The 68,961-nt window shown below is 52.8% G+C and overlaps 1 protein-coding gene across 1 annotated transcript; it reads left to right on the top strand.

The window, feature by feature from the left end:
* Nucleotides 1-17,089: 17,089 nt before the first annotated feature.
* CD79A (CD79a molecule) lies at nucleotides 17,090-68,408 on the top strand. Its single transcript, XM_075606507.1, has 5 exons — nucleotides 17,090-17,225; nucleotides 24,972-25,337; nucleotides 27,052-27,170; nucleotides 61,354-61,416; nucleotides 65,940-68,408. The coding sequence occupies exons 1-5, from the start codon at nucleotides 17,159-17,161 to the stop codon at nucleotides 66,051-66,053; spliced, it is 729 nt and encodes a 242-aa protein (XP_075462622.1). The 5' UTR covers nucleotides 17,090-17,158; the 3' UTR covers nucleotides 66,054-68,408.
* The last annotated feature ends 553 nt before the right edge of the window (nucleotides 68,409-68,961 follow it).

The following is a 68,961-nucleotide window of genomic DNA, read 5'->3' as shown; positions in this document are numbered from 1 at the left end:
GTTCTGGTGTCAGGGATGGAGTGAGAGTATATAATGTGTAAGTCCCTATTCTGGTGTCAGGGAGGGAGTGAGAGTATATAATGTGTAAGTCCCTGTTCTGGTGTCAGGGAGGGAGTGAGAGTATATAATGTGTAAGTCCCTGTTCTGGTGTCAGGGATGGAGTGACAGTATATAATGTGTAAGTCCCTGTTCTGGTGTCGGGGATGTAGTGAGAGTATATAATGTGTAAGTCCCTGTTCTGGTGTCAGGGATGGAGTGAGAGTATATAATGTGTAAGTCCCTGTTCTGGTGTCAGGGATGGAGTGAGAGTATATAATGTGTAAGTCCCTGTTCTGGTGTCGGGGATGGAGTGAGAGTATATAATGTGTAAGTCCCTATTCTGGTGTCGGGGATGGAGTGAGAGTATATAATGTGTAAGTCCCTGTTCTGGTGTCAGGGATGGAGTGAGAGTATATAATGTGTAAGTCCCTGTTCTGGTGTCGGGATGGAGTGAGAGTATATAATGTGTAAGTCCCTGTTCTGGTGTCGGGGATGGAGTGAGAGTATATAATGTGTAAGTCCCTGTTCTGGTGTCGGGGATGGAGTGAGAGTATATAATGTGTAAGTCCCTATTATGGTGTCAGGGATGGAGTGAGAGTATATAATGTGTAAGTCCCTGTTCTGGTGTCAGGGAGGGAGTGAGAGTATATAATGTGTAAGTCCCTGTTCTGGTGTCAGGGATGGAGTGAGAGTATATAATGTGTAAGTCCCTGTTCTGGTGTCGGGGATGGAGTGAGAGTATATAATGTGTAAGTCCCTATTCTGGTGTCAGGGAGGGAGTGAGAGTATATAATGTGTAAGTCCCTGTTCTGGTGTCAGGGATGGAGTGAGAGTATATAATGTGTAAGTCCCTATTCTGGTGTCAGGGAGGGAGTGAGAGTATATAATGTGTAAGTCCCTGTTCTGGTGTCGGGTATGGAGTGAGAGTATATAATGTGTAAGTCCCTGTTCTGGTGTCAGGGATGGAGTGAGAGTATATAATGTGTAAGTCCCTGTTCTGGTGTCAGGGATGGAGTGAGAGTATATAATGTGTAAGTCCCTATTCTGGTGTCAGGGATGGAGTGAGAGTATATAATGTGTAAGTCCCTGTTCTGGTGTCAGGTATGGAGTGAGAGTATATAATGTGTAAGTCCCTGTTCTGGTGTCAGGGAGGGAGTGAGAGTATATAATGTGTAAGTCCCTGTTCTGGTGTCAGGGAGGGAGTGAGAGTATATAATGTGTAAGTCCCTATTCTGGTGTCAGGGATGGAGTGAGAGTATATAATGTGTAAGTCCCTGTTCTGGTGTCAGGGAGGGAGTGAGAGTATATAATGTGTAAGTCCCTATTCTGGTGTCGGGGATGGAGTGAGAGTATATAATGTGTAAGTCCCTATTCTGGTGTCAGGGATGGAGTGAGAGTATATAATGTGTAAGTCCCTATTCTGGTGTCAGGGAGGGAGTGAGAGTATATAATGTGTAAGTCCCTATTCTGGTGTAAGGGAGGGAGTGAGAGTATATAATGTGTAAGTCCCTGTTCTGGTGTCAGGGATGGAGTGAGAGTATATAATGTGTAAGTCCCTGTTCTGGTGTCGGGGATGGAGGGAGAGTATATAATGTGTAAGTCCCTGTTCTAGTGTCAGGGATGGAGTGAGAGTATATAATGTGTAAGTCCCTGTTCTGGTGTCAGGGATGGAGTGAGAGTATATAATGTGTAAGTCCCTGTTCTGGTGTCAGGGATGGAGTGAGAGTATATAATGTGTAAGTCCCTGTTCTGGTGTCAGGGATGGAGTGAGAGTATATAATGTATAAGTCCCTGTTCTGGTGTCAGGGATGGAGTGAGAGTATATAATGTGTAAGTCCCTGTTCTGGTGTCAGGGATGGAGTGAGAGTATATAATGTGTAAGTCCCTGTTCTGGTGTCGGGGAGGGAGTGAGAGTATATAATGTGTAAGTCCCTGTTCTGGTGTCGGGGAGGGAGTGAGAGTATATAATGTGTAAGTCCCTGTTCTGGTGTCGGGGAGGGAGTGAGAGTATATAATGTGTAAGTCCCTGTTCTGGTGTCAGGGATGGAGTGAGAGTATATAATGTGTAAGTCCCTGTTCTGGTGTCGGGGAGGGAGTGAGAGTATATAATGTGTAAGTCCCTGTTCTGGTGTCGGGGAGGGAGTGAGAGTATATAATGTGTAAGTCCCTGTTCTGGTGTCGGGGAGGGAGTGAGAGTATATAATGTGTAAGTCCCTGTTCTGGTGTCAGGGATGGAGTGAGAGTATATAATGTGTAAGTCCCTGTTCTGGTGTCAGGGATGGAGTGAGAGTATATAATGTGTAAGTCCCTGTTCTGGTGTCAGGGAGGGAGTGAGAGTATATAATGTGTAAGTCCCTGTTCTGGTGTCGGGGATGGAGTGAGAGTATATAATGTGTAAGTCCCTGTTCTGGTGTCGGGGAGGGAGTGAGAGTATATAATGTGTAAGTCCCTGTTCTGGTGTCGGGGAGGGAGTGAGAGTATATAATGTGTAAGTCCCTGTTCTGGTGTCAGGGATGGAGTGAGAGTATATAATGTGTAAGTCCCTGTTCTGGTGTCAGGGATGGAGTGAGAGTATATAATGTGTAAGTCCCTGTTCTGGTGTCAGGGATGGAGTGAGAGTATATAATGTGTAAGTCCCTGTTCTGGTGTCAGGGAGGGAGTGAGAGTATATAATGTGTAAGTCCCTGTTCTGGTGTCAGGGATGGAGTGAGAGTATATAATGTGTAAGTCCCTGTTCTGGTGTCAGGGATGGAGTGAGAGTATATAATGTGTAAGTCCCTGTTCTGGTGTCGGGGATGGAGTGAGAGTATATAATGTGTAAGTCCCTGTTCTGGTGTCGGGGATGGAGTGAGAGTATATAATGTGTAAGTCCCTGTTCTGGTGTCGGGGATGGAGTGAGAGTATATAATGTGTAAGTCCCTGTTCTGGTGTCGGGGAGGGAGTGAGAGTATATAATGTGTAAGTCCCTGTTCTGGTGTCGGGGATGGAGTGAGAGTATATAATGTGTAAGTCCCTGTTCTGGTGTCAGGGATAGAGTGAGAGTATATAATGTGTAAGTCCCTGTTCTGGTGTCGGGGATGGAGTGAGAGTATATAATGTGTAAGTCCCTGTTCTGGTGTCGGGGATGGAGTGAGAGTATATAATGTGTAAGTCCCTGTTCTGGTGTCAGGGATGGAGTGAGAGTATATAATGTGTAAGTCCCTGTTCTGGTGTCAGGGAGGGAGTGAGAGTATATAATGTGTAAGTCCCTGTTCTGGTGTCGGGGATGGAGTGAGAGTATATAATGTGTAAGTCCCTGTTCTGGTGTCGGGGATGGAGTGAGAGTATATAATGTGTAAGTCCCTGTTCTGGTGTCGGGGATGGAGTGAGAGTATATAATGTGTAAGTCCCTATTCTGGTGTCGGGGATGGAGTGAGAGTATATAATGTGTAAGTCCCTGTTCTGGTGTCAGGGATGGAGTGAGAGTATATAATGTGTAAGTCCCTGTTCTGGTGTCAGGGATGGAGTGAGAGTATATAATGTGTAAGTCCCTATTCTGGTGTCGGGGATGGAGTGAGAGTATATAATGTGTAAGTCCCTGTTCTGGTGTCGGGGATGGAGTGAGAGTATATAATGTGTAAGTCCCTGTTCTGGTGTCGGGGATGGAGTGAGAGTATATAATGTGTAAGTCCCTGTTCTGGTGTCGGGGATGGAGTGAGAGTATATAATGTGTAAGTCCCTGTTCTGGTGTCAGGGATGGAGTGAGAGTATATAATGTGTAAGTCCCTGTTCTGGTGTCGGGGATGGAGTGAGAGTATATAATGTGGAAGTCCCTGTTCTGGTGTCAGGGAGGGAGTGAGAGTATATAATGTGTAAGTCCCTGTTCTGGTGTCGGGGATGGAGTGAGAGTATATAATGTGTAAGTCCCTGTTCTGGTGTCGGGGATGGAGTGAGAGTATATAATGTGTAAGTCCCTGTTCTGGTGTCAGGGATGTAGTGAGAGTATATAATGTGTAAGTCCCTGTTCTGGTGTCGGGGATGGAGTGAGAGTATATAATGTGTAAGTCCCTGTTCTGGTGTCGGGGATGGAGTGAGAGTATATAATGTGTAAGTCCCTGTTCTGGTGTCAGGGATGGAGTGAGAGTATATAATGTGTAAGTCCCTGTTCTGGTGTCGGGGATGGAGTGAGAGTATATAATGTGTAAGTCCCTGTTCTGGTGTCAGGGATGGAGTGAGAGTATATAATGTGTAAGTCCCTGTTCTGGTGTCGGGGATGGAGTGAGAGTATATAATGTGTAAGTCCCTGTTCTGGTGTCAGGGAGGGAGTGAGTGTATATAATGTGTAAGTCCCTGTTCTGGTGTCGGGGATGGAGTGAGAGTATATAATGTGTAAGTCCCTGTTCTGGTGTCAGGGATGGAGTGAGAGTATATAATGTGTAAGTCCCTGTTCTGGTGTCGGGGATGGAGTGAGAGTATATAATGTGTAAGTCCCTATTCTGGTGTTGGGGATGGAGTGAGAGTATATAATGTGTAAGTCCCTGTTCTGGTGTCGGGGATGGAGTGAGAGTATATAATGTGTAAGTCCCTGTTCTGGTGTCGGGGATGGAGTGAGAGTATATAATGTGTAAGTCCCTATTCTGGTGTCAGGGATGGAGTGAGAGTATATAATGTGTAAGTCCCTGTTCTGGTGTCGGGGATGGAGTGAGAGTATATAATGTGTAAGTCCCTGTTCTGGTGTCGGGGATGGAGTGAGAGTATATAATGTGTAAGTCCCTGTTCTGGTGTCAGGGATGTAGTGAGAGTATATAATGTGTAAGTCCCTGTTCTGGTGTCAGGGATGTAGTGAGAGTATATAATGTGTAAGTCCCTGTTCTGGTGTCAGGGATGGAGTGAGAGTATATAATGTGTAAGTCCCTATTCTGGTGTCAGGGAGGGAGTGAGAGTATATAATGTGTAAGTCCCTGTTCTGGTGTCAGGGAGGGAGTGAGAGTATATAATGTGTAAGTCCCTGTTCTGGTGTCAGGGATGGAGTGACAGTATATAATGTGTAAGTCCCTGTTCTGGTGTCGGGGATGTAGTGAGAGTATATAATGTGTAAGTCCCTGTTCTGGTGTCAGGGATGGAGTGAGAGTATATAATGTGTAAGTCCCTGTTCTGGTGTCAGGGATGGAGTGAGAGTATATAATGTGTAAGTCCCTGTTCTGGTGTCGGGGATGGAGTGAGAGTATATAATGTGTAAGTCCCTATTCTGGTGTCGGGGATGGAGTGAGAGTATATAATGTGTAAGTCCCTGTTCTGGTGTCAGGGATGGAGTGAGAGTATATAATGTGTAAGTCCCTGTTGTGGTGTCGGGATGGAGTGAGAGTATATAATGTGTAAGTCCCTGTTCTGGTGTCGGGGATGGAGTGAGAGTATATAATGTGTAAGTCCCTGTTCTGGTGTCGGGGATGGAGTGAGAGTATATAATGTGTAAGTCCCTATTATGGTGTCAGGGATGGAGTGAGAGTATATAATGTGTAAGTCCCTGTTCTGGTGTCAGGGAGGGAGTGAGAGTATATAATGTGTAAGTCCCTGTTCTGGTGTCAGGGATGGAGTGAGAGTATATAATGTGTAAGTCCCTGTTCTGGTGTCGGGGATGGAGTGAGAGTATATAATGTGTAAGTCCCTATTCTGGTGTCAGGGAGGGAGTGAGAGTATATAATGTGTAAGTCCCTGTTCTGGTGTCAGGGATGGAGTGAGAGTATATAATGTGTAAGTCCCTATTCTGGTGTCAGGGAGGGAGTGAGAGTATATAATGTGTAAGTCCCTGTTCTGGTGTCGGGTATGGAGTGAGAGTATATAATGTGTAAGTCCCTGTTCTGGTGTCAGGGATGGAGTGAGAGTATATAATGTGTAAGTCCCTGTTCTGGTGTCAGGGATGGAGTGAGAGTATATAATGTGTAAGTCCCTATTCTGGTGTCAGGGATGGAGTGAGAGTATATAATGTGTAAGTCCCTGTTCTGGTGTCAGGTATGGAGTGAGAGTATATAATGTGTAAGTCCCTGTTCTGGTGTCAGGGAGGGAGTGAGAGTATATAATGTGTAAGTCCCTGTTCTGGTGTCAGGGAGGGAGTGAGAGTATATAATGTGTAAGTCCCTATTCTGGTGTCAGGGATGGAGTGAGAGTATATAATGTGTAAGTCCCTGTTCTGGTGTCAGGGAGGGAGTGAGAGTATATAATGTGTAAGTCCCTATTCTGGTGTCGGGGATGGAGTGAGAGTATATAATGTGTAAGTCCCTATTCTGGTGTCAGGGATGGAGTGAGAGTATATAATGTGTAAGTCCCTATTCTGGTGTCAGGGAGGGAGTGAGAGTATATAATGTGTAAGTCCCTATTCTGGTGTAAGGGAGGGAGTGAGAGTATATAATGTGTAAGTCCCTGTTCTGGTGTCAGGGATGGAGTGAGAGTATATAATGTGTAAGTCCCTGTTCTGGTGTCGGGGATGGAGGGAGAGTATATAATGTGTAAGTCCCTGTTCTAGTGTCAGGGATGGAGTGAGAGTATATAATGTGTAAGTCCCTGTTCTGGTGTCAGGGATGGAGTGAGAGTATATAATGTGTAAGTCCCTGTTCTGGTGTCAGGGATGGAGTGAGAGTATATAATGTGTAAGTCCCTGTTCTGGTGTCAGGGATGGAGTGAGAGTATATAATGTATAAGTCACTGTTCTGGTGTCAGGGATGGAGTGAGAGTATATAATGTGTAAGTCCCTGTTCTGGTGTCAGGGATGGAGTGAGAGTATATAATGTGTAAGTCCCTGTTCTGGTGTCGGGGAGGGAGTGAGAGTATATAATGTGTAAGTCCCTGTTCTGGTGTCGGGGAGGGAGTGAGAGTATATAATGTGTAAGTCCCTGTTCTGGTGTCGGGGAGGGAGTGAGAGTATATAATGTGTAAGTCCCTGTTCTGGTGTCAGGGATGGAGTGAGAGTATATAATGTGTAAGTCCCTGTTCTGGTGTCAGGGATGGAGTGAGAGTATATAATGTGTAAGTCCCTGTTCTGGTGTCAGGGAGGGAGTGAGAGTATATAATGTGTAAGTCCCTGTTCTGGTGTCGGGGATGGAGTGAGAGTATATAATGTGTAAGTCCCTGTTCTGGTGTCGGGGAGGGAGTGAGAGTATATAATGTGTAAGTCCCTGTTCTGGTGTCGGGGAGGGAGTGAGAGTATATAATGTGTAAGTCCCTGTTCTGGTGTCAGGGATGGAGTGAGAGTATATAATGTGTAAGTCCCTGTTCTGGTGTCAGGGATGGAGTGAGAGTATATAATGTGTAAGTCCCTGTTCTGGTGTCAGGGATGGAGTGAGAGTATATAATGTGTAAGTCCCTGTTCTGGTGTCAGGGAGGGAGTGAGAGTATATAATGTGTAAGTCCCTGTTCTGGTGTCAGGGATGGAGTGAGAGTATATAATGTGTAAGTCCCTGTTCTGGTGTCAGGGATGGAGTGAGAGTATATAATGTGTAAGTCCCTGTTCTGGTGTCGGGGATGGAGTGAGAGTATATAATGTGTAAGTCCCTGTTCTGGTGTCGGGGATGGAGTGAGAGTATATAATGTGTAAGTCCCTGTTCTGGTGTCGGGGATGGAGTGAGAGTATATAATGTGTAAGTCCCTGTTCTGGTGTCGGGGAGGGAGTGAGAGTATATAATGTGTAAGTCCCTGTTCTGGTGTCGGGGATGGAGTGAGAGTATATAATGTGTAAGTCCCTGTTCTGGTGTCGGGGATGGAGTGAGAGTATATAATGTGTAAGTCCCTGTTCTGGTGTCGGGGATGGAGTGAGAGTATATAATGTGTAAGTCCCTGTTCTGGTGTCGGGGATGGAGTGAGAGTATATAATGTGTAAGTCCCTGTTCTGGTGTCAGGGATGGAGTGAGAGTATATAATGTGTAAGTCCCTGTTCTGGTGTCGGGGATGGAGTGAGAGTATATAATGTGTAAGTCCCTGTTCTGGTGTCAGGGATGGAGTGAGAGTATATAATGTGTAAGTCCCTGTTCTGGTGTCGGGGAGGGAGTGAGAGTATATAATGTGTAAGTCCCTGTTCTGGTGTCGGGGATGGAGTGAGAGTATATAATGTGTAAGTCCCTGTTCTGGTGTCGGGGATGGAGTGAGAGTATATAATGTGTAAGTCCCTGTTCTGGTGTCGGGGATGGAGTGAGAGTATATAATGTGTAAGTCCCTATTCTGGTGTCAGGGAGGGAGTGAGAGTATATAATGTGTAAGTCCCTGTTCTGGTGTCAGGGATGGAGTGAGAGTATATAATGTGTAAATCCCTATTCTGGTGTCAGGGAGGGAGTGAGAGTATATAATGTGTAAGTCCCTGTTCTGGTGTCGGGTATGGAGTGAGAGTATATAATGTGTAAGTCCCTGTTCTGGTGTCAGGGATGGAGTGAGAGTATATAATGTGTAAGTCCCTGTTCTGGTGTCAGGGATGGAGTGAGAGTATATAATGTGTAAGTCCCTATTCTGGTGTCAGGGATGGAGTGAGAGTATATAATGTGTAAGTCCCTGTTCTGGTGTCAGGGATGGAGTGAGAGTATATAATGTGTAAGTCCCTGTTCTGGTGTCAGGGATGGAGTGAGAGTATATAATGTGTAAGTCCCTATTCTGGTGTCAGGGATGGAGTGAGAGTATATAATGTGTAAGTCCCTGTTCTGGTGTCAGGTATGGAGTGAGAGTATATAATGTGTAAGTCCCTGTTCTGGTGTCAGGGAGGGAGTGAGAGTATATAATGTGTAAGTCCCTGTTCTGGTGTCAGGGAGGGAGTGAGAGTATATAATGTGTAAGTCCCTATTCTGGTGTCAGGGATGGAGTGAGAGTATATAATGTGTAAGTCCCTGTTCTGGTGTCAGGGAGGGAGTGAGAGTATATAATGTGTAAGTCCCTATTCTGGTGTCGGGGATGGAGTGAGAGTATATAATGTGTAAGTCCCTATTCTGGTGTCAGGGATGGAGTGAGAGTATATAATGTGTAAGTCCCTATTCTGGTGTAAGGGAGGGAGTGAGAGTATATAATGTGTAAGTCCCTGTTCTGGTGTCAGGGATGGAGTGAGAGTATATAATGTGTAAGTCCCTGTTCTGGTGTCGGGGATGGAGGGAGAGTATATAATGTGTAAGTACCTGTTCTAGTGTCAGGGATGGAGTGAGAGTATATAATGTGTAAGTCCCTGTTCTGGTGTCAGGGATGGAGTGAGAGTATATAATGTGTAAGTCCCTGTTCTGGTGTCAGGGATGGAGTGAGAGTATATAATGTGTAAGTCCTTGTTCTGGTGTCAGGGATGGAGTGAGAGTATATAATGTATAAGTCACTGTTCTGGTGTCAGGGATGGAGTGAGAGTATATAATGTGTAAGTCCCTGTTCTGGTGTCAGGGATGGAGTGAGAGTATATAATGTGTAAGTCCCTGTTCTGGTGTCGGGGAGGGAGTGAGAGTATATAATGTGTAAGTCCCTGTTCTGGTGTCGGGGAGGGAGTGAGAGTATATAATGTGTAAGTCCCTGTTCTGGTGTCGGGGAGGGAGTGAGAGTATATAATGTGTAAGTCCCTGTTCTGGTGTCAGGGATGGAGTGAGAGTATATAATGTGTAAGTCCCTGTTCTGGTGTCAGGGATGGAGTGAGAGTATATAATGTGTAAGTCCCTGTTCTGGTGTCAGGGAGGGAGTGAGAGTATATAATGTGTAAGTCCCTGTTCTGGTGTCGGGGATGGAGTGAGAGTATATAATGTGTAAGTCCCTGTTCTGGTGTCGGGGATGGAGTGAGAGTATATAATGTGTAAGTCCCTGTTCTGGTGTCGGGGATGGAGTGAGAGTATATAATGTGTAAGTCCCTATTCTGGTGTCAGGGAGGGAGTGAGAGTATATAATGTGTAAGTCCCTGTTCTGGTGTCAGGGATGGAGTGAGAGTATATAATGTGTAAGTCCCTATTCTGGTGTCAGGGAGGGAGTGAGAGTATATAATGTGTAAGTCCCTGTTCTGGTGTCGGGTATGGAGTGAGAGTATATAATGTGTAAGTCCCTGTTCTGGTGTCAGGGATGGAGTGAGAGTATATAATGTGTAAGTCCCTGTTCTGGTGTCAGGGATGGAGTGAGAGTATATAATGTGTAAGTCCCTATTCTGGTGTCAGGGATGGAGTGAGAGTATATAATGTGTAAGTCCCTGTTCTGGTGTCAGGGATGGAGTGAGAGTATATAATGTGTAAGTCCCTGTTCTGGTGTCAGGGATGGAGTGAGAGTATATAATGTGTAAGTCCCTATTCTGGTGTCAGGGATGGAGTGAGAGTATATAATGTGTAAGTCCCTGTTCTGGTGTCAGGTATGGAGTGAGAGTATATAATGTGTAAGTCCCTGTTCTGGTGTCAGGGAGGGAGTGAGAGTATATAATGTGTAAGTCCCTGTTCTGGTGTCAGGGAGGGAGTGAGAGTATATAATGTGTAAGTCCCTATTCTGGTGTCAGGGATGGAGTGAGAGTATATAATGTGTAAGTCCCTGTTCTGGTGTCAGGGAGGGAGTGAGAGTATATAATGTGTAAGTCCCTATTCTGGTGTCGGGGATGGAGTGAGAGTATATAATGTGTAAGTCCCTATTCTGGTGTCAGGGATGGAGTGAGAGTATATAATGTGTAAGTCCCTATTCTGGTGTCAGGGAGGGAGTGAGAGTATATAATGTGTAAGTCCCTATTCTGGTGTAAGGGAGGGAGTGAGAGTATATAATGTGTAAGTCCCTGTTCTGGTGTCAGGGATGGAGTGAGAGTATATAATGTGTAAGTCCCTGTTCTGGTGTCGGGGATGGAGGGAGAGTATATAATGTGTAAGTCCCTGTTCTAGTGTCAGGGATGGAGTGAGAGTATATAATGTGTAAGTCCCTGTTCTGGTGTCAGGGATGGAGTGAGAGTATATAATGTGTAAGTCCCTGTTCTGGTGTCAGGGATGGAGTGAGAGTATATAATGTGTAAGTCCTTGTTCTGGTGTCAGGGATGGAGTGAGAGTATATAATGTATAAGTCACTGTTCTGGTGTCAGGGATGGAGTGAGAGTATATAATGTGTAAGTCCCTGTTCTGGTGTCAGGGATGGAGTGAGAGTATATAATGTGTAAGTCCCTGTTCTGGTGTCGGGGAGGGAGTGAGAGTATATAATGTGTAAGTCCCTGTTCTGGTGTCGGGGAGGGAGTGAGAGTATATAATGTGTAAGTCCCTGTTCTGGTGTCGGGGAGGGAGTGAGAGTATATAATGTGTAAGTCCCTGTTCTGGTGTCAGGGATGGAGTGAGAGTATATAATGTGTAAGTCCCTGTTCTGGTGTCAGGGATGGAGTGAGAGTATATAATGTGTAAGTCCCTGTTCTGGTGTCAGGGAGGGAGTGAGAGTATATAATGTGTAAGTCCCTGTTCTGGTGTCGGGGATGGAGTGAGAGTATATAATGTGTAAGTCCCTGTTCTGGTGTCGGGGAGGGAGTGAGAGTATATAATGTGTAAGTCCCTGTTCTGGTGTCGGGGAGGGAGTGAGAGTATATAATGTGTAAGTCCCTGTTCTGGTGTCAGGGATGGAGTGAGAGTATATAATGTGTAAGTCCCTGTTCTGGTGTCAGGGATGGAGTGAGAGTATATAATGTGTAAGTCCCTGTTCTGGTGTCAGGGATGGAGTGAGAGTATATAATGTGTAAGTCCCTGTTCTGGTGTCAGGGAGGGAGTGAGAGTATATAATGTGTAAGTCCCTGTTCTGGTGTCAGGGATGGAGTGAGAGTATATAATGTGTAAGTCCCTGTTCTGGTGTCAGGGATGGAGTGAGAGTATATAATGTGTAAGTCCCTGTTCTGGTGTCGGGGATGGAGTGAGAGTATATAATGTGTAAGTCCCTGTTCTGGTGTCGGGGATGGAGTGAGAGTATATAATGTGTAAGTCCCTGTTCTGGTGTCGGGGATGGAGTGAGAGTATATAATGTGTAAGTCCCTGTTCTGGTGTCGGGGAGGGAGTGAGAGTATATAATGTGTAAGTCCCTGTTCTGGTGTCGGGGATGGAGTGAGAGTATATAATGTGTAAGTCCCTGTTCTGGTGTCAGGGATGGAGTGAGAGTATATAATGTGTAAGTCCCTGTTCTGGTGTCGGGGATGGAGTGAGAGTATATAATGTGTAAGTCCCTGTTCTGGTGTCAGGGATGGAGTGAGAGTATATAATGTGTAAGTCCCTGTTCTGGTGTCAGGGATGGAGTGAGAGTATATAATGTGTAAGTCCCTATTCTGGTGTCAGGGATGGAGTGAGAGTATATAATGTGTAAGTCCCTGTTCTGGTGTCAGGGATGGAGTGAGAGTATATAATGTGTAAGTCCCTGTTCTGGTGTCAGGGATGGAGTGAGAGTATATAATGTGTAAGTCCCTATTCTGGTGTCAGGGATGGAGTGAGAGTATATAATGTGTAAGTCCCTGTTCTGGTGTCAGGTATGGAGTGAGAGTATATAATGTGTAAGTCCCTGTTCTGGTGTCAGGGAGGGAGTGAGAGTATATAATGTGTAAGTCCCTGTTCTGGTGTCAGGGAGGGAGTGAGAGTATATAATGTGTAAGTCCCTATTCTGGTGTCAGGGATGGAGTGAGAGTATATAATGTGTAAGTCCCTGTTCTGGTGTCAGGGAGGGAGTGAGAGTATATAATGTGTAAGTCCCTATTCTGGTGTCGGGGATGGAGTGAGAGTATATAATGTGTAAGTCCCTATTCTGGTGTCAGGGATGGAGTGAGAGTATATAATGTGTAAGTCCCTATTCTGGTGTCAGGGAGGGAGTGAGAGTATATAATGTGTAAGTCCCTATTCTGGTGTAAGGGAGGGAGTGAGAGTATATAATGTGTAAGTCCCTGTTCTGGTGTCAGGGATGGAGTGAGAGTATATAATGTGTAAGTCCCTGTTCTGGTGTCGGGGATGGAGGGAGAGTATATAATGTGTAAGTCCCTGTTCTAGTGTCAGGGATGGAGTGAGAGTATATAATGTGTAAGTCCCTGTTCTGGTGTCAGGGATGGAGTGAGAGTATATAATGTGTAAGTCCCTGTTCTGGTGTCAGGGATGGAGTGAGAGTATATAATGTGTAAGTCCTTGTTCTGGTGTCAGGGATGGAGTGAGAGTATATAATGTATAAGTCACTGTTCTGGTGTCAGGGATGGAGTGAGAGTATATAATGTGTAAGTCCCTGTTCTGGTGTCAGGGATGGAGTGAGAGTATATAATGTGTAAGTCCCTGTTCTGGTGTCGGGGAGGGAGTGAGAGTATATAATGTGTAAGTCCCTGTTCTGGTGTCGGGGAGGGAGTGAGAGTATATAATGTGTAAGTCCCTGTTCTGGTGTCGGGGAGGGAGTGAGAGTATATAATGTGTAAGTCCCTGTTCTGGTGTCAGGGATGGAGTGAGAGTATATAATGTGTAAGTCCCTGTTCTGGTGTCAGGGATGGAGTGAGAGTATATAATGTGTAAGTCCCTGTTCTGGTGTCAGGGAGGGAGTGAGAGTATATAATGTGTAAGTCCCTGTTCTGGTGTCGGGGATGGAGTGAGAGTATATAATGTGTAAGTCCCTGTTCTGGTGTCGGGGAGGGAGTGAGAGTATATAATGTGTAAGTCCCTGTTCTGGTGTCGGGGAGGGAGTGAGAGTATATAATGTGTAAGTCCCTGTTCTGGTGTCAGGGATGGAGTGAGAGTATATAATGTGTAAGTCCCTGTTCTGGTGTCAGGGATGGAGTGAGAGTATATAATGTGTAAGTCCCTGTTCTGGTGTCAGGGATGGAGTGAGAGTATATAATGTGTAAGTCCCTGTTCTGGTGTCAGGGAGGGAGTGAGAGTATATAATGTGTAAGTCCCTGTTCTGGTGTCAGGGATGGAGTGAGAGTATATAATGTGTAAGTCCCTGTTCTGGTGTCAGGGATGGAGTGAGAGCATATAATGTGTAAGTCCCTGTTCTGGTGTCGGGGATGGAGTGAGAGTATATAATGTGTAAGTCCCTGTTCTGGTGTCGGGGATGGAGTGAGAGTATATAATGTGTAAGTCCCTGTTCTGGTGTCGGGGATGGAGTGAGAGTATATAATGTGTAAGTCCCTGTTCTGGTGTCGGGGAGGGAGTGAGAGTATATAATGTGTAAGTCCCTGTTCTGGTGTCGGGGATGGAGTGAGAGTATATAATGTGTAAGTCCCTGTTCTGGTGTCAGGGATGGAGTGAGAGTATATAATGTGTAAGTCCCTGTTCTGGTGTCGGGGATGGAGTGAGAGTATATAATGTGTAAGTCCCTGTTCTGGTGTCGGGGATGGAGTGAGAGTATATAATGTGTAAGTCCCTGTTCTGGTGTCAGGGATGGAGTGAGAGTATATAATGTGTAAGTCCCTGTTCTGGTGTCGGGGATGGAGTGAGAGTATATAATGTGTAAGTCCCTGTTCTGGTGTCAGGGATGGAGTGAGAGTATATAATGTGTAAGTCCCTGTTCTGGTGTCAGGGAGGGAGTGAGAGTATATAATGTGTAAGTCCCTGTTCTGGTGTCGGGGATGGAGTGAGAGTATATAATGTGTAAGTCCCTGTTCTGGTGTCGGGGATGGAGTGAGAGTATATAATGTGTAAGTCCCTGTTCTGGTGTCAGGGAGGGAGTGAGAGTATATAATGTGTAAGTCCCTGTTCTGGTGTCAGGGAGGGAGTGAGAGTATATAATGTGTAAGTCCCTGTTCTGGTGTCAGGGATGGAGTGAGAGTTTATAATGTGTAAGTCCCAGTTCTGGTGTCGGGGATGGAGTGAGAGTATATAATGTGTAAGTCCCTGTTCTGGTGTCAGGGATGTAGTGAGAGTATATAATGTGTAAGTCCCTGTTCTGGTGTCGGGGATGGAGTGAGAGTATATAATGTGTAAGTCCCTGTTCTGGTGTCAGGGATGGAGTAAGAGTATATAATGTGTAAGTCCCTATTCTGGTGTCGGGGATGGAGTGAGAGTATATAATGTGTAAGTCCCTGTTCTGGTGTCAGGGATGGAGTGAGAGTATATAATGTGTAAGTCCCTGTTCTGGTGTAAGGGATGGAGTGAGAGTATATAATGTGTAAGTCCCTATTCTGGTGTCAGGGATGGAGTGAGAGTATATAATGTGTAAGTCCCTGTTCTGGTGTCAGGGATGGAGTGAGAGTATATAATGTGTAAGTCCCTGTTCTGGTGTCGGGGAGGGAGTGAGAGTATATAATGTGTAAGTCCCTGTTCTGGTGTCGGGGAGGGAGTGAGAGTATACAGTATAAGGTGTAAGTCCCTGTTCTGGTGTCGGGGATGGAGTGAGAGTATATAATGTGTAAGTCCCTGTTCTGGTGTCGGGGAGGGAGTGAGAATATATAATGTGTAAGTCCCTGTTCTGGTGTCGGGGATGGAGTGAGAGTATATAATGTGTAAGTCCCTGTTCTGGTGTCAGGGAGGGAGTGAGAGTATATAATGTGTAAGTCCCTGTTCTGGTGTCGGGGATGGAGTGAGAGTATATAATGTGTAAGTCCCTGTTCTGGTGTCAGGGAGGGAGTGAGAGTGTATAATGTGTAAGTCCCTGTTCTGGTGTCGGGGAGGGAGTGAGAGTATATAATGTGTAAGTCTCTGTTCTGGTGTCAGGGATGGAGTGAGAGTATATAATGTGTAAGTCCCTGTTCTGGTGTCGGGGATGGAGTGAGAGTATATAATGTGTAAGTCCCTGTTCTGGTGTCGGGGAGGGAGTGAGAGTATATAATGTGTAAGTCCCTGTTCTGGTGTCGGGGAGGGAGTGAGAGTATATAATGTGTAAGTCCCTGTTCTGGTGTCAGGGATGGAGTGAGAGTATATACTCCCTACCCTCACTAGCCTCATACTTTGCACACTTTAGAAATACTTTAAAAACTTTTACCCACAAGAAATCACTCTCAGATTTATCACTTAGCTGGAGCATCCCCTGAACCCCTATACCAGGTTCAGGGTACCTGGGCATGTATCTGGGTACCTCTCCTTATACTAGGGACCCCCCTTTATACTAGGGACCCCATGTGTGGTTGCAGGTATACATTAACCCCTTCATGTCCGTTTACCTGGTCTGGAAGATGCTGCAGCAGGGATCCTGGCGGTGAGTAGTAATAACGCTTTCAGAGTCAGAGTTTGGCGGAGTAATGTGCTTGGCTGGATCCCAGAATCCCACTCGATTCCCGGATACAACTCTGGGGTACCCCATAACTCTGGAACCCCGATACATAGACACATTCTGTAAAGACTTTCTCCGGCAAACCCACCATGAAACTTACAGCCTAGAAATCCCCTGGTCCCAGCGCCCCAGGAAAGGCAAAACACACAGAAATCTATATTGTCACTTATAGAAACAACGAAGGGATGGGGAGTGATCACAGGACCATACCAATTGTATAATGTAATCAATTATGTAAGTAAGGTAATCAAAAAGATGGGTGAAAACTGTGAACTGAAAAGTGAATCAGAAAAAGGGAAGGGAAACACAAAATGGATGTGCACCCTAAAAGAATTCACATATGCACACCAACCTAATGTAAAAATTAATCATTTAATACATTTTTTATTCACATTGCACATTACTTTCGTAATATATGTTTTAAGACACTTATTAAAAGTTAATTTTTACATTAGGTTGGTGTGCATATAAGTGAATTCTTTTAGGGTGCACATCCATTTTGTGTTTCCCTTCCCTTTTTCTGAATCTTTATTGTTGCATAATTTGCACACAGTCGCAGTAATGCATTTAGGACATCTGGGTCCAAGAACTGACACTCTAGGACCTCAACACACAGATCAGGGGTAACCAAGTGGGCTGAGTCTTTATTAGTGAGCCTGGTTAACCCCTTCACCGTTACAGTGATATATAGCGATATATCGTGTGATATATAGTGATATACCATGTGATTTATAGCGATATACCGTATGATATATAGTGATAAGTGATATACCGTGTCATATATACTGTAGCGATACACACCTCCCCCCCCCCTGTTTTTCCTGCAGCCTGTGAGATGTGAGGCAGTCGGGCACATCTCCCCTCACACCTCCCCCCCTCCCCTCACATCTCCCCTCACACCTCCCCGGGGACACAGAGACGGAAATAATAATAACACCAGCGCAGTGTGTGAGCTCTGCAGACGAGTCACTGTGTGGAGAAGATGCAGCTCCGTGCGGGACACTCAATGTGGACCCTTCCTGCACTCCTCCTCTTGTGGCTCCTCCCAGGTGAGTGTGCACTGAGTGGGGGAGATGCAGCTCTGTGTGGGACACTCTGTGGGCTCCCAGGTGAGTGTGCACTGAGTGGGGGAGATGCAGCTCTGTGCAGGACACTCAGTGTGGGCTCCCAGGTGAGTTAGCACTGAGTGTGGGAGATGCAGCTCTGTGTGGGACACTCAGTGTGGGCTCCCAGGTGAGTGGGCACTGAGTGGGGGAGATGCAGCTCAGTGTGGGACCCTCAGTGTGGGCTCCCAAGTGAGTGGGCAGTGAGTGGGGGAGATGCAGCTCTGTGTTGGACACTCTGTGGGCTCCCAGGTGAGTGAGCACTGAGTGGGGGAGATGCATCTCTGTGTGGGACCCTCAGTGTGGGCTCCCAGGTGAGTGGGCACTGAGTGTGGGAGATGAAGAGGAACCCCCCAGTGATGGGGTTAAGTGAACAAACTGGGGTCGGCAGAGAGTTGGGGGGGGGAGGGAGGGGACAGGGCAGGTCACCTATATAGTGGGGCATGTGACCCCTGAATATATTAACTGAATTCAGTGTCTGTCCCCTCTGCTTCCCCTCAGTGTGATTAGTTTACTTCTGTCACCATTCCGCTGTCCCTGTGCCACGCTGTCCCTGTGCCCCTCAGTCCCTGTGCCCCTCAGTCCCTGTGCCCCTCAGTCCCTGTGCCCCTCAGTCCCTGTGCCCCTCAGTCCCTGTGCCTCCCAGTCCCTGTGCCTCCCAGTCCCTGTGCCCCTCAGTCCCTGTGTCCCGCTGTCCCTGTGCTCCTCAGTCCCCTGTCCCAGGGTTAACAGCAGGGGTAGGGTGCTTCGTGCCCTATCGTAGGGGTAACAGCAGGGGGAGGGTGCTTCGTGCACTATCGTAGGGGTAACAGCAGGGGGAGGGTGCTTCGTGCCCTATCGTAGGGGTAACAGCAGGGGGAGGGTGCTTCGTGCCCTATCGTAGGGATAACAGCAGGGGGAGGGTGCTTCGTGCCCTATCGTAGGGGTAACAGCAGGGGGAGGGTACTTTGTGCCCTATCGTAGGAGTAACAGCAGGGGGAGGGTGCTTCGTGCCCTATCGTAGGGGTAACAACAAGAGGTGGGTGTCCTGTCCCTCTCCCAGGGGTAACAGCAGGGTGGGGTGGGCCGCAGTATCTGTCCCCCCTCCCTGGGGTAACAGCAGGGTGGGGTGGCCTGTCCCCCCTCTCAGGGGTAACAGCAGGGTGGGGTGGGCCGCAGTATCTGTCCCCCCTCCCGAGGGTAACAGCAGGGTGGGGTGGGCCACAGTATCTGCCCCTCCCTGGGGTAACAGCAGGGTGGGGTGGGCCGAAGTATCTGTCCCTCCCGGGGGTAACAGCAGGGTGGGGAGGGCCGCAGTATCTGCTCCTCCCTGGGGTAACAGCAGGGTGGGATGGGCCGCATTATCTGTCCCTCCCTGGGGTAACAGCAGGGTGGGGTGGGCCGCAGTATCTGCCCCTCCCTGGGGTAACAGCAGGGTGGGGTGGGCCGCAGTATCTGCCCCTCCCTTCCGCAGAATGATGGAAAGAGGAAGTGAAAATGTCCGTCCCCAGAGAAAGTGTCACTCTGTATCCTGAGAGGGGGGAGGGGAATGTATCGGGGGTCACGGGTACTGATGGGGGAAACCTGAAACCCCCACATTGCATCGCTGTGTATCCCCTCTCTCTGTCATTGTCACATCTCTCTCTCTCTCTCTCTCTCCCCTCTTTCTCCCTGTCACTGTCCCCCCCTCTCTCTCTCTGTCCCCTCTCTCTAGTTCACTGTCCCCTCTCTCTTTGTCACTGTCCCCTCTCTCTTTGTCACTGTCCCCTCTCTCTTTGTCACTGTCCCCTCTCTCTTTGTCACTGTTCCCTTCTCTCTCTGTCACTGTCCCCCTCTCTCTGTCACTGTTCCCTTCTCTCTCTGTCACTGTCCCCCTCTCTCTGTCACTGTCCTCTGTCTCTCTCTGTCACTGTCCCCTTCTCTCTGTCACTGTCCCCTTCTCTCTCTGTCACTGTCCCCTTCTCTCTCTGTCACTGTCCCCTTCTCTCTCTGTCACTGTCCCCTTCTCTCTCTGTCACTGTCCCCTTCTCTCTCTGTCACTGTCCCCTTCTCTCTCTGTCACTGTCCCCTTCTCTCTCTGTCACTGTCCCCTTCTCTCTCTGTCACTGTCCCCTTCTCTCTCTGTCACTGTCCCCCCCCTCTCTCTCTGTCCTCTGTCTCTCTCTGTCACTGTCCCCTTCTCTCTGTCACTGTCCTCTGTCTCTCTCTGTCAAATCAAATCAAATAAGCTTTATTGGCATGACGAAAGACCATTTCAGTATTTCCAAAGCGTGTACAGTACATGAATAACAGGGGGTACTGTAGGGTATAATGATTACACAGTACATGAATAACAGGGGGTAGGTATAATGATTACACAGTACATGTATAACAGGGGGTAGGGTATAATGATTACACTGTACATGTATAACGGGGTAGGTATAATGGTTACACAGTACATGTATAACAGGGGGTAGGGTACAATGATTACACAGTACATGAATAGCAGGGGGGAGGGTATAATGGTTACACAGTACATGAATAACAGGGGGTAGGGTATAATGATTACACAGTACATGAATAACAGGGGGGAGGGTATAATGGTTACACAGTACATGAATAACAGGGGGTAGGGTATAATGATTACACTGTACATGAATAACAGGGGGAAGGGTATAATGATTACACAGTACATAAATAACGGGGGTAGGTATAATGATTACACAGATAACACAAAAGGAAGTGCTTAGGCGCTATAAATCATTAAATTAAAAATACTAACAATATAAAAACTAAATGAAATATGTGACAATACACAATGTGTATAGGGCAGCCAGGAACACTAGCAGAACAACACCAGAGAAAACACAAAGAACATATACAGACCAGTGCCTAAAAGAGTCCAAAGTCCCTAATAGAGTCCAAACAGATGGAGGGGGAGAAAATCCAAATGGTCCAATCACTGGAAGCTCTCCAATCCGGGGGTCTGTGACATAGGGACAGAAACAAAGGAAAATAATAGTGTAATACGTAATGTTAAAATTGGACAAACAACATGAAACACTTAACAAAAGACATACACTAAACAAACAAGCTGAAAGTAAAATAACTATTTAATAAAACAAACGGAGCCTGCTGCAGCGGGTCATCATGCTGGCACAGTCTCATCTCCCGGGGGTTCCAGTTCAGTCTGTGTCTGCCTGTGTCTCTCACACACCTCTCCTAGCTCACATCGCTGGCACAGTCTCATCTCCCGGGGGTTCCAGTTCAGTCTGTGTCTGCCTGTGTCTCTCACACACCTCTCCTAGCTCACATCGCTGGCACAGTCTCATCTCCCAGGGCTTCAAGTTCGCTGTCTGCCTGTCGCTCACACACCTCTCCTAGCTCACATCGCTGGCACAGTCTCATTTCCCGGGACTTCCAGTTCTGTCTGTGTCTGCCTGTGTCTCTCACACACCTCTCCTAGCTCACATCGCTGGCACAGTCTCATCTCCCGGGGCTTCCAGTTCTGTCTGTGTCTGTGTGTTTCTCTCACACACCTGTATTGTATTGTATGTCTTTATATAGCGCCATAAATATACATAGCGCTACACAGTAGTAATACATATCATATAAATAACAAATTATTTAAATAACAGATCATGGGAATAAGTGCTTCAGACATAAAAGTAACATTAAGGAAGAGGAGTCCCTGCCCCGAGGAGCTTACAATCTAATTGGTAGGTAGGGAGAACGTACAGAGACAGTAGGAGGGAATTCTAGTCAGTGCGCCTGCAGGGGGCCAAGCTTTATGTATCATGTGTCCACGATTATCCAGTGCTATTCATATGCTTCTTTAAGCAGATGTGTGTTAAGGTGGGTCTTAAAGGTGGATAGAGAGGGTGCTAGTCGGGTATTGAGGGGAAGGGCATTCCAGAGGTGTGGGGCAGAAAGTGAGAAAGGTTTAAGGCGGGAGAGAGCTTTAGATACAAAGGGGATAGAAAGAAGACTTCCTTGAGAAGAACGCAAGAGTTGGGATGGTGCATAGCAAGAAATTAGGGCTGAGATGTAAGGAGGGGCAGAAGAGTGGAAAGCTTTAAAAGTGAGGAGGAGAATGGGGTGTGAGATACGGGATTTGATCGGAAGCCAGGAGAGGGATTTCAGGAGGGGAGATGCGGAGACAGATTTAGGAAAGAGTAGAGTGATTCTGGCAGCAGCGTTTAGGATAGATTGTAGGGGAGACAGGTGAGAGGTAGGAAGGCTGGACAGCAGGAGGTTGCAGTAATCGAGACGTGAGAGAATGAGGGCCTGAGTCAGAGTTTTAGCAGTCGAGTAACAGAGGAAAGGGCGTATCTTTGTGATATTGCGGAGGGAAAAGCGACAAGTTTTAGAAACGTTTTGAATATGAGAGGAGAATGAGAGAGAGGAATCAAGTGTAACCCCTAGGCAGCGTGCTTGGGCTACTGGGTGAATGATCGTATTTCCAATAGCAATGTGGAAGGAGGTAGTAGGGCCAGGTTTGGGAGGAAGTATAAAGAGCTCTGTTTTTGCCATGTTAAGTTTCAGTCGGCGGATGGCCATCCAGGATGATATTCCAGAGAGGCATTCAGAAACTTTGGTCTGTATAGCAGGTGTAAGGTCAGGGGTTGAAAGTTAAATTTGTGTGTTGTCAGCATAGAGGTGATATTTAAACCCAAAAGATGTGATTAGGTCACCTAGAGAGAGTGTGTAAAGAGAAAAGAGAAGGGGTCCCAGGACAGAACCCTGGGGTACCCCCACAGAAAGATCAATAGAGGAGGAGGAGGTGTTGGCAAAAGAGACACTGAAAGTACGATAGGAGAGGTAGGATGAGTTCCAGGATAGAGCTTTGTTCCGAATAACAATAGTATGGAGAATGTGAAGGAGAAGAGGGTGGTCCACGGTGTCGAATGCTGCAGAGAGGTCGAGTAGTAAGAGCAGAGTGTAATGACCTCTGTCTTTGGCAGCATGGAGGTCGTCAGTTATTTTAGTGAGGACTGTTTCAGTAGAGTGAACAGTGCGGAAGCCAGATTGTAGAGGGTCTAGAAGAGAATAGGTGTTGAGAAAGTGTAGCAATCGAGAGAATACAAGACGTTCAAGGAGTTTGGAGGCAAAAGGCAGGAGGGAGACAGGTCGATAGTTAGAAGGACAGGTAGGGTCAAGCTTGCTGTTTTTGAGTAATGGTATAACGGTTGCATGCTTGAAGGAGGATGGAAAGGTACCAGAGTAGAGGGAAGAGTTAAAGATCTGTGTGAGCATAGGGATTATAGAAGGAGCAAGAGGTTTTAGGAGATGGGAGGGAATGGGATCAAGAGGGCAAGTGGTAGAGGGAGAAAAGGAGATCAGCAGTGACACATCCTCCTTTGAGATAGCGGAAAAAGAGTCAAGAAAGGCAGGAGGAGAGTTGGGAAGCAGTGTGGGATGGGAGGAGGCAACAGATGGGATGTTCTGACATATGGATTCCACCTTTTCCTTAAAAAAGTCAGCAAAGTCCTGAGGTGAGATGGAGGAAGAAGAGGAGGCAGCTGAGGGTGGTCTGAGGAGAGAGTCAAAGACAGAAAAGAGTTGGCGTGTGTTAGACTTGTGTGTGTTGATTAGTGATGAAAAGTAGGTTTGTTTAGCCTGAGAGAGGGCAGAGTTGAAACAGGACAGCATAAAGCGTCTGAGATTTCCTCCAGAGGCGTTCAGAGGAACGAGTGGAGGAACGCAGCATGCGTGTGTGGGTGATTAGCCAGGGTCTGGGGTTAGAAGGGCGAGGACGGCAGAGAGAAAGCGGGGCATGAAGATCAAGAGAGGAAGATAAGGCAGAGTTGTACTTCCTGACCAGGTTGTCAGGGTCTGAAGCAGAACTGAGAGAGGAGAGGGAGGAGCGTAAAGTGGAATCAAGAGCTGGTAGGTTAATAGAGCGCAGGTTTCTGCAAAAACGAGGGCGAGATGGAGATGGAGAGAAGCAAGAGAGAGAAAATGAGATGAGGTGATGGTCAGAGAGAGGAAAAGGGGAAATGGAGAAATCGGAGAGAGAGAAGTTTTTTTAGTGAAAACCAGGTCTAAGTAGTGGCCATCCTTGTGGGTGCTGGCTTCAGTCCACTGTTGAAGGTCAAAAGAAGAGGTTAGAGAGAGAAAGCAGGAAGCCCAAGGGAGAGAGAGGTCATCAATGTGGCAATTGAAGTCCCCAAGGAGAAGAACAGGGGAGTCTGAGGAGAGAAAGAAAGAGAGCCAGGATTCAAAGTGAGAGAGAAAGGCAGAAGGGGGATGAGTAGAGGAAGGTGGGCGATAGATGACCGCCACATGGACCGGGAGAGGAGAGAAGGTCTGGACTGTGTGAACCTCAAATGAGGGAAAAGCAAGAGATGGAGGAATAGGAAGGGTTCGGTAACGGCACAGAGGAGAGCAGGAGCCCCACGCCTCCACCCCTGCCATCAGGGCGCGGAGTGTGGGAGAAGGAAAGGCCACCATAGGAGAGGGCAGCTGCCAGAGCAGAGTCAGACTGAGTGAGCCAGGTCTCAGTTATAGCAAAGAGAAGCAGGGAGTGAGAGAGAAAGAAGTCATGCACAGAGAGGAACTTGTTAGAGAGGGAGCGAGCATTCCAAAGGGCACAGGAGAAAGGGAGAGAGGAGGGAGGGTGGCAGGGGATGGGTATGAGGTTGGAGGGGTTTACACCAGAAGGAGTAAAAGTTGCATGTGGAAGGCGAGGACGAGAGCAAGTAGAAATAAGGCAGGGACCAGGATTGGGAGTGATTTCCCCAGAAGCGAGGAGGAGAAGCATGGACAGAAAGAGAATGTGTGAGGATGATTTGTAGGGGTGTGTTTTAGTGAAGGGGGTATAGCTGTGGGGTGACAGAGGGCGCAGGTAAGAAAGGAGTTCATGTGAACTGTGAAGTGGTGAAGTAAGGAGAGATGGAGATATATGAATAGAGTTAGAGACATGATGAGGCTGGTGGAAGGAAGTGAATAATTTGAAAATAAGTGAGGTCACAGCAAATATAAAAAGTAAAGGTGGCATCACAGCAATAGTAACGTGCGGAGGTGTGCAGTCTGGTATAGATGATATCATCCTTTCCAGCGTAGTTCAAATGCAGGAATCAGAAGCAGTAGATGGTGTCCACTTTTTCAGTAGATGGTGTCCACTTTTTCCACTTAAAAGCATTTCTGCTTAGCAGCAATGGCTGTTGTGAGTTTACTTATATACTCTTACAAAGTCACCTGGCTGGACTAACAACTTAATTAGCACATGTGAGGGACGTTAAAGCAAATGGTTTGAAAGACTAAATAAATTAAGACACACCAGGATATGATGATTGCAGGACAGACAGACAATTTGAGATATGTTTTTACCTGTGAAAAGACAAGACAAGACAAGAGATGAGATGTCCTCTCCTAGCTCACATCGTTGGCACAGTTTAATCTCCGGGGACTTCCAGTTCTGTCTGTGTCTGCCTGTGTCTCTCACACACCTCCACACCTTTCCCCTCTCTCTGTCACTGTCTCCTCCACTCTGTCACTGCCCCCCCCCCCCCCTCTCTCTCTCTCTCTCTCTCTCTCTCTGTGTCACGGTCCCCTCTCTCTCTCTCTCTGTCACTGTCCCCCCCCTCTATCTATCTCTCTGTCACTGTCCCCTCTCTCTCTGTCACTGTCCCAGGAATCAAATGGGGCCTGATACTTCATAGCAAGGGAAGGGGTGGGTCGGGTGGTCCTTATCTGCACCCCACCCAACGTTCTGCCCCTCTGTGCCCCCAGGGCAGCTGTGTTCAGACCGGAGGAGGATGATGGTGGTGGTTCCCTCCTCGCTGTCGGTCATAGTTGGGGACAAGGCCGAGCTGCCCTGTGGCTTTCAGGTCACCGGCGATACGGAGGTCACCGGCGATACGGAGGTCACCGGCGATACGGAGGTCAAGTGGTTTCAGATCCTGCGGCAGGACAATGAAATTGGCAGCACCAATATCACGGACACCGCCCCATACCAAGCAGGCAGGGTCAAAGGTCACACGTCCAGCACCCTCCTAATCCTGGGAGTACAGAGGAATGACAGCGCCCTGTATATCTGCAGCGTGACCTGGAGGAACGAGGCGTACAGGTCCTGTGGGACATACCTGAGAGTGAAAGGTGAGAGAGGAGAGAGAGCAGAGCCTGTGCTGTGCAGTGCAGAGCCTGGGCTCCCTGTGCTGTGCAGAGCCTGGGCTCCCTGTGCCGTGCAGAGCCTGTGCTGTGCAGTGCAGAGCCTGGGCTCCCTGTGCTGTGCAGAGCCTGGGCTCCCTGTGCTGTGCAAAGCCTGGACTCCCTGTGCAGTGCAGAGCCTGGGCTCCCTGTGCAGTGCAGATCCTGGGCTCCCTGTGCAGTGCAGAGCCTGGGCTCCCTGTGCTGTGCAGAGCCCGGGCTCCCTGTGCAGTGCAGAGCTTGGGCTCCCTGTGCAGTGCAGAGCCCAGGCTCCCTGTGCAGTGCAGAGCCTTGGCTCCCTGTGCAGTGCAGAGCCTGTGCTCCCTGTGCAGTGCAGAGCCCGGGCTCCCTGTGCAGTGCAGAGCCTGTGCTCCCTGTGCAGTGCAGAGCCCAGGCCCCCTGTGCAGTGCAGAGCTTGGGCTCCCTGTGCAGTGCAGAGCCTGGGCCCCCTGTGCAGTGCAGAGCCCGGGCTCCCTGTGCAGTGCAGAGCCTGGGCTCCCTGTGCAGTGCAGAGCCTGTACAGTGCAGAGCCTGGGCTCCCTGTACAGTGCAGAGCCTGGGCTCCCTCTGCAGTGCAGAGCCTGGGCTCCTGTGCTGTGCAGAGCCTGTATTAGTGTGCAGTGCAGAGCCTGTGCTCCCTGTGCAGTGCAGAGCCTGGCTCCCTGTGCAGTGCAGAGCCTGTGCTCCCTGTGCAGTGCAGAGCCTGGGCTCCCTGTGCAGTGCAGAGCCTGTGCTCCCTGTGCAGTGCAGAGCCTGGCTCCCTGTGCCGTGCAGAGCCTGTACTCCCTGTGCAGAGCCTGGGCTCCCTGTGCAGTGCAGAGCCTGGGCCCCTGTGCAGTGCAGAGCCTGTGCTCCCTGTGCAGTGCAGAGCCTGTGCTCCCTGTGCAGTGCAGAGCCTGTGCTCCCCGTGCAGTGCCTGGCTCCCTGTGCAGTGAAGAGCCTGTGCTCCCTGTGCAGTGCAGAGCCTGTTCTCCCTGTGCAGTGCAGAGCCTGTGCTCCCTGTGCAGTGCAGAGCCTGTGCTCCCTGTGCAGTGCAGAGCCTGGGCTCCCTGTGCAGTGCAGAGCCTGGCTCCCTGTGCAGTGCAGAGCCTGGCTCCCTGTGCAGTGCAGAGCCTGGCTCCCTGTGCAGTGCAGAGCCTGGCTCCCTGTGCAGTGCAGAGCCTGGGCTCCCTGTGCAGTGCAGAGCCCGGGCCCCCCTGTGCAGTGCAGAGCCTGGCTCCCTGTGCAGTGCAGAGCCCGGGCCCCCCTGTGCAGTGCAGAGCCTGGCTCCCTGTGCAGTGCAGAGCCCGGGCCCCCCTGTGCAGTGCAGAGCCTGGCTCCCTGTGCAGTGCAGAGCCCGGGCCCCCCTGTGCAGTGCAGAGCCTGTACTCCGTGCAGAGCCTGTGCTCCCTGTGCAGTGCAGAGCCCGGGCCCCCCTGTGCAGTGCAGAGCCTGGCTCCCTGTGCAGTGCAGAGCCCGGGCCCCCCTGTGCAGTGCAGAGCCTGTACTCCGTGCAGAGCCTGTGCTCCCTGTGCAGTGCAGAGCCTGGGCTCCCTGTGCAGTGCAGAGCCTGGCTCCCTGTGCAGTGCAGAGCCCGGGCCCCCCTGTGCAGTGCAGAGCCTGTACTCCCTGTGCAGAGCCTGTGCTCCCTGTGCTCCCTGTGCTGAGAGTATCGTTATTTCAGAGCCTGCTCCTTACATGTTCCTGAATATGGGAGAGTCGACCAAGAACAGAATCATCACAGCTGAGGGTGTCCTGCTGCTGCTGTGTGCGGTCATACCGGGGACCTTCCTCCTGTACAAGGTGTGTGCGTGTTACATGCCGTGTGCGTGTTACATGCTGTGTGCGGTCATACCGGGGACCTTCCTCCTGTACAAGGTGTGTGCGTGTTACACGCTGTGTGCGTGTTACATGCTGTGTGCCGTCATACCGGAGACCTTCCTCCTGTACAAGGTGTGTGCGTGTTACATGCTGTGTGCGTGTTACAGTACATGCTGTGTGCGTGTTACATGCTGTGTGCCGTCATACCGGGGACCTTCCTCCTGTACAAGGTGTGTGCGTGTTACACGCTGTGTGCGTGTTACATGCTGTGTGCCGTCATACCGGGGACCTTCCTCCTGTACAAGGTGTGTGCGTGTTACATGCCGTGTGCGTGTTACATGCTGTGTGCCGTCATACCGGGGACCTTCCTCCTGTACAAGGTGTGTGCGTGTTACATGCTGTGTGCGTGATACATGCTGTGTGCGTGTTACATGCTGTGTGCGTGTTACATGCTGTGTGCGTGTTACAGTACATGCTGTGTGCGGTCATCCCGGGGACCTTCCTCCTGTACAAGGTGTGTGCGTGTTACATGCTGTGTGTGCGTGTTACATGCTGTGTGTGCGTGTTACATGCTGTGTGCGGTCATACTGGGGACCTTCCTCCTGTACAAGGTGTGTGCGTGTTACAGTACACGCGGTGTGCGGTCATACTGGGGACCGTCCTCCTGTACAAGGTGTGTGCGTGTTACATGCTGTGTGCGTGTTACATGCTGTGTGCGTGTTACATGCTGTGTGCGTGTTACATGCTGTGTGCGGTCATACCGGGGACCCTCCTCCTGTACAAGGTGTGTGCGTGTTACATGCTGTGTGCGTGTTACATGCTGTGTGCCGTCATACCGGGGACCTTCCTCCTGTACAAGGTGTGTGCGTGTTACATGCTGTGTGCGTGTTACATGCTGTGTGCGTGTTACATGCTGTGTGCGTGTTACATGCTGTGTGCGTGTTACATGCTGTGTGCGTGTTACATGCTGTGTGCCGTCATACCGGGGACCTTCCTCCTGTACAAGGTGTGTGCGTGTTACATGCTGTGTGCGTGTTACATGCTGTGTGCGTGTTACAGTACATGCTGTGTGCGTGTTACACGCGGTGTGCCGTCATACCGGGGACCTTCCTCCTGTACAAGGTGTGTGTGTGTTACATGCTGTGTGCGTGTTACATGCTGTGTGCGTGTTACATGCTGTGTGCGTGTTACACGCGGTGTGCCGTCATACCGGGGACCTTCCTCCTGTACAAGGCGTGTGCGTTTTACATGCCGTGTGCGTGTTACATGCTGTGTGCGGTCATCCCGGGGACCTTCCTCCTGTACAAGGTGTGTGCGTGTTACATGCTGTGTGTGCGTGTTACATGCTGTGTGCGTGTTACAGTACATGCTGTGTGCGGTCATACTGGGGACCTTCCTCCTGTACAAGGTGTGTGTGTGTTACAGTACACGCGGTGTGCGGTCATACTGGGGACCGTCCTCCTGTACAAGGTGTGTGCGTGTTACATGCTGTGTGCGTGTTACATGCTGTGTGCGTGTTACATGCTGTGTGCGTGTTACATGCTGTGTGCGTGTTACATGCTGTGTGCGGTCATACTGGGGACCTTCCTCCTGTACAAGGTGTGTGCGTGTTACATGCTGTGTGCGTGTTACATGCTGTGTGCCGTCATACCGGGGACCTTCCTCCTGTACAAGGTGTGTGCGTGTTACATGCTGTGTGCGTGTTACACGCTGTGTGCCGTCATACCGGGGACCTTCCTCCTGTACAAGGTGTGTGCGTGTTACATGCTGTGTGCGTGTTACACGCGGTGTGCGGTCATACCGGGGACCTTCCTCCTGTACAAGGTGTGTGCGTGTTACATGCTGTGTGCGTGTTACATGCTGTGTGCCGTCATACCGGGGACCTTCCTCCTGTACAAGGTGTGTGCGTGTTACATGCTGTGTGCGTGTTACATGCTGTGTGCGTGTTACAGTACATGCTGTGTGCGTGTTACACGCGGTGTGCCGTCATACCGGGGACCGTCCTCCTGTACAAGGTGTGTGCGTGTTACATGCTGTGTGCGTGTTACAGTACATGCTGTGTGCGTGTTACAGTACATGCTGTGTGCGTGTTACACGCGGTGTGCCGTCATACCGGGGACCTTCCTCCTGTACAAGGTGTGTGTGTGTTACATGCTGTGTGCGTGTTACATGCTGTGTGCGTGTTACATGCTGTGTGCGTGTTACACGCGGTGTGCCGTCATACCGGGGACCTTCCTCCTGTACAAGGTGTGTGTGTGTTACATGCTGTGTGCGTTTTACATGCTGTGTGCGTGTTACATGCTGTGTGCGTGTTACATGCTGTGTGCGTGTTACATGCTGTGTGCGTGTTACACGCGGTGTGCCGTCATACCGGGGACCTTCCTCCTGTACAAGGTGTGTGCGTGTTACACGCTGTGTGCGTGTTACATGCTGTGTGCCGTCATACCGGGGACCTTCCTCCTGTACAAGGTGTGTGCGTGTTACATGCTGTGTGTGTGTTACATGCTGTGTGCGTGTTACATGCTGTGTGTGTGTTACAGTACATGCTGTGTGCGGTCATCCCGGGGACCTTCCTCCTGTACAAGGTGTGTGCGTGTTACATGCTGTGTGTGCGTGTTACATGCTGTGTGTGCGTGTTACATGCTGTGTGCGTGTTACATGCTGTGTGCGTGTTACATGCTGTGTGTGTGTTACAGTACATTCTGTGTGCGGTCATCCCGGGGACCTTCCTCCTGTACAAGGTGTGTGCGTGTTACATGCTGTGTGTGCGTGTTACATGCTGTGTGCGTGTTACAGTACATGCTGTGTGCGGTCATACTGGGGACCTTCCTCCTGTACAAGGTGTGTGCGTGTTACATGCTGTGTGCGTGTTACATGCTGTGTGCGTGTTACATGCTGTGTGCGTGTTACAGTACATGCTGTGTGCGTGTTACATGCTGTGTGCGTGTTACAGTACATGCTGTGTGCCGTCATACCGGGGACCGTCCTCCTGTACAATGTGTGTGCGTGTTACATGCTGTGTGCGTGTTACATGCTGTGTGCGTGTTACAGTACATGCTGTGTGCGGTCATACTGGGGACCTTCCTCCTGTACAAGGTGTGTGCGTGTTACATGCTGTGTGCGTGTTACATGCTGTGTGCGTGTTACACGCGGTGTGCGGTCATACCGGGGACCTTCCTCCTGTACAAGGTGTGTGCGTGTTACATGCTGTGTGCGTGTTACACGCGGTGTGCGTGTTACACGCGGTGTGCGGTCATACCGGGGACCTTCCTCCTGTACAAGGTGTGTGCGTGTTACATGCTGTGTGCGTTTTACACGCGGTGTGCGGTCATACCGGGGACCTTCCTCCTGTACAAGGTGTGTGCGAGTTACACGCGGTGTGCCGTCATACCGGGGACCGTCCTCCTGTACAAGGTGTGCGTGTTACATGCTGTGTGCGTGTTACAGTACATGCTGTGTGCGTGTTACAGTACATGCTGTGTGCCGTCATACCGGGGACCTTCCTCCTGTACAAGGTGTGTGTGTGTTACATGCTGTGTGCGTGTTACATGCTGTGTGCGTGTTACATGCTGTGTGCGTGTTACATGCTGTGTGCGTGTTACATGCTGTGTGCGTGTTACACGCGGTGTGCCGTCATACCGGGGACCGTCCTCCTGTACAAGGTGTGTGCGTGTTACATGCTGTGTGCGTGTTACAGTACATGCTGTGTGCGGTCATACTGGGGACCTTCCTCCTGTACAAGGTGTGTGCGTGTTACATGCTGTGTGCGTGTTACACGTGGTGTGCCGTCATACCGGGGACCTTCCTCCTGTACAAGGTGTGTGCGTGTTACATGCTGTGTGCGTGTTACACGCGGTGTGCCGTCATACCGGGGACCGTCCTCCTGTACAAGGTGTGTGCGTGTTACATGCTGTGTGCGTGTTACACGCGGTGTGCCGTCATACCGGGGACCGTCCTCCTGTACAAGGTGTGTGCGTGTTACATGCTGTGTGCGTGTTACAGTACATGCTGTGTGCGTGTTACACGCGGTGTGCCATCATACCGGGGACCTTCCTCCTGTACAAGGTGTGTGCGTGTTACATGCTGTGTGCGTGTTACAGTACATGCTGTGTGCCGTCATACCGGGGACCTTCCTCCTGTACAAGGTGTGTGCGTGTTACATGCTGTGTGCGTGTTACACGCGGTGTGCCGTCATACCGGGGACCGTCCTCCTGTACAAGGTGTGTGCGTGTTACATGCTGTGTGCGTGTTACAGTACATGCTGTGTGCGTGTTACACGCGGTGTGCCATCATACCGGGGACCTTCCTCCTGTACAAGGTGTGTGCATGTTACATGCTGTGTGCGTGTTACAGTACATGCTGTGTGCCGTCATACCGGGGACCGTCCTCCTGTACAAGGTGTGTGCGTGTTACATGCTGTGTGCATGTTACATGCTGTGTGCCGTCATACCGGGGACCGTCCTCCTGTACAAGGTGTGTGCGTGTTACACGCGGTGTGCCGTCATACCGGGGACCTTCCTCCTGTACAAGGTGTGTGCGTGTTACATGCTGTGTGCGTGTTACAGTACACGTGGTGTGCCGTCATACCGGGGACCGTCCTCCTGTACAAGGTGTGTGCGTGTTACATGCTGTGTGCGTGTTACAGTACATGCTGTGTGCCATCATACCGGGGACCTTCCTCCTGTACAAGGTGTGTGCATGTTAAATGCTGTGTGCGTGTTAAATGCTGTGTGCCGTCATAACGGTGATCTTCTTACTTTACAAGGTGTGTGCGTGTTACATGCTTTGTGCGTGTTACATGCTGTGTGTCTGTCACGGGAGGACAGCACTTTTAATACATTAATACCCGGATCCTTTGATTGAGCAAAGCAAAAGATAAAATAAATTGTAATTTATTTACACAATGAACATTCACAGCTGGATTTACAAAATACTACGAAAATACACTTACTGGTTACATTGTTACATCTTGTTACAGGGAAGATCTTAGATGGAACTCTTTACCACATGATGAATCTTAGATGGATCTTAGGTGAATCTGTTACCGGAGGGGCTGCACAGCTTCTTTTAGGGTTAACATTCCTATCTCTAAGCTCTGCAGCCAACCTCTGCATGGGAACTAAATATTCCCTCCTATCCTGGAGTTCGCCAGTCCTACGCAGCCTGGCACAAAGCTTCAGTATCGCAACTCAGCATGTGCGACAAACACCATCTTTCCCCACTTGGTATGCTACACCCCTTGCCGGCTCAGTGCCGGAGAGTCTGGACTGATCAGCAACTTGGGAGACTCCACTCAGCGAGTCTCTGTTTTTCCACCCGGCAGAGACTCCACTCAGTGACCTCTGCATTATTTGTGTTATACTATTCTGAGGCTATAACTGGATACGGTCACTGAACCGTGCCTCAGGGCATTAGCAGAGCACACTTTGTGCTTGCCCTACGCAGAGCTCACTATTCACAAGCCAAGTAGTTACTAGCTATGTATGTGGTTTTGTATCTACTTTATGTTATATGTATTACTTTTCACATTTTTTGTTGATTTCATTTTGTTCTGGAGTTGACATACACCCACACTCTTTGTGGTCTAGTTATATGTGTATAGGGGTTATTCTATGACCCAATGACCCACCAACTGTGAATGTACCACCTCTTCAGATCCAGTATCAACATACCATTCCTTAGGTGTGTTGATTTTTGACAATAGAATTCCTGTCAACAGGACTGGTTTTCAAGTCTGAAGTTACATATTGGTGACACTTTGCAGTTTTTGTAGCCCACATCTAGGTGGTGCATTGTCATTTTCACTATCTTCCGTATATATACTTGGGAAGATTTTCTCTTGGTTTGTCAAAAGGGATTGGTCTGGGACTATTTCTACCATTCCCCTCTATACAAGATGTTTTTACTTATATTGGTGATTAAAAGGTTTTTAACGGTATCAACCATATCACTCTGATTTACCTTTCTGAGTGCATTCAAGGAGGAACTTGTCTGTCTGTTTATGTTGTTACTATAGTATATATCCTCTATTGCACCAGTCTGTGTGTTACTTGATTCACATACTATCCCTACTTTTGCTGATGCGGGAGCTTCCCTTTCCCCTTTCCCCTTCCCTTTTCCCATCCTTTGACTGTTAGCCATTTGCCAGGATGGCTTATTGAAGGTCTCTTCCTTCTCCCCTCTTTGCTAACAAAAGTTTCAACACCTCTATGTCCTGGATGGCCCTTGAAGCTCGAGTCTAAATTATGCATTGCTTACTCACTGGGATTTCCTGCTATGCATTTTAAAGCAAAGTACTTACACCTTAAGTGTTACCTCCTGTTCTGGATGCCTGAAGAAAAATCCCCTTATGTCTATAATGTTAAAATAGGGTAACTTTAATTCATCAATCTTTATAAGGCTTTATAAAAATTGCGTGTTAACCTTTTTAATGGTTTTACCTCAGCAGCGCTCACCTCAAAACTAAGCGCTCTAGGATGCTCCCAGCCAAAGTTAGCTCACTGCTTATACTGCTGCGGCCGAGTTTATTCGAGCATTTGCCCGTTCTCGGCCGCAGCAGTAACCTGGCGCGCGCCGGAGGGTGCCGGGCGCGCGCCGAAGCCTCGGAGGAGAGGCCCGCCGATCGGGGCTTCCCCCTCTCCTTACCGGGTCCGCCGGGTCCCCCGGAATGTCCCGCCACCGTCCTAACATCCGCGCGACACCAGGGCTCCCTCGGGGAGCCCTGGGCACGCGTACAGGCGGCACAGGCACCCTATGATGCGTGACCGCGCATCGGTGATGCGCGGCACGCTGAGGGATTGCGGCTCGCAAGCCGGGACATATCCCGGCTTGCGGAATGAGCCGTACTCGAATTAAGTGTGCCGCCTGTGTATGCTTTGCAGCAGGCTGCCGTGTTTTAAAAACTCTTTTCCTTTCTGCGGTTGGCAGTGAAACACATGATACATAACTGATACATTACTTGTTACAACACATACAGTTTCACTCAGGGTATTAATATGGTCCCCTTATACCTAGCGGGACACACACAGACAAGTATAACACATTCACAGCACTGCAGCCAATACCGGGCTGCAGAGCTGGCACTCTACATGTTAACTTAAAAACCCCTATAACTCTCTTCACCTTATATCTGGTGAGAGAGGTACGGAACCCCTCACTGGGTTCTGGGATTTGGGCATACCCCGGGACCTGTAATGCAACCCAGTTCCCTGCCCAGGCTTGCTGCCCTGGTTTGTGCTGAAGCAGGGAGATTTGGCAGTGAGCTGCAAACTGCTTTCTAGGGAGGATTTTAGCCGGTGGTCTGTGTTCCTCATGTCCTCAGGAGTCTGGGGAGATTCCTGAGTGCATGTTTCGGGGTAACCCACAACACTGGCCCCTTCTACCCAAACACACCCTGACAACATTTTACCATAAAATCATCCCTGAAACTCACACCTTGCACATCTCGGCTGGGTAGCACCCCTGAAACTCACACCTTGCACATCTCGACTGGGTAGCACTCCTGAAACTCACACCTTGCACATCTCGGCTGGGTAGCACCCCTGAAACTCACACCTTGCACATCTCGGCTGGGTAGCACTCCTGAAACTCACACCTTGCACATCTCGGCTGGGTAGCACCCCTGAAACTCACACCTTGCACATCTCGGCTGGGTAGCACTCCTGGAACAGTAAAAACTCACACATATCTTTATTACACATGCAGTTAGATGCCCCAATTGGGTTGCAGAGCTGACACACAATTCCCCAATATGGCTCGGAGCACCCAGTCGGGCCAAATACCTTTATTACTGGCCTGGGTACCCCTTCACCATCACTGCGACGTCATCACTGGGACCTTCCTATTGTACAAGGTGTGTGCGTGTTACATGCTGTGTGCGTGTTACATGCTGTGTGCGTGTTACATGCTGTGTGCGTGTTACATGCGATGTGCGTGTTACATGCTGTGTGCCGTCTTCCCCGGGACCATACTATTCTACAAGGTGTGTGCATGTTTCATGCGGTGTGCCGTCAAACGTGTCCCTCCGTGTCACACCTTCATTCTGGGCTTTCCACCCCAAAGGTGTCCCTATGTGTCACACTCCACTGTGTTTCAGTGACTTCCAGCATTTTGGTGGCACTAATTTGCACTGATGCATTTGGTGACAAATTCACAAGATTTGTGACGTTGTGGGAAAATTTACGACGACATGGGAAGATTTGTGACCTGGCGTGAAGATTTGTGACCTGGCGTGAAGATTTGTGACGTGGCGGGAAGATTTGTGACGTGGCGGGAAGATTTGAGACGTGGCGGGAAGATTTGTGACGTGGCGGGAAGATTTGAGACGTGCGGGAAGATTTGTGACGTGGCGGGAAGATTTGTGACGTGGCGGGAAGATTTGAGACGTGGGGGGAAGATTTGAGACGTGGCGGGAAGATTTGTGACGTGGTGGGATGATTTGTGACCTGGCGTGAAGATTTGTGACGTGGCGGGAAGATTTGTGATGTGGCGGGAAGATTTGTGACGTGGCGGGAAGATTTGAGACGTGGCGGGAAGATTTGAGACGTGGCGGGAAGATTTGAGACGTGGCGGGAAGATTTGAGACGTGGCGGGAAGATTTGAGACGTGGCGGGAAGATTCGAGACGTGGGGGGAAGATTCGAGACGTGGGGGGGAGATTTGAGACGTGGGGGGAAGATTCGAGACGTGGGGGGAAGATTCGAGACGTATCGGGAAGATTCGAGACGTGGCGGGAAGATTTGAGACGTGGCGGGAAGATTTGAGACGTGGGGGGGAGATTTGAGACGTGGCGGGAAGATTTGAGACGTGGCGGGAAGATTTGAGACGTGGCGGGAAGATTTGAGACGTGGCGGGAAGATTTGAGACGTGGGGGGAAGATTTGAGACGTATCGGGAAGATTTGAGACGTGGCGGGAAGATTTGAGACGTTGTAGTCGCGTGTACATCTCTCATGGGATGTCCTTTTGTAAGACATGTCACATCAGTTAAAAAAACACAGATTAAGTAGCGCTAACTTGAAAGTTAAAACAATTTATATTGTAAAACCTTAGATGGGGATAATAATCCACATGCAAGGGGCTGCCCGAAATACAATTTCTGACCCCCTGGTCAGGATGATAACAGAGAAAAAAGGATATGTATAACAAGAGGCGCCTGTAGATAAAAAAGGATATATATCCAACCAGTTGGATAGCCAGGGATAGGCTCCAGACGTAGTGATGTGCTTAAAGTAAAAGAGAAACACAATACATCGCGTGATACTGTATGACAAAAAAAGGGGGGCTACATAAAAACACACAACATATATAACTAATAAGTATCAGCTGAGATACAAGGTGAATACTAATATAAAAACATTTAATAAACATATAATGGTATACAGGACATATAAAAAATAAAAAACGTGGTAAAAGGACAATAAAATGCCGAATAGACACACTGCTGCAACGGGTGAACTGCCCACTCACCGGACGGCAGATGTAAACAGGCGGTGGATAAATCTGAGAGTATCCCCTCTCTGCTGCTCAGACAGCTGCTGCAACCGATCCGGTCTGTAGATAGAGCGTTGCACACGCCCGCCGGCGTGTGTAAGTGAAAGTGAAAGTGTGTAAGTGAAACTTCTCTCAGCTGGCGGTGCAGGACGTGCAGATAGATTCAAAACGGCCACAGCAGATTCGCTTGGTGTGAATGACTGAACGTCTGCTTGAAACAGCTGATTCGTCACCTGATCCGCTCGGGGAAGTGGGATGCGACAGTGGGAGTCCAAAATTGCCACCCTACGCGTTTCGAAAGCGTGCTGCTTTCTTCCTCAGGGGTTCAGCACGCTTTCGAAACGCGTAGGGTGGCAATTTTGGACTCCCACTGTCGCATCAGGTCCCCTTTTGGACTCCCACTGTCGCATCAGATTGCTTCCCACTTCCCCGAGCGGATCAGGTGACGAATCAGCTGTTTCAAGCAGACGTTCAGTCATTTACACCAAGCGAATCTGCTGTGGCCGTTTTGAAGCTATCTGCACGTCCTGCACTGCCTGCTGAGAGAAGTTCCACTCACACACGCCGGTGGGCGTGTGCAACGCTCTATCTACAGACCGGATCGGTTGCAGCAGCTGTCTGAGCAGCAGAGAGGAGATACTCTCAGATTTATCCACCGCCTGTTTACATCTGCCGTCCAGTGAGTGGGCAGTTCACCCGTTGCAGCAGTGTGTCTATTCGGCATTTTATTGTCCTTTTACCACGTTTTTTATTTTTTATATGTCCTGTTACCATTATATGTTTATTAAATGTTTTTATATTAGTATTCACCTTGTATCTCAGCTGATACTTATTAGTTATATATGTTGTGTGTTTTTATGTAGCCCCCCTTTTTTTGTCATACAGTATCACGCTATGTATTGTGTTTCTCTCTTATTTTAAGCACATCACTACATCTGGAGCCTATCCCTGGCTATCCAACTGGTTGGAAATATATCCTTTTTTATCAACAGGCGCCTCTTGTTATACATATCCTTTTTTCTATGTCACATCAGTTGGCACACCTCGTGTGGCCGCAAGCCCGGGCGCCAGGCGAAGATAATCACACGTGATCCCCACGTGTGATGTAAGTGATCAGCAATTAGCCGAGCATGCTCCCCGTTACCATCCTGGAAACATACAGAGCGACGATACATTGCAGGACCCGCGTGTATAAGGAAGTGTAATACCTTGTACTGTCCAGAGATAGATAACGTTAACATTGAAAATGAGAATGTGGAAGTCTGAGCGCTCGGCCCGTTCTGTAACTGGCAGGACAGCCTTCCCTTCCTCGTGTAAATCCCACGGGGGGCTCAACTCCAGTCCCTGCTTCAGCACACGTGGCTCAATCTATCCCTGCTTCAGCACAGGTGGCTCAATCTGTCCCAGCTTCAGCACAGGTGGCTAAATCAGTCTTTGCTTCAGCACAGGTGGCTCAATCTTCGACTGAGTCACAAGTGTAGAAGCAGGGATATCGTGAAAACCTGACCTGTTAGGGGTCCTGATGACTGTTGTTGAGAACCCCTGCTATAAGCGAAAGCACTTTTTTGCTGTGGCTAGTGCTGGTAGTATGATGGTATTATGGGGTACATAGTACCATTACTTTGTTTTATGCAGAGTAACTCTACATCTTATAGCGAAGGGGAAAACATTGGAAATGTACCTACTGATATTTTGGTTTCTTCGAGTCCTTTATGGCAGCCCAAAAACAGCTGATAGCTCCTCCTTTAAGCTGGGGCAGGACACGGGGGTAGAAAGGAGGTGTAGTCTCTCCCCGCAAGTCTCCCCTATTTCTTTATGAAAGCTGGCCAAGAAGCACAGAGGAAATATCCTGCCATAGAGGACGTGACGAAACTGAAACATCGGTAGGTACGTTTCCTATTTTCTCCAGCGTCCTCTATGGCCGCACAATCAGCTGGGACTTCCCCGAGAAATTCTGTTCATTGGCGGAGAACCTGGAACCATTGGTTTCTGCTGAATCTGGCATCAGCCAAAGCTTGAAGACCCTATCGGTGATACCTTGCAGATGGGTGTATTGATGACCAGATGGAGGCCCTTTTCCTGGGCAGGCGCTTGGGCTCTATCTGCCCAGGATGCATGGCCCTAGTAGAGGACGGTTTCCATGCAGCCTTGTAAGCCTCTTGGATAGCGGATCTTATCCACCTTGAAATTGTCATCTCAGAGGTCGCTTGACCTTCCTTAGGTTCCTCGAAGAGTATACATAGGCGTGAGGATTTGCTAAATCTGTTGGAGATAGATTTTCATCGCCCTAACTACGTCTAAATGATGCAATTTTCTCGATTTTAAGATGGAATTCAGAGACAACCTTTGACCTTAAGTGAGACACTGTTCTCATTACCATCATGTCGGGATGGTCCTGGAATTTATGTTCGTATTGGTTCTAGTGCCTTTTTTTGGCGCTGTCACATACGGCACACCTGTGAGCACGTGACATCTATATGGGATAAGGGTTAATACACACAGCTATCTAGCTCAGCGGTGCGCAAACTGTGGGGCGCGACCCCCAGGGGGGGCGCGACACTGCCGACGGGGGGCGCGGGGTTTACAGAGGTCCCGCGCGCTTCCCGAAGGCACTTAAATTAAGTGCCGGGGGAGCTGCAGGGCCTCTGTAAACTTAACTTACCGTGGCTCCGGCGGCTTCCTCCCTGCGGCGCCATGGCAACGCGGCGTCAAAATGACGCTGCGAGGTCATGTGACATCACGTTGCTATGGCAACGTGACGTCATTACGCGGGAGCGCGGGTAAGTTGGGGGGGGGGGGGGCGCGGGAGTGAGGGGACAGCCGTCAGGGGGGCGCAGGGAAAAAAGTTTGCGCCCCCCTGATCTAGCTGATTCAATCTTCACCACGCAAGGTCCCTCAAATGAACAATATCTCCCCTCCATCCGTCCCCATATACCACCTGTCACGGACAGCACACAGGTGAGAATGTGACTTCGATATGCAACCAGGGTTAATACACACGGCTACCCTAGCCAACTCACTTTTCTCCTGAGCAAGGTACTCTCCATGAGTTCATATTTACTCATATTTACTCTGTTACAATGTATATATTTATCCCGCTGTCACCACCAAAGACATATCGAATATGTCATTATTTGCAGTCTCCGGTCCCTGTTTAATAAAGAAAAACTATCCCCATAACACACAAAAATCTATTGTAGCAAAAATGTGTCCAAAAATTACATTTACTCTCCACAAAGTGTTTAACAGTTTAATCAGAGCGCAAAGTATCACTTATTCATGTTTGGCTTTAATATATAAAAATACAATGCTTGGGTTCCAGAAAAAGATTATTACAAGAACATACGGTTATATGCACACAGGTTCTTAAAATAACAGAATATACATAAGCAGAAATCGCTATACAGTACGCTACCATAGATGTCATAGGTCCTTCCCAGAGAGGTCACTGGCGCAGGAAACGTGAGAATTCACGTGTCTGCTCCCAAAACACACCTCTGTTTAATTCTAATTTCCCCATGGAAAGACCTATAAGCGCTCGGCCCGTTCTGTAACTGGCTGACATTTACAACTTAAAGAAAAAACCTTCCTGTTGAATCTTAAAAGTTTGCCTCAAAAGGCTTTATAACTTAGTATTATAGAAACAAAGACACGGGCCGTCTGGGCACTCCCCCCAAAATAAAATATGTAGGGCCACATAACATCTATTTCTGCAGGGGAAACAGAAATTTGTCTTTGACACCTCCTAATCATCAAGTGTTTGGCATCATTTGATTCGTGCAATCGCAACGGTTACAAATATCTATTCGCTATCCTTGCAAATTGCTGATTTCTGCATATTTAATAAAGTTACTCTTTTTGGAGTACCTTCTTAGCCACGACACCTGATACTTTGCAGCCCCCCACAAACAAAGTCTTTAAAGATATAGTTAAAAGGGTCTTGTTTATTCTAATGTCAGGGAAGCCATGTTTAAATCTTCCCATTAAAAAAAAGCAAACGTCCTTATCTCTAGATAATCAGTCCTATAAAACTAGGTCTGCTCAAGGGTTTAACAAGGCCATCACAACTATTCTTGTATTTTTAAGACAAATCTGTCACCAACGTTAACCCCTTGTGTGCCAGGTTGATTAAAATACTTAATATACAGATGTTGCCAGACGTACAGTCGCATAGTCGGCCAGGAAACCACAGATGAAGCTGTCTGACCTCTGCCGTCTCGAGGAATCCAAGCAACCAGACTAATGGCCAATCAGGAAGAGAGAGAGAGACAGCCTGAGAGAAGGGAAGAGAGAGAGAGAGACAGCCTGAGAGAAGGGAAGAGAGAGAGAGACAGCCTGAGAGAAGGGAAGAGAGAGAGAGAGACAGCCTGAGAGAAGGGAAGAGAGAGAGACAGCCTGAGAGAAGGGAAGAGAGAGAGACAGCCTGAGAGAAGGGAAGAGAGAGAGACAGCCTGAGAGAAGGGAAGAGAGAGAGAGAGACAGCCTGAGAGAAGGGAAGAGAGAGAGAGACAGCCTGAGAGAAGGGAAGAGAGAGACAGCCTGAGAGAGGCAAGAGAGAGAGAAAGCCTGAGAGAGGGTAGTGAGAGAGGCAGCCTGAGAGAAGGGGAGAGAGAGAGACAGCCTGAGAGAAGGGAAGAGAGAGAGAGAGAGACAGCCTGAGAGAAGTGAAGAGAGAGAGAGACAGCCTGAGAGAAGGGAAGAGAGACAACCTGAGAGGGAAGAGAGGGACAGCCTGAGAGAGGAAGAGACAGCCTAAGAGAGGGAAGAGAGAGAGACAGCCTGAGGGAGGGAAGTAAGAGAGACAGTCTGAGAGAAGGGAAGAATGAGACCGGCTGAGAGAAGGGAAGAGAGACAACCTGAGAGGGAAAAGAGAGGCAGCCTGAGAGAGGAAGAGAGAGAGAGAGAGACAGCTTAAGAGAGTGAGAGAGAGAGAGACAGCCTGAGAGAAGGGATGAGATACAACCTGAGAGGGAAGAGAGATACAGCCTAAGAGAGGGAAGAGAGAGAGAGCCTGAGAGACTTAGGCTGTCTCTCCCGTCCCAAGCGGTCTCACAGCTGTTGCTGTGGTCCCTGTATAGATGCTGCTCCATATTCTCCATCTCGGGCGCTCTCTTTCCGGTGCCGTTCCCACAGAATAAACCACCCCTTATAAACTCTGTCTCTCTTCCCTCTCTCAGGCTCTCTCTCTCTCTTCCCTCTCTCAGGCTGTCTCTCACGCTGTCTCTCTCTCTCTTCCCTCTCTCAGGCTGTCTCTCTCTCTCTTCCCTCTCTCAGGCTGTCTCTCTCTCTTCCCTCTCTCAGGTTGTCTCTCTCTCTTCCCTCTCTTTCTTGCCTCTCTCAGGCTGTCTCTCTCTCTCTTGCCTCTCTCAGGCTGTCTCTCTATTCCCACTCTCAGGCTCTCTCTTCCTTCTCTCAGGCTGTTTCTCTTTCTCGCCTCTCTCTCTTCCCTCTCCCAGGCTGTCTCTTTCTTCCCCTCTCTCAGGCTGTCTCTCTCTTCCCTCTCTCAGGCTGTCTCTCTTCCCTCTCTCAGGCTGTCTCCCTGTTCCCTCTCAGGCTGTCTCTCTGTTCCCTCTCAGGCTGTCTCTCTGTTCCCTCTCAGGCCGTCTCTCTGTTCCCTCTCAGGCCGTCTCTCTGTTCCCTCTCAGGCCGTCTCTCTGTTCCCTCTCAGGCCGTCTCTCTGTTCCCTCTCAGGCCGTCTCTCTGTTCCCACTCAGGCTGTCTCTCTCTCTCTTCCCCCTCAGGCTGTCTCTCTCTCTCTTCCCCCTCAGGCTGTCTCTCTCTTCCCCCTCATGCTGTCTCTCTCTCTCTTCCCCCTCAGGCTGTCTCTCTCTCTCTTCCCCCTCAGGCTGTCTCTCTCTCTCTTCCCCCTCAGGCTGTCTCTCTCTCTCTTCCCCCTCAGGCTGTCTCTCTCTCTCTTCACCCTCAGGCTGTCTCTCTCTCTCTTCACCCTCAGGCTGTCTCTTTATCTCTTCCCCCTCAGGCTGTCTCTCTCTCTCTTCCCCCTCAGGCTGTCTCTTTATCTCTTCCCCCTCAGGCTGCCTCTCTCTCTCTTCCCCCTCAGGCTGTCTCTCTCTCTCTTCCCCCTCAGGCTGTCTCTCTCTCTCTTCCCCCTCAGGCTGGCTCTCTCTTCCCCCTCAGGCTGTCTCTCTCTTCCCCCTCAGGCTGTCTCTCTTTTCCCCCTCAGGCTGTCTCTCTCTCTCTTCCCCCTCAGGCTGTCTCTCTCTCTCTTCCCCCTCAGGCTGTCTCTCTCTCTCTTCCCCCTCAGGCTGTCTCTCTCTTCCCCCTCAGGCTGTCTCTCTCTCTCTTCCCCCTCAGGCTGTCTCTCTCTCTCTTCCCCCTCAGGCTGTCTCTCTCTTCCCCCTCAGGCTGTCTCTCTCTTCCCCCTCAGGCTGTCTCTCTCTTCCCCCTCAGGCTGTCTCTCTCTTCCCCCTCAGGCTGTCTCTCTCTTCCCCCTCAGGCTGTCTCTCTCTTCCCCCTCAGGCTGTCTCTCTCTTCCCCCTCAGGCTGTCTCTCTCTTCCCCCTCAGGCTGTCTCTATCTTCCCCCTCAGGCTGTCTCTCTCTTCCCCCTCAGGCTGTCTCTCTCTTCCCCCTCAGGCTGTCTCTCTCGTCCCCTTCAGGCTGTCTCTCTCTTCCCCCTCAGGCTGTCTCTCTCTTCCCCCTCAGGCTGTCTCTCTCTTCCCCCTCAGGCTGTATCTCTCTTCCCCCTCAGGCTGTCTCTCTCTCTTCCCCCTCAGGCTGTCTCTCTCTCTTCCCTCTCAGGCTGTCTCTCTCTCTTCCCTCTCAGGCTGTCTCTCTCTCTTCCCTCTCAGGCTGTCTCTCTCTCTTCCCTCTCAGGCTGTCTCTCTCTCTTCCCTCTCAGGCTGTCTCCCTCTCTTCCCTCTCAGGCTGTCTCCCTCTCTTCCCTCTCAGGCTGTCTCTCTGTTCCCTCTCAGAATGTCTCTCTCTCTTCCCTCTCAGGCTGTCTCTCTCTCTTCCCTCTCAGGCTGTCTCTCTCTCTTCCCTCTCAGGCTGTCTCTCTCTCTTCCCTCTCAGGCTGTCTCTCTCTCTTCCCTCTCAGGCTGTCTCTCTCTCTTCCCTCTCAGGCTGTCTCTCTCTCTTCCCTCTCAGGCTGTCTCTCTCTCTTCCCTCAAGGCTGTCTCTCTCTCTTCCCTCTCAGGCTGTCTCTCTCTCTTCCCTCTCAGGCTGTCTCCCTCTCTTCCCCCTCAGGCTGTCTCCCTCTCTTCCCCCTCAGGCTGTCTCCCTCTCTTCCCCCTCAGGCTGTCTCTCTGTTCCCCCTCAGGCTGTCTCTCTGTTCCCCCTCAGGCTGTCTCTCTCTCTCTTCCCCCTCAGGCTGTCTCTCTCTCTCTTCCCCCTCAGGCTGTCTCTCTCTCTCTTCCCCCTCAGACTGTCTCTCTCTCTCTTCCCCCTCAGGCTGTCTCTCTCTCTCTTCCCCCTCAGGCGGTCTCTCTCTCTCTTCCCCCTCAGGCTGTCTCTCTCTCTCTTCCCCCTCAGACTGTCTCTCTCTCTCTTCCCCCTCAGGCTGTCTCTCTCTCTCTTCCCCTCAGGCTGTCTCTCTCTTCCCCCTCAGGCTGTCTCTCTCTTCCCCCTCAGGCTGTCTCTCTCTTCCCCCTCAGGCTGTCTCTCTCTTCCCCCTCAGGCTGTCTCTCTCTTCCCCCTCAGGCTGTCTCTCTCTTCCCCCTCAGGCTGTCTCTCTCTTCCCCCTCAGGCTGTCTCTCTCTTCCCCCTCAGGCTGTCTCTCTGTTCCCTCTCAGGCTGTCTCTCTCTTCCCCCTCAGGCTGTCTTACTGTTCCCCCTCAGGCTGTCTCTCTGTTCCCTCTCAGGCTGTCTCTCTGTTCCCTCTCAGGCTGTCTCTCTCTTCCCCCTCAGGCTGTCTTTCTCTTCCCCCTCAGGCTGTCTTTCTCTTCCCCCTCAGGCGGTCTCTCTCTTCCCCCTCAGGCTGTCTCTCTCGTCCCCTTCAGGCTGTCTCTCTCTCTCTTCCCCCTCAGGCTGTCTCTCTCTCTCTCTTCCCCCTCAGGCTGTCTCTCTCTCTCTTCCCCCTCAGGCTGTCTCTCTCTCTCTTCCCCCTCAGGCTGTCTCTCTCTCTCTTCCCCCTCAGGCTGTCTCTCTCTCTCTTCCCCCTCAGGCTGTCTCTCTCTCTCTTCCCCCTCAGGCTGTCTCTCTCTCTCTTCCCCCTCAGGCTGTCTCTCTCTCTCTTCCCCCTAAGGCTGTCTCTCTCTCTCTTCCCAATCAGGCTGTCTCTCTCTTCCCCCTCAGGCTGTCTCTCTCTCTCTTCCCCCTCAGACTGTCTCTCTCTCTCTTCCCCCTCAGGCTGTCTCTCTCTCTCTTCCCCCTCAGGCTGTCTCTCTCTTCCCCCTCAGGCTGTCTCTCTCTCTCTTCCCCCTCAGGCTGTCTCTCTCTCTCTTCCCCCTCAGGCTGTCTCTCTCTCTCTTCCCCCTCAGGCTGTCTCTCTCTTCCCCCTCAGGCTGTCTCTCTCTCTCTCTTCCCCTCAGGCTGTCTCTCTCTCTCTTCCCTCTCAGGCTGTCTCTCTCTCTTCCCCCTCAGGCTGTCTCTCTCTCTCTCTTCCCCTCAGGCTGTCTCTCTCTCTCTTCCCTCTCAGGCTGTCTCTCTCTCTTCCCTCTCAGGCTGTCTCCCTCTCTCTTCCCCCTCAGGCTGTCTCTCTCTCTCTTCCCCCTCAGGCTGTCTCTCTCTCTCTTCCCCCTCAGGCTGTCTCTCTCTCTCTTCCCCCTCAGGCTGTCTCTCTCTCTCTTCCCCCTCAGGCTGTCTCTCTCTCTCTTCCCCCTCAGGCTGTCTCTCTCTCTCTTCCCCCTCAGGCTGTCTCTCTCTCTCTCTTCCCCCTCAGGCTGTCTCTCTCTCTCTTCCCCCTCAGGCTGTCTCTCTCTCTCTTCCCCCTCAGGCTGTCTCTCTCTCTCTTCCCCCTCAGGCTGTCTCTCTCTCTCTTCCCCCTCAGGCTGTCTCTCTCTCTCTTCCCCCTCAGGCTGTCTCTCTCTCTCTCTTCCCCCTCAGGCTGTCTCTCTCTCTATTCCCCCTCAGGCTGTCTCTCTCTCTCTTCCCCCTCAGGCTGTCTCTCTCTCTCTTCCCCCTCAGGCTGTCTCTCTGTTCCCCCTCAGGCTGTCTCTCTCTTCCCCCTCAGGCTGTGTCTCTGTTCCCCCTCAGGCTGTCTCTCTGTTCCCCCTCAGGCTGTCTCTCTGTTCCTCCTCAGGCTGTCTCTCTGTTCCCCCTCAGGCTGTCTCTCTGTTCCCCCTCAGGCTGTCTCTCTGTTCCCCCTCAGGCTGTCTCTCTGTTCCCCCTCAGGCTGTCTCTCTGTTCCCCCTCAGGCTGTCTCTCTGTTCCCCCTCAGGCTGTCTCTCTGTTCCCCCTCAGGCTGTCTCTCTGTTCCCTCTCAGGCTGTCTCTCTGTTCCCTCTCAGGCTGTCTCTCTGTTCCCCCTGAGGCTGTCTCTCTGTTCCCCCTGAGGCTGTCTCTCTGTTCCCCCTGAGGCTGTCTCTCTGTTCCCCCTCAGGCTGTCTCTCTGTTCACTCTCAGGCTGTCTCTCTGTTCCCTCTCAGGCTGTCTCTCTGTTCCCTCTCAGGCTGTCTCTCTCTCTTCCCTCTCAGGCTGTCTTTCTCTCTTCCCTCTCAGGCTGTCTCCCTCTCTCTTCCCCCTCAGGCTGTCTCTCTCTCTCTTCCCCCTCAGGCTGTCAGGCTGTCTCTCTCTCTCTTCCCCCTCAGGCTGTCTCTCTCTCTCTTCCCCCTCAGGCTGTCTCTCTCTCTCTTCCCCCTCAGGCTGTCTCTCTCTCTCTTCCCCCTCAGGCTGTCTCTCTCTCTCTCTCTCTCTCTCTCTTCCCCCTCAGGCTGTCTCTCTCTCTCTTCCCCCTCAGGCTGTCTCTCTCTCTCTTCCCCCTCAGGCTGTCTCTCTCTCTCTTCCCCCTCAGGCTGTCTCTCTCTCTTCCCCCTCAGGCTGTCTCTCTCTCTTCCCCCTCAGGCTGTCTCTCTCTCTCTTCCCCCTCAGGCTGTCTCTCTCTCTCTTCCCCCTCAGGCTGTCTCTCTCTCTCTCTTCCCCCTCAGGCTGTCTCTCTCTCTCTCTTCCCCCTCAGGCTGTCTCTCTCTCTTCCCCCTCAGACTGTCTCTCTCTCTCTTCCCCCTCAGGCTGTCTCTCTCTCTCTTCCCCCTCAGGCTGTCTCTCTCTCTCTTCCCCCTAAGGCTGTCTCTCTCTCTCTTCCCAATCAGGCTGTCTCTCTCTTCCCCCGCAGGCTGTCTCTCTCTCTCTTCCCAATCAGGCTGTCTCTCTCTTCCCCCTCAGGCTGTCTCTCTCTCTCTTCCCCCTCAGGCTGTCTCTCTCTCTCTCTCTCTCTCTCTCTTCCCCCTCAGGCTGTCTCTCTCTCTCTTCCCCCTCAGGCTGTCTCTCTCTCTCTTCCCCCTCAGGCTGTCTCTCTCTCTCTTCCCCCTCAGGCTGTCTCTCTCTCTCTTCCCCCTCAGGCTGTCTCTCTCTCTCTCTTCCCCCTCAGGCTGTCTCTCTCTCTTCCCCCTCAGACTGTCTCTCTCTCTCTTCCCCCTCAGGCTGTCTCTCTCTCTCTTCCCCCTCAGGCTGTCTCTCTCTCTCTTCCCCCTAAGGCTGTCTCTCTCTCTCTTCCCAATCAGGCTGTCTCTCTCTTCCCCCGCAGGCTGTCTCTCTCTCTCTTCCCAATCAGGCTGTCTCTCTCGTCCCCCTCAGGCTGTCTCTCTCTCTCTTCCCCCTCAGACTGTCTCTCTCTCTCTTCCCCCTCAGGCTGTCTCTCTCTCTCTTCCCCCTCAGGCTGTCTCTCTCTTCCCCCTCAGGCTGTCTCTCTCTCTCTCTCTTCCCCCTCAGGCTGTCTCTCTCTCTCTTCCCCCTCAGGCTGTCTCTCTCTCTCTTCCCCCTCAGTCTGTCTCTCTCTTCCCCCTCAGGCTGTCTCTCTCTCTCTCTTCCCCCTCAGGCTGTCTCTCTCTCTCTTCCCCCTCAGGCTGTCTCTCTCTCTCTTCCCTTTCAGGCTGTCTCTCTCTCTTCCCTCTCAGGCTGTCTCTCTCTCTTCCCTCTCAGGCTGTCTCTCTCTCTTCCCTCTCAGGCTGTCTCCCTCTCTCTTCCCCCTCAGGCTGTCTCTCTCTCTCTTCCCCCTCAGGCTGTCTCTCTCTCTCTTCCCCCTCAGGCTGTCTCTCTCTCTCTTCCCCCTCAGGCTGTCTCTCTCTCTCTTCCCCCTCAGGCTGTCTCTCTCTCTCTTCCCCCTCAGGCTGTCTCTCTCTCTCTTCCCCCTCAGGCTGTCTCTCTCTCTCTTCCCCCTCAGGCTGTCTCTCTCTCTCTTCCCCCTCAGGCTGTCTCTCTCTCTCTTCCCCCTCAGGCTGTCTCTCTCTCTCTTCCCCCTCAGGCTGTCTCTCTCTCTCTTCCCCCTCAGGCTGTCTCTCTCTCTCTTCCCCCTCAGGCTGTCTCTCTCTCTCTTCCCCCTCAGGCTGTCTCTCTCTCTCTTCCCCCTCAGGCTGTCTCTCTCTCTCTTCCCCCTCAGGCTGTCTCTCTCTCTCTCTTCCCCCTCAGGCTGTCTCTCTCTCTATTCCCCCTCAGGCTGTCTCTCTCTCTCTTCCCCCTCAGGCTGTCTCTCTCTCTCTTCCCCCTCAGGCTGTCTCTCTGTTCCCCCTCAGGCTGTCTCTCTCTTCCCCCTCAGGCTGTCTCTCTGTTCCCCCTCAGGCTGTCTCTCTGTTCCCCCTCAGGCTGTCTCTCTGTTCCCCCTCAGGCTGTCTCTCTGTTCCCCCTCAGGCTGTCTCTCTGTTCCCCCTCAGGCTGTCTCTCTGTTCCCCCTCAGGCTGTCTCTCTGTTCCCCCTCAGGCTGTCTCTCTGTTCCCCCTCAGGCTGTCTCTCTGTTCCCTCTCAGGCTGTCTCTCTGTTCCCTCTCAGGCTGTCTCTCTGTTCCCCCTGAGGCTGTCTCTCTGTTCCCCCTCAGGCTGTCTCTCTGTTCCCTCTCAGGCTGTCTCTCTGTTCCCTCTCAGGCTGTCTCTCTGTTCCCTCTCAGGCTGTCTCTCTCTCTTCCCTCTCAGGCTGTCTCTCTCTCTTCCCTCTCAGGCTGTCTCCCTCTCTCTTCCCCCTCAGGCTGTCTCTCTCTCTCTTCCCCCTCAGGCTGTCTCTCTCTCTCTTCCCCCTCAGGCTGTCTCTCTCTCTCTTCCCCCTCAGGCTGTCTCTCTCTCTCTTCCCCCTCAGGCTGTCTCTCTCTCTCTTCCCCCTCAGGCTGTCTCTCTCTCTCTTCCCCCTCAGGCTGTCTCTCTCTCTCTTCCCCCTCAGGCTGTCTCTCTCTCTCTTCCCCCTCAGGCTGTCTCTCTCTCTCTCTCTCTCTTCCCCCTCAGGCTGTCTCTCTCTCTCTTCCCCCTCAGGCTGTCTCTCTCTCTCTTCCCCCTCAGGCTGTCTCTCTCTCTTCCCCCTCAGGCTGTCTCTCTCTCTCTTCCCCCTCAGGCTGTCTCTCTCTCTCTTCCCCCTCAGGCTGTCTCTCTCTCTCTTCCCCCTCAGGCTGTCTCTCTCTCTCTCTTCCCCCTCAGGCTGTCTCTCTCTCTTCCCCCTCAGACTGTCTCTCTCTCTCTTCCCCCTCAGGCTGTCTCTCTCTCTCTTCCCCCTCAGGCTGTCTCTCTCTCTCTTCCCCCTAAGGCTGTCTCTCTCTCTCTTCCCCCTAAGGCTGTCTCTCTCTCTCTTCCCAATCAGGCTGTCTCTCTCTTCCCCCGCAGGCTGTCTCTCTCTCTCTTCCCCCTCAGGCTGTCTCTCTCTCTCTTCCCCCTCAGGCTGTCTCTCTTTCTCTTCCCCCTAAGGCTGTCTCTCTCTCTCTTCCCAATCAGGCTGTCTCTCTCTTCCCCCTCAGACTGTCTCTCTCTCTCTCTCCCCCTCAGACTGTCTCTCTCTCTCTTCCCCCTCAGGCTGTCTCTCTCTTCCCCCTCAGGCTGTCTCTCTCTTCCCCCTCAGGCTGTCTCTCTCTTCCCCCTCAGGCTGTCTCTCTCTTCCCCCTCAGGCTGTCTCTCTCTTCCCCCTCAGGCTGTCTCTCTCTTCCCCCTCAGGCTGTCTCTCTCTTCCCCCTCAGGCTGTCTCTCTCTTCCCCCTCAGGCTGTCTCTCTCTTCCCCCTCAGGCTGTCTCTCTCTTCCCCCTCAGGCTGTCTCTCTCTTCCCCCTCAGGCTGTCTCTCTCTTCCCCCTCAGGCTGTCTCTCTGTTCCCTCTCAGGCTGTCTCTCTCTTCCCCCTCAGGCTGTCTCTCTGTTCCCTCTCAGGCTGTCTCTCTGTTCCCTCTCAGGCTGTCTCTCTGTTCCCTCTCAGGCTGTCTCTCTGTTCCCTCTCAGGCTGTCTCTCTCTTCCCCCCCAGGCTGTCTTTCTCTTCCCCCTCAGGCTGTCTTTCTCTTCCCCCTCAGGCTGTCTCTCTCGTCCCCTTCAGGCTGTCTCTCTCTCTCTTCCCCCTCAGGCTGTCTCTCTCTCTCTTCCCCCTCAGACTGTCTCTCTCTCTCTTCCCCCTCAGGCTGTCTCTCTCTTCCCCCTCAAGCTGTCTCTCTCTCTCTCTCTTCCCCCTCAGGCTGTCTCTCTCTCTCTCTTCCCCCGCAAGCTGTCTCTCTCTTCCCCCTCAGGCTGTCTCTCTCTTCCCCCTCAGGCTGTCTCTCTCTTCCCCCTCAGGCTGTCTCTCTCTTTCCCCTCAGGCTGTCTCTCTCTTCCCCCTCAGGCTGTCTCTCTGTTCCCTCTCAGGCTGTCTCTCTCTTCCCTCTCAGGCTGTCTCTCTCTCTTCCCTCTCAGGCTGTCTCTCTCTCTTCCCTCTCAGGCTGTCTCTCTCTCTTCCCTCTCAGGCTGTCTCTCTCTCTTCCCCCTCAGGCTGTCTCTCTCTCTTCCCCCTCAGACTGTCTCTCTCTCTCTTCCCCCTCAGACTGTCTCTCTCTCTCTTCCCCCTCAGGCTGTCTCTCTCTCTCTTCCCCCTCAGGCTGTCTCTCTCTCTCTTCCCCCTCAGGCTGACTCTCTCTCTCTTCCCCCTCAGGCTGTCTCTCTCTCTCTTCCCCCTCAGGCTGTCTCTCTCTCTCTTCCCCCTCAGGCTGACTCTCTCTCTCTTCCCCCTCAGGCTGTCTCTCTCTCTCTTCCCCCTAAGGCTGTCTCTCTCTCTCTTCCCCCTCAGACTGTCTCTCTCTCTCTTCCCTCTCAGGCTGTCTCTCTCTCTTCCCTCTCAGGCTGTCTCTCTCTCTTCCCTCTCAGGCTGTCTCTCTCTCTTCCCTCTCAGGCTGTCTCTCTCTCTTCCCTCTCAGGCTGTCTCCCTCTCTCTTCCCCCTCAGGCTGTCTCTCTCTCTCTTCCCCCTCAGGCTGTCTCTCTCTCTCTTCCCCCTCAGGCTGTCTCTCTCTCTCTTCCCCCTCAGGCTGTCTCTCTCTCTCTTCCCCCTCAGGCTGTCTCTCTCTCTCTTCCCCCTCAGGCTGTCTCTCTCTCTCTTCCCCCTCAGGCTGTCTCTCTCTCTCTTCCCCCTCAGGCTGTCTCTCTCTCTCTTCCCCCTCAGGCTGTCTCTCTCTCTCTTCCCCCTCAGACTGTCTCTCTCTCTCTTCCCCCTCAGGCTGTCTCTCTCTCTCTTCCCCCTCAGGCTGTCTCTCTCTCTCTTCCCCCTAAGGCTGTCTCTCTCTCTCTTCCCCCTAAGGCTGTCTCTCTCTCTCTTCCCAATCAGGCTGTCTCTCTCTTCCCCCTCAGGCTGTCTCTCTCTCTCTTCCCCCTCAGACTGTCTCTCTCTCTCTTCCCCCTCAGGCTGTCTTTCTCTCTCTTCCCCCTCAGGCTGTCTCTCTCTTCCCCCTCAGGCTGTCTCTCTCTCTCTTCCCCCTCAGACTGTCTCTCTGTTCCCCCTCAGGCTGTCTCTCTGTTCCCCCTCAGGCTGTCTCTCTCTTCCCCCTCAGGCTGTCTCTCTCTTCCCCCTCAGGCTGTCTCTCTCTTCCCCCTCAGGCTGTCTCTCTCTTCCCCCTCAGGCTGTCTCTCTGTTCCCCCTCAGGCTGTCTCTCTGTTCCCCCTCAGGCTGTCTCTCTGTTCCCCCTCAGGCTGTCTCTCTCTTCCCCCTCAGGCTGTCTCTCTCTTCCCCCTCAGGCTGTCTCTCTCTTCCCCCTCAGGCTGTCTCTCTCTTCCCCCTCAGGCTGTCTCTCTCTTCCCCCTCAGGCTGTCTCTCTCTTCCCCCTCAGGCTGTCTCTCTCTTCCCCCTCAGGCTGTCTCTCTGTTCCCTCTCAGGCTGTCTCTCTCTTCCCCCTCAGGCTGTCTCTCTGTTCCCTCTCAGGCTGTCTCTCTGTTCCCTCTCAGGCTGTCTCTCTGTTCCCTCTCAGGCTGTCTCTCTGTTCCCTCTCAGGCTGTCTCTCTCTTCCCCCCCAGGCTGTCTTTCTCTTCCCCCTCAGGCTGTCTCTCTGTTCCCCCTCAGACTGTCTCTCTGTTCCCCCCGAGGCTGTCTCTCTGTTCCCTCTCAGGCTGTCTCTCTGTTCCCTCTCAGGCTGTCTCTCTCTCTTCCCTCTCAGGCTGTCTCTCTCTCTTCCCTCTCAGGCTGTCTCTCTCTCTTCCCTCTCAGGCTGTCTCTCTCTCTTCCCCCTCAGGCTGTCTCTCTCTCTCTTCCCCCTCAGACTGTCTCTCTCTCTCTTCCCCCTCAGGCTGTCTCTCTCTCTCTTCCCCCTCAGGCTGTCTCTCTCTCTCTTCCCCCTCAGGCTGTCTCTCTCTCTCTTCCCCCTCAGGCTGTCTCTCTCTCTCTTCCCCCTAAGGCTGTCTCTCTCTCTCTTCCCAATCAGGCTGTCTCTCTCTTCCCCCTCAGGCTGTCTCTCTCTCTCTTCCCCCTCAGACTGTCTCTCTCTCTCTTCCCTCTCAGGCTGTCTCTCTCTCTTCCCTCTCAGGCTGTCTCTCTCTCTTCCCTCTCAGGCTGTCTCTCTCTCTTCCCTCTCAGGCTGTCTCTCTCTCTTCCCTCTCAGGCTGTCTCCCTCTCTCTTCCCCCTCAGGCTGTCTCTCTCTCTCTTCCCCCTCAGGCTGTCTCTCTCTCTCTTCCCCCTCAGGCTGTCTCTCTCTCTCTTCCCCCTCAGGCTGTCTCTCTCTCTCTTCCCCCTCAGACTGTCTCTCTCTCTCTTCCCCCTCAGGCTGTCTCTCTCTCTCTTCCCCCTCAGACTGTCTCTCTCTCTCTTCCCCCTCAGGCTGTCTCTCTCTCTCTTCACCCTCAGGCTGTCTCTCTCTCTCTTCCCCCTAAGGCTGTCTCTCTCTCTCTTCCCAATCAGGCTGTCTCTCTCTTCCCCCTCAGGCTGTCTCTCTCTCTCTTCCCCCTCAGACTGTCTCTCTCTCTCTTCCCCCTCAGGCTGTCTTTCTCTCTCTTCCCCCTCAGGCTGTCTCTCTCTTCCCCCTCAGGCTGTCTCTCTCTCTCTCTTCCCCCTCAGGCTGTCTCTCTCTCTCTTCCCCCTCAGGCTGTCTCTCTCTCTCTTCCCCCTCAGGCTGTCTCTCTCTTCCCCCTCAGGCTGTCTCTCTCTCTCTTCCCCCTCAGGCTGTCTCTCTCTCTCTTCCCCCTCAGGCTGTCTCTCTCTCTCTTCCCCCTCAGGCTGTCTCTCTCTCTCTTCCCCCTCAGGCTGTCTCTCTCTCTCTTCCCCCTCAGGCTGTCTCTCTCTCTCTTCCCCCTCAGGCTCTCTCTCTCTCTTCCCCCTCAGGCTGTCTCTCTCTCTCTTCCCCCTCAGGCTGTCTCTCTCTCTCTTCCCCCTCAGGCTCTCTCTCTCTCTTCCCCCTCAGGCTGTCTCTCTCTCTCTCTTCCCCCTCAGGCTGTCTCTCTCTCTCTTCCCCCTCAGGCTGTCTCTCTCTCTCTTCCCCCTCAGCCTGTCTCTCTCTCTCTTCCCCCTCAGGCTGTCTCTCTCTCTCTTCCCCCTCAGGCTGTCTCTCTCTCTCTTCCCCCTCAGACTGTCTCTCTGTTCCCCCTCAGGCTGTCTCTCTGTGCCCCCTCAGGCTGTCTCTCTGTTCCCCCTCAGGCTGTCTCTCTGTTCCCCCTCAGGCTGTCTCTCTGTTCCCCCTCAGGCTGTCTCTCTGTTCCCCCTCAGGCTGTCTCTCTGTTCCCCCTCAGGCTGTCTCTCTGTTCCCCCTCAGGCTGTCTCTCTGTTCCCCCTCAGGCTGTCTCTCTGTTCCCCCTGAGGCTGTCTCTCTGTTCCCCCTCAGGCTGTCTCTCTGTTCCCCCTCAGGCTGTCTCTCTGTTCCCTCTCAGGCTGTCTCTCTGTTCCCCCTCAGGCTGTCTCTCTGTTCCCTCTCAGGCTGTCTCTCTGTTCCCTCTCAGACTGTCTCTCTGTTCCCTCTCAGGCTGTCTCTCTCTCTTCCCTCTCAGGCTGTCTCTCTCTCTTCCCTCTCAGGCTGTCTCTCTCTCTTCCCTCTCAGGCTGTCTCTCTCTCTTCCCTCTCAGGCTGTCTCCCTCTCTCTTCCCCCTCAGGCTGTCTCTCTCTCTCTCTTCCTCCTCAGGCTGTCTCTCTCTCTCTTCCCCCTCAGGCTGTCTCTCTCTCTCTTCCCCCTCAGGCTGTCTCTCTCTCTTCCCCCTCAGGCTGTCTCTCTCTCTCTTCCCCCTCAGGCTGTCTCTCTCTCTCTTCCCCCTCAGGCTGTCTCTCTCTCTCTTCCCCCTCAGGCTGTCTCTCTCTCTCTTCCCCCTCAGGCTGTCTCTCTCTCTCTTCCCCCTCAGGCTGTCTCTCTCTCTCTTCCCCCTCAGGCTGTCTCTCTCTCTCTTCCCACTCAGGCTGTCTCTCTCTCTCTTCCCCCTCAGGCTGCCTCTCTCTCTCTTCCCACTCAGGCTGCCTCTCTCTCTCTTCCCCCTCAGGCTGTCTCTCTCTCTCTACCCCCTCAGGCTGTCTCTCTCTCTCTCTTCCCCCTAAGGCTGTCTCTCTCTCTCTTCCCAATCAGGCTGTCTCTCTCTTCCCCCTCAGGCTGTCTCTCTCTCTCTTCCCAATCAGGCTGTCTCTCTCTTCCCCCTCAGGCTGTCTCTCTCTCTCTTCCCCCTCAGGCTGTCTCTCTCTCTCTTCCCCCTCAGGCTGTCTCTCTCTCTCTTCCCCCTCAGGCTGTCTCTCTCTCTCTTCCCCCTCAGGCTGTCTCTCTCTCTCTTCCCCCTCAGGCTGTCTCTCTCTCTCTTCCCCCTCAGGCTGTCTCTCTCTCTCTTCCCCCTCAGGCTGTCTCTCTCTCTCTTCCCCCTCAGGCTGTCTCTCTCTCTCTTCCCCCTCAGGCTGTCTCTCTCTCTCTTCCCCCTCAGGCTGTCTCTCTCTCTCTTCCCCCTAAGGCTGTCTCTCTCTCTCTTCCCAATCAGGCTGTCTCTCTCTTCCCCCTCAGGCTGTCTCTCTCTCTCTTCCCAATCAGGCTGTCTCTCTCTTCCCCCTCAGGCTGTCTCTCTCTTCCCCCTCAGGCTGTCTCTCTCTCTCTTCCCCCTCAGGCTGTCTCTCTCTCTCTTCCCCCTCAGGCTGTCTCTCTCTTCCCCCTCAGGCTGTCTCTCTCTTCCCCCTCAGGCTGTCTCTCTCTTCCCCCTCAGGCTGTCTCTCTCTTCCCCCTCAGGCTGTCTCTCTCCTCCCCCTCAGGCTGTCTCTCTCTTCCCCCTCAGGCTGTCTCTCTCTTCCCCCTCAGGCTGTCTCTCTGTTCCCCCTCAGGCTGTCTCTCTGTTCCCCCTCAGGCTGTCTCTCTGTTCCCCCTCAGGCTGTCTCTCTGTTCCCCCTCAGGCTGTCTCTCTGTTCCCTCTCAGGCTGTCTCTCTGTTCCCTCTCAGGCTGTCTCTCTGTTCCCTCTCAGGCTGTCTCTCTCTCTTCCCTCTCAGGCTGTCTCTCTCTCTTCCCTCTCAGGCTGTCTCTCTCTCTTCCCTCTCAGGCTGTCTCTCTCTCTTCCCTCTCAGGCTGTCTCTCTCTCTTCCCTCTCAGGCTGTCTCTCTCTCTTCCCTCTCAGGCTGTCTCTCTCTCTTCCCTCTCAGGCTGTCTCTCTCTCTTCCCTCTCAGGCTGTCTCCCTCTCTCTTCCCCCTCAGGCTGTCTCTCTCTCTCTTCCCCCTCAGGCTGTCTCTCTCTCTCTTCCCCCTCAGGCTGTCTCTCTCTCTCTTCCCCCCTCAGGCTGTCTCTCTCTCTCTTCCCCCTCAGGCTGTCTCTCTCTCTCTCTTCCCCCTCAGGCTGTCTCTCTCTCTCTTCCCCCTCAGGCTGTCTCTCTCTCTCTTCCCCCTCAGACTGTCTCTCTCTCTCTTCCCCCTCAGGCTGTCTCTCTCTCTCTTCCCCCTCAGGCTGTCTCTCTCTCTCTTCCCCCTCAGACTGTCTCTCTCTCTCTTCCCCCTCAGGCTGTCTCTCTCTCTCTTCCCCCTCAGGCTGTCTCTCTCTTCCCCCTCAGGCTGTCTCTCTCTCTCTTCCCCCTAAGGCTGTCTCTCTCTCTCTTCCCAATCAGGCTGTCTCTCTCTTCCCCCTCAGGCTGTTTCTCTCTCTCTTCCCCCTCAGACTGTCTCTCTCTCTCTTCCCCCTCAGACTGTCTCTCTCTCTCTTCCCCCTCAGGCTGTCTCTCTCTCTCTTCCCCCTCAGGCTGTCTCTCTCTTCCCCCTCAGGCTGTCTCTCTTTTCCCCCTCAGGCTGTCTCTCTCTTCCCCCTCAGGCTGTCTCTCTCTTCCCCCTCAGGCTGTCTCTCTCTTCCCCCTCAGGCTGTCTCTCTCTTCCCCCTCAGGCTGTCTCTCTCTTCCCCCTCAGGCTGTCTCTCTGTTCCCTCTCAGGCTGTCTCTCTGTTCCCTCTCAGGCTGTCTCTCTGTTCCCTCTCAGGCTGTCTCTCTCTTCCCCCTCAGGCTGTCTCTCTGTTCCCTCTCAGGCTGTCTCTCTGTTCCCTCTCAGGCTGTCTCTCTGTTCCCTCTCAGGCTGTCTCTCTGTTCCCTCTCAGGCTGTCTCTCTCTTCCCCCTCAGGCTGTCTCTCTCTCTCTTCCCTCTCAGGCTGTCTCTCTCTTCCCCCTCAGGCTGTCTCTCTCTCTCTTCCCCCTCAGGCTGTCTCTCTCTCTCTTCCCCCTCAGACTGTCTCTCTCTCTCTTCCCCCTCAGGCTGTCTCTCTCTCTCTTCCCCCTCAGGCTGTCTCTCTCTCTCTTCCCCCTCAGGCTGTCTCTCTCTCTCTTCCCCCTAAGGCTGTCTCTCTCTCTCTTCCCAATCAGGCTGTCTCTCTCTTCCCCCTCAGGCTGTCTCTCTCTCTCTTCCCCCTCAGACTGTCTCTCTCTCTCTTCCCCCTCAGGCTGTCTCTCTCTCTCTTCCCCCTCAGGCTGTCTCTCTCTTCCCCCTCAGGCTGTCTCTCTCTCTCTTCCCCCTAAGGCTGTCTCTCTCTCTCTTCCCAATCAGGCTGTCTCTCTCTTCCCCCTCAGGCTGTCTCTCTCTCTCTTCCCCCTCAGACTGTCTCTCTCTCTCTTCCCCCTCAGGCTGTCTCTCTCTCTCTTCCCCTCAGGCTGTCTCTCTCTCTCTTCCCCCTCAGGCTGTCTCTCTCTTCCCCCTCAGGCTGTCTCTCTTTTCCCCCTCAGGCTGTCTCTCTCTTCCCCCTCAGGCTGTCTCTCTCTTCCCCCTCAGGCTGTCTCTCTCTTCCCCCTCAGGCTGTCTCTCTCTTCCCCCTCAGGCTGTCTCTCTCTTCCCCCTCAGGCTGTCTCTCTCTTCCCCCTCAGGCTGTCTCTCTGTTCCCTCTCAGGCTGTCTCTCTGTTCCCTCTCAGGCTGTCTCTCTGTTCCCTCTCAGGCTGTCTCTCTCTTCCCCCTCAGGCTGTCTCTCTGTTCCCTCTCAGGCTGTCTCTCTGTTCCCTCTCAGGCTGTCTCTCTGTTCCCTCTCAGGCTGTCTCTCTGTTCCCTCTCAGGCTGTCTCTCTCTTCCCCCTCAGGCTGTCTCTCTCTTCCCCCTCAGGCTGTCTCTCTCGTCCCCTTCAGGCTGTCTCTCTCTCTCTTCCCCCTCAGGCTGTCTCTCTCTCTCTTCCCCCTCAGACTGTCTCTCTCTCTCTTCCCCCTCAGGCTGTCTCTCTCTTCCCCCTCAAGCTGTCTCTCTCTCTCTCTCTTCCCCCTCAGGCTGTCTCTCTCTCTCTCTTCCCCCTCAGGCTGTCTCTCTCTTCCCCCTCAGGCTGTCTCTCTCTTCCCCCTCAGGCTGTCTCTCTCTTCCCCCTCAGGCTGTCTCTCTCTTCCCCCTCAGGCTGTCTCTCTTCCCCCTCAGGCTGTCTCTCTCTTCCCCCTCAGGCTGTCTCTCTGTTCCCCCTCAGGCTGTCTCTCTTCCCCCTCAGGCTGTCTCTCTCTTCCCCCTCAGGCTGTCTCTCTGTTCCCCCTCAGGCTGTCTCTCTGTTCCCCCTCAGGCTGTCTCTCTGTTCCCCCTCAGGCTGTCTCTCTCTTCCCCCTCAGGCTGTCTCTCTCTCTTCCCCCTCAGGCTGTCTCTCTCTCTTCCCTCTCAGGCTGTCTCTCTGTTCCCTCTCAGGCTGTCTCTCTCTTCCCCCTCAGGCTGTCTCTCTGTTCCCTCTCAGGCTGTCTCTCTGTTCCCTCTCAGGCTGTCTCTCTGTTCCCTCTCAGGCTGTCTCTCTGTTCCCTCTCAGGCTGTCTCTCTCTTCCCCCTCAGGCTGTCTCTCTCTCTCTTCCCTCTCAGGCTGTCTCTCTCTTCCCCCTCAGGCTGTCTCTCTCTCTCTTCCCCCTCAGGCTGTCTCTCTCTCTCTTCCCCCTCAGACTGTCTCTCTCTCTCTTCCCCCTCAGGCTGTCTCTCTCTCTCTTCCCCCTCAGGCTGTCTCTCTCTCTCTTCCCCCTCAGGCTGTCTCTCTCTCTCTTCCCCCTAAGGCTGTCTCTCTCTCTCTTCCCAATCAGGCTGTCTCTCTCTTCCCCCTCAGGCTGTCTCTCTCTCTCTTCCCCCTCAGACTGTCTCTCTCTCTCTTCCCCCTCAGGCTGTCTCTCTCTCTCTTCCCCCTCAGGCTGTCTCTCTCTTCCCCCTCAGGCTGTCTCTCTCTTCCCCCTAAGGCTGTCTCTCTCTCTCTTCCCAATCAGGCTGTCTCTCTCTTCCCCCTCAGGCTGTTTCTCTCTCTCTTCCCCCTCAGACTGTCTCTCTCTCTCTTCCCCCTCAGGCTGTCTCTCTCTCTCTTCCCCCTCAGGCTGTCTCTCTCTCTCTTCCCCCTCAGGCTGTCTCTCTCTTCCCCCTCAGGCTGTCTCTCTTTTCCCCCTCAGGCTGTCTCTCTCTTCCCCCTCAGGCTGTCTCTCTCTTCCCCCTCAGGCTGTCTCTCTCTTCCCCCTCAGGCTGTCTCTCTCTTCCCCCTCAGGCTGTCTCTCTCTTCCCCCTCAGGCTGTCTCTCTCTTCCCCCTCAGGCTGTCTCTCTGTTCCCTCTCAGGCTGTCTCTCTGTTCCCTCTCAGGCTGTCTCTCTGTTCCCTCTCAGGCTGTCTCTCTCTTCCCCCTCAGGCTGTCTCTCTGTTCCCTCTCAGGCTGTCTCTCTGTTCCCTCTCAGGCTGTCTCTCTGTTCCCTCTCAGGCTGTCTCTCTGTTCCCTCTCAGGCTGTCTCTCTCTTCCCCCTCAGGCTGTCTCTCTCTCTTCCCCCTCAGGCTGTCTCTCTCTCTTCCCTCTCAGGCTGTCTCTCTGTTCCCTCTCAGGCTGTCTCTCTCTTCCCCCTCAGGCTGTCTCTCTGTTCCCTCTCAGGCTGTCTCTCTGTTCCCTCTCAGGCTGTCTCTCTGTTCCCTCTCAGGCTGTCTCTCTGTTCCCTCTCAGGCTGTCTCTCTCTTCCCCCTCAGGCTGTCTCTCTCTCTCTTCCCTCTCAGGCTGTCTCTCTCTTCCCCCTCAGGCTGTCTCTCTCTCTCTTCCCCCTCAGGCTGTCTCTCTCTCTCTTCCCCCTCAGACTGTCTCTCTCTCTCTTCCCCCTCAGGCTGTCTCTCTCTCTCTTCCCCCTCAGGCTGTCTCTCTCTCTCTTCCCCCTCAGGCTGTCTCTCTCTCTCTTCCCCCTAAGGCTGTCTCTCTCTCTCTTCCCAATCAGGCTGTCTCTCTCTTCCCCCTCAGGCTGTCTCTCTCTCTCTTCCCCCTCAGACTGTCTCTCTCTCTCTTCCCCCTCAGGCTGTCTCTCTCTCTCTTCCCCCTCAGGCTGTCTCTCTCTTCCCCCTCAGGCTGTCTCTCTCTCTCTTCCCCCTAAGGCTGTCTCTCTCTCTCTTCCCAATCAGGCTGTCTCTCTCTTCCCCCTCAGGCTGTTTCTCTCTCTCTTCCCCCTCAGACTGTCTCTCTCTCTCTTCCCCCTCAGGCTGTCTCTCTCTCTCTTCCCCTCAGGCTGTCTCTCTCTCTCTTCCCCCTCAGGCTGTCTCTCTCTTCCCCCTCAGGCTGTCTCTCTTTTCCCCCTCAGGCTGTCTCTCTCTTCCCCCTCAGGCTGTCTCTCTCTTCCCCCTCAGGCTGTCTCTCTCTTCCCCCTCAGGCTGTCTCTCTCTTCCCCCTCAGGCTGTCTCTCTCTTCCCCCTCAGGCTGTCTCTCTCTTCCCCCTCAGGCTGTCTCTCTGTTCCCTCTCAGGCTGTCTCTCTGTTCCCTCTCAGGCTGTCTCTCTGTTCCCTCTCAGGCTGTCTCTCTCTTCCCCCTCAGGCTGTCTCTCTGTTCCCTCTCAGGCTGTCTCTCTGTTCCCTCTCAGGCTGTCTCTCTGTTCCCTCTCAGGCTGTCTCTCTGTTCCCTCTCAGGCTGTCTCTCTCTTCCCCCTCAGGCTGTCTCTCTCTTCCCCCTCAGGCTGTCTCTCTCGTCCCCTTCAGGCTGTCTCTCTCTCTCTTCCCCCTCAGGCTGTCTCTCTCTCTCTTCCCCCTCAGACTGTCTCTCTCTCTCTTCCCCCTCAGGCTGTCTCTCTCTTCCCCCTCAAGCTGTCTCTCTCTCTCTCTCTTCCCCCTCAGGCTGTCTCTCTCTCTCTCTTCCCCTCAGGCTGTCTCTCTCTTCCCCCTCAGGCTGTCTCTCTCTTCCCCCTCAGGCTGTCTCTCTCTTCCCCCTCAGGCTGTCTCTCTCTTCCCCCTCAGGCTGTCTCTCTTCCCCCTCAGGCTGTCTCTCTCTTCCCCCTCAGGCTGTCTCTCTGTTCCCCCTCAGGCTGTCTCTCTTCCCCCTCAGGCTGTCTCTCTCTTCCCCCTCAGGCTGTCTCTCTGTTCCCCCTCAGGCTGTCTCTCTGTTCCCCCTCAGGCTGTCTCTCTGTTCCCCCTCAGGCTGTCTCTCTCTTCCCCCTCAGGCTGTCTCTCTCTCTTCCCCCTCAGGCTGTCTCTCTCTCTTCCCCCTCAGGCTGTCTCTCTCTTCCCCCTCAGGCTGTCTCTCTCTTCCCCCTCAGGCTGTCTCTCTCTTCCCCCTCAGGCTGTCTCTCTCTTCCCCCTCAGGCTGTCTCACAGCTGTTGCTGTACAGATGCTGCCCCATATTCTCCCTCACCGGGGCGCTCTCTTTCCGGCGCCGCCCGCACAGAACAAACCGCCCCTTATAACCCGTCTCGCGACCCAGCCAAATTCCAACAGTTCCGGAACTGTTGCGAAAGAGCGCGGTGATGTCACACAGTGCAGGGATGTCACAGAGCGTGGTGATGTCACCCAGTGCAGTGATGTCACAGAGCGTGGTGATGTCACCCAGTGCAGGGATGTCAGAGAGTGTGGTGATGTCACCCAGTGCAGTGATGTCACAGAGCGTGGTGATGTCACACAGTGCAGGGATGTCACAGAGCGTGGTGATGTCACACAGTGCAGTGATGTCACAGAGCGCTGTGATGTCATACAATATTGTGATGTCAAATGTTCCATCATTCTCTCACATCTCCCCCCCCCCCCCCACAGAAGCGCTGGGAAAACCTGCGGATTTTGTCTCTGAAAGAGCCAGAGGGAGAGAACCTGTATGAGGTAAGACCCCCCCCAACAGGGAGACCCCCCACTCACCACCTTCCCCTCACTGATACTGAACCCCCCCAACAGGGAGACCCCCCACTCCCCACCTTCCCCTCACTGATACTGAACCCACCCCCCCAACAGGGAGACCCCCCACTCCCCACCTTCCCCTCACTGATACTGCCCCCCCAACAGGGAGACCCCCTACTCCCACCTTCCCCTCACTGATACTGACCCCCCCCCAACAGGGAGATCCCCCACTCCCCACCTTCCCCTCACTGATACTGAACCCCCCCCCCAACAGGGAGACCCCCCACTCCCCACCTTCCCCTCACTGATACTGACCCCCCCCCCAACAGGGAGACCCCCCACTCCCCACCTTCCCCTCACTGATACTGACCCCCCCCAACAGGGAGACCCCCCACTCCCCACCTTCCCCTCACTGATACTGACCCCCCCCCCCCAACAGGGAGACCCCCCACTCCCCACCTTCCCCTCAGTGATACTGACCCCCCCCCCAACAGGGAGACCCCAAACTCCCCACCTTCCCCTCACTGATACTGACCCCCCCCCCAACAGGGAGACCCCCCATTCCCCACCGATACTGACCCCCCCCCCCCCAACAGGGAGACCTCCCAATCCCCACCTTCCCCTCACTGATACTGACCCCCCTCCCCAACAGGGAGACCCCCCACTCCCCACCGATACTGACCCACCCCCCAACAGGGAGACCCCCCACTCCCCACCTTCCCCTCACTGATACTGAACCCCCCCCCAACAGGGAGACCCCCCACTCCCCACATTCCCCTCACTGATACTGAACCCCCCCCCAACAGGGAGACCCCCCACTCCCCACCTTCCCCTCACTGATACTGACCCCCCCCCAACAGGGAGACCCCCCACTCTCCACCGATACTGACCCCCCCCCCCAACAGGGAGACCCCCCACTCCCCACCTTCCCCTTACTGATACTGACCCCCCCCCCAACAGGGAGACCCCCCACTCCCCACCGATACTGACCCCCCCCCAACAGGGAGACCCACCACTCCCCACCTTCCCCTCACTGATACTGAACCCCCCCCCAACAGGGAGATCCCCCACTCCCCACCTTCCCCTCACTGATACTGAACCCCCCCCCAACAGGGAGACCCCCCACTCCCCACCTTCCCCTCACTGATACTGATCCCCACCCCCAGCAGGGAGACCCCCCACTCCCCACCTTCCCCTCACTGATACTGACCCCCCCCCAACAGGGAGACCCCCCACTCCCCACCTTCCCCTCACTGATACTGAACCCCCCCCCCCAACTGGGAGACCCCCCACTCCCCACCTTCCCCTCAGATACTGAACCCCCCCAACAGGGAGACCCCCCACTCCCCACCTTCCCCTCAGATACTGTACCCCCCCCCCCAACAGGGAGACCCCCCCTCCCCACCTTCCCCTCAGATACTGTACCCCCCCCCCCAACAGGGAGACCCCCCCTCCCCACCTTCCCCTCACTGATACTGAACCCCCCCCCCAACAGGGAGATCCCCCACTCCCCACCTTCCCCTCACTGATACTGAACCCCCCCCCAACAGGGAGACCCCCCACTCCCCACCTTCCCCTCACTGATACTGACTCCCCCCCAACAGGGAGACCCCCCACTCCCCACCATCCCCTCACTGATACTGACCCCCCCCAACAGGGAGACCCCCCACTCCCCACCTTCCCCTCACTGATACTTAACCCCCCCCCCCAAAAAGGGAGACCCCCACTCCCCAACTTCCCCTCACTGATACTGAACCCCCCCAACAGGGAGACCCCCCACTCCCCACCTTCCCCTCACTGATACTGAACCCCCCCCCAACAGGGAGACCCCCCACTCCCCACCTTCCCCTCACTGATACTGAACCCCCCCCCCAACAGGGAGACCCCCCACTCCCCACCTTCCCCTCACTGATACTGAACCCCCCCCCAACAGGGAGACCCCCCACTCCCCACCTTCCCCTCACTGATACTGAACCCCCCCAACAGGGAGACCCCCTACTCCCCACCTTCCCCTCACTGATACTGAACCCCCCCCCCAACAGGGAGACCCCCCACTCCCCACCTTCCCCTCACTGATACTGAACCCCCCCCCCAACAGGGAGACCCCCCACTCCCCACCTTCCCCTCCCTGATACTGACCCCCCCCAACAGGGAGACCCCCCACTCCCCACCTTTCCCTCACTGATACTGACCCCCCCCCCCCAACAGGGAGACCCCCCACTCCCCACCTTCCCCTCACTGATACTGAACCCCCCCCAACAGGGAGACCCCCCACTCCCCACCTTCCCCTCACTGATACTGACACCCCCCAACAGGGAGATCCCCCACTCCCCACCTTCCCCTCACTGATACTGACTCCCCCCCAACAGGGAGACCCCCCACTCCCCACCATCCCCTCACTGATACTGACCCCCCCCAACAGGGAGACCCCCCACTCCCCACCTTCCCCTCACTGATACTTAACCCCCCCCCCCAAAAAGGGAGACCCCCACTCCCCAACTTCCCCTCACTGATACTGAACCCCCCCAACAGGGAGACCCCCCACTCCCCACCTTCCCCTCACTGATACTGAACCCCCCCCCAACAGGGAGACCCCCCACTCCCCACCTTCCCCTCACTGATACTGAACCCCCCGCCCAACAGGGAGACCCCCCACTCCCCACCTTCCCCTCACTGATACTGAACCCCCCCCCAACAGGGAGACCCCCCACTCCCCACCTTCCCCTCACTGATACTGAACCCCCCCAACAGGGAGACCCCCTACTCCCCACCTTCCCCTCACTGATACTGAACCCCCCCCCCAACAGGGAGACCCCCCACTCCCCACCTTCCCCTCACTGATACTGAACCCCCCCCCCAACAGGGAGACCCCCCACTCCCCACCTTCCCCTCCCTGATACTGACCCCCCCCAACAGGGAGACCCCCCACTCCCCACCTTTCCCTCACTGATACTGACCCCCCCCCCCAACAGGGAGACCCCCCACTCCCCACCTTCCCCTCACTGATACTGAACCCCCCCCAACAGGGAGACCCCCCACTCCCCACCTTCCCCTCACTGATACTGACACCCCCCAACAGGGAGATCCCCCACTCCCCACCTTCCCCTCACTGATACTGACCCCCCCCCAACTGGGAGACCCCCCGCTCCCCACCTTCCCCTCACTGATACTGACCCCCCCCCAACAGGGAGACCTCCCACTCCCCACCTTCCCCTCACTGATACTGAACCCCCCCCCCAACAGGGAGACCCCCCACTCCGCACCTTCCCCTCACTGATACTGACCCCCCCCCCCAACAGGGAGACCCCCCACTCCCCACCTTCCCCTCACTGATACTGAACCCCCCCCCAACACTCCCCATCTTCCCCTCACTGATACTGAACCCCCCCCCCAACAGGGAGATCCCCCACTCCCCACCTTCCCCTCACTGATACTGATCCCACCTTCCCCTCAGATACTGAACCCCCCCCCCCAACAGGGAGACCCCCCACTCCCCACCTTCCCCTCAGATACTGACCCCCCCCCCAACAGGGAGACCCCCCACTCCCCACCTTCCCCTCACTGATACTGAACCCCCCCCAACAGGGAGACCCCCCACTCCCCACCTTCCCCTCACTGATCCCCCCCCCCAACAGGGAGACCCCCCACTCCCCACCTTCCCCTCAGATACTGAAACCCCCCCCCCAACAGGGAGACCCCCCACTCCCCACCTTCCCCTCACTGATACTGAACCCCCCCCAACAGGGATACCCCCCACTCCCCACCTTCCCCTCACTGATACTGAACCCCCCCCCCAACAGGGAGACCCCCCACTCCCCACCTTCCCCTCACTGATACTGACCCCCCCCAACAGGGAGACCCCCCACTCCCCACCTTCCCCTCAGATACTGAACCCCCCCCCCAACAGGGAGACCCCCCACCTTCCCCTCACTGATACTGAACCCCCCCCCAACAGGGAGACCCCCCACTCCCCACCTTCCCCTCACTGATACTGAACCCCCCCCCCCAACAGGGAGACCCCCCACTCCCCACCTTCCCCTCACTGATACTGACCCCCCCCCACATACAGGGAGACCCCCCACTCCCCACCTTCCCCTCACTGATACTGAACCCCCCCCCCAACAGGGAGACCCCCCACTCCCCACCTTCCCCTCACTGATACTGACCCCCCCCCCAACAGGGAGACCCCCCACTCCCCACCTTCCCCTCACTGATACTGAACCCCCCCCAACAGGGAGACCCCCCACTCCCCACCTTCCCCTCACTGATACTGAACCCCCCCCCCCAACAGGGAGACCCCCCACTCCCCACCTTCCCCTCACTGATACTGACCCCCCCCCCCTCATACAGGGGCACCTCCCCCCCACACACACTGACACTGCACTTCCCCCACCCACACCCACAGGGACCCTCACTGACGCTGCACCCCTCTCTCTCCTCCCCATCTCTATCTCTCTCCTCCCCCACCTCTCACCTCTCTCTCTCTCTCTCTCACCTCTCTCTCCCAGGGGCTGAATCTGGATGACTGCTCCCTGTATGAGGACATCTCCCGTGGCCTGCAGGCCACGTATGAGGACGTGGGCACCATGCGGGCTTCTGACATCCAGCTGGAGAAGCCCTGAGCGTGTCTCTCGCCTCTGACATGTGGGGTCTCCAGCGCCAGGAAGGGGGAGAGAAAGGGGACTTGGGGAGGAGCGGGGGGGAGGGCAAAGCATTGAACCAAATACAGGACCCAGCCAGCCCTGCAAGCTCGTTAAACAGGACTGGTCGATTAAAGGTGCAGTCCTACTTATTGGTGTAGGCTCAAATAACCGGGTCAGTGTGTGCCGTGTATATAACATGTCTGTGTGTGCGGTGTATGTAACATGCCTGTGTGTGCGGTGTATGTAACATGCCTGTGTGTGCGGTGTATGTAACATGTCTGTTTGCGGTGTATGTAACATGTCTGTGTGTGCGGTGTATGTAACATGCCTGTGTGTGCGGTGTATGTAACATGTCTGTGTGCGGTGTATGTAACATGTCTGTGTGTGCGGTGTATGTAACATGTCTGTGTGTGCGGTGTATGTAACATGTCTGTGTGTGCGGTGTATGTAACATGTCTGTGTGCGGTGTATGTAACATGCCTGTGTGTGCGGTGTATGTAACATGTCTGTGTGCGGTGTATGTAACATGTCTGTGTGTGCGGTGTATGTAACATGTCTGTGTGTGCGGTGTATGTAACATGTCTGTGTGTGCGGTGTATGTAACATGTCTGTGTGTGCGGTGTATGTAACATGTCTGTGTGTGCGGTGTATGTAACATGTCTGTGTGTGCGGTGTATGTAACATGTCTGTGTGCGGTGTATGTAACATGTCTGTGTGTGCGGTGTATGTAACATGGCAGTGTGTGCGGTGTATGTAACATGGCAGTGCGTGCGGTTTATGTAACGTGTCAGTGTGTGCGGTGTATGTAACGAGTCATTGTGTGTGCAGTGTATGTAACGTGTCAGTGTGTGCTGTGTATGTAACGTGTCAGTGTGTGTGCAGTGTATGTAACGTGTTATTGTGTGTGCAGTGTATGTACCGTGTCAGTGTGTTCAGTGTATGTAACGTGTCAGTGTGTGTGCAGTGTATGTAACGTGTCAGTGTGTGTGCAGTGTATTTAAAATGTCAGTGTATGTAACATGTCAGTGTGTGTGCAGTGTATGTAACGTGTCAGTGTGTGCAGTGTATGTAACATGTCAGTGTGTGCAGTGTATGTAATGTGTATGTAACATGTCAGTGTGTGCAGTGTATGTAACGTGCCAGTGTGTGCGGTGTATGTAACCGGCCTGTGAGTGTGATGTATGTAACCGGCCCGCGTGTGCGGTGTATGTAACCGGCCCACATGTAATGTGTATGTAATGTGTCAGTGTGTGCAGTGTATGTAACAGGCCCGTTTAAGCGGTGTATGTAATTGGCCCACGTGTGCTGTGTGTAACGGGCCAGTGTGTGCAGGGTATGTAACGGGCCAGTGTGTGCAGTGTATGTAACAGACCCGCATGCGCGGTGTATGTAACCGGCCCACATGTGCAGTGTATGTAACAGACCCGCATGCGCGGTGTATGTAACCGGCCCGTGTGTGCAGTGTATGTAACAGACCCGCATGCGCGGTGTATGTAACCGGCCCGTGTGTGCAGTGTATGTAACAGACCCGCATGCGCGGTGTATGTAACCGGCCCGTGTGTGCAGTGTATGTAACAGACCTGCATGCGCGGTGTATGTAACCGGCCCGTATGTGCAGTGTATGTAACAGACCCGCATGCGCGGTGTATGTAACCGGCCCGTGTGTGCAGTGTATCTAACGGACCCACATGCGCGGTGTATGTAACCGGCCCGTGTGTGCAGTGTATGTAACAGACCCGCATGCGCGGTGTATGTAACCGGCCCGTGTGTGCAGTGTATGTAACAGAGCCGCATGCGCAGTGTATGTAACCGGCCCATGTGTGCAGTGTATGTAACAGACCCGCATGTGCGGTGTATGTAACCGGCCCGTGTGAGATGTATGTAACGGGAAAGTTCGGCTCTCATACCCAGGTCGGGTTACAATCCCTCAGCGCTTCCCATGCTGCAGTGATCAGGGCTTAGAGCAGTTTAGATTACCAATGCTGTCCCGTGTTACACAAAGGTGGGACGTGGCTCCATGGGACGTGGCTCTGTGGGACTGCACATATAAAACTTCCCATATTAACCCCGCTTCTGCTGGAGGAGAGGGTCAGCCCGCCCTAGGGCCACGTTTTTCAGTGGCAGGGAAATGTGTGACCGGTCCGGTGGAAGGACTGACACCTCTTAGAGAAAGCGGCTATTGCATTTGTTTTTCATTCTTATGTCTCTATTCTAACCGCGCGCGGCGGGGATTCCGGGCTCTTTACTAATCTCTTTTATGATAAGACTGTTTGTAAATGTTGGTATCTACAGGCAAGTTATTAAAGGTGCATTTCCACCCTCCCCCCGAGCCAAACGCCGCTCTGTTCAGCTTTGAGGACCTCCGGTTCCTGAGATAATTACCGGCGGTGTCGGAGCTCCCATATATAGGTAGGCCCACCGCTTTCAGCGTCATCCGCCACTTATTATAGCGTTACGGTATTTCTAAAGATGGTGTCCGCCCTCTCCCCGCCCCACCTACCCGGCACTGCCGGTGGTGTTACCCAGCGGTGACACAGGAGAGTCCAGTCAGGTGGTCCTAATACCGAGGTTAAACCTTACCGGAAGTTGGGTTCAACTTCTGAAATCACCGCCGGGATGGGATCCCACGGAAGAACCCGCTTCACAAGTAGAAAACAGCCGTTTTTTTCCAGTAGTACGAGGCCCCAGCGTTGACTATTTCCGCCCCGGCTTACCCGTGAAATTACCAGGTTTCCATCTCCCTTAGGGAAAACAAAATGGCTGCTAAATCTCAGGCCATTAGGAAACGGCATCCCATCGGCTGTGGCATACATTGGCGGTGGCATCCCATAGGCTGCGGCATACATTGGCGGTGGTATCCCATAGGCTGCGGCATACATTGGCGGTG

This window comes from Ascaphus truei, chromosome 6 (assembly GCF_040206685.1).
Source record: "Ascaphus truei isolate aAscTru1 chromosome 6, aAscTru1.hap1, whole genome shotgun sequence".
In the NCBI taxonomy this organism is placed as follows: domain Eukaryota; kingdom Metazoa; phylum Chordata; class Amphibia; order Anura; family Ascaphidae; genus Ascaphus; species Ascaphus truei.
The sequence above is the reverse complement of the archived record's forward strand: the minus strand, read 5'-3'. Positions and strand labels throughout refer to the sequence as shown.

Coding starts and splice junctions, on each gene's coding strand:
- CD79A (XM_075606507.1), top strand. CDS start 17,159: ATGCAGCTCCGTGCGGGACACTCAATGTGGACCCTTCCTGCACTCCTC. Junction 27,171..61,353: donor GGACCTTCCTCCTGTACAAG/GTGTGTGCGTGT, acceptor CCCCCCCCACAG/AAGCGCTGGGAAAACCTGCG. Junction 61,417..65,939: donor AGGGAGAGAACCTGTATGAG/GTAAGACCCCCC, acceptor TCTCTCTCCCAG/GGGCTGAATCTGGATGACTG.